The sequence below is a fragment of the Marmota flaviventris genome, chromosome 8 (assembly GCF_047511675.1).
Source record: "Marmota flaviventris isolate mMarFla1 chromosome 8, mMarFla1.hap1, whole genome shotgun sequence".
NCBI lineage: Eukaryota > Metazoa > Chordata > Mammalia > Rodentia > Sciuridae > Marmota > Marmota flaviventris.
The window spans coordinates 65,710,807-65,782,895 of record NC_092505.1 but is presented as its reverse complement, the minus strand read 5'-3'; the positions used below and the strand labels follow the sequence as shown (position 1 = coordinate 65,782,895).

The 72,089-nt window shown below is 36.7% G+C and overlaps 1 protein-coding gene across 2 annotated transcripts; it reads right to left on the bottom strand.

The window, feature by feature from the left end:
- Positions 1-14,785: 14,785 nt before the first annotated feature.
- Btla (B and T lymphocyte associated) lies at positions 14,786-46,589 on the bottom strand. 2 transcript variants are annotated; one of them, XM_027936046.2, is made up of 6 exons: positions 45,996-46,589; positions 27,916-28,239; positions 22,898-22,930; positions 21,665-21,826; positions 19,983-20,029; positions 14,786-17,141 (listed from the first exon to the last, which is right to left on the bottom strand). In XM_027936046.2, exons 1-6 carry the CDS (start codon positions 46,081-46,083, stop codon positions 16,854-16,856), a joined length of 942 nt encoding a protein of 313 aa, XP_027791847.2. In that variant the 5' UTR covers positions 46,084-46,589; the 3' UTR covers positions 14,786-16,853. The 2 variants fall into 2 exon arrangements, with proteins under 2 accessions (XP_027791847.2, XP_027791848.2); XM_027936047.2 differs by having other exon boundaries at positions 21,665-21,808.
- Positions 46,590-72,089: the final 25,500 nt, after the last annotated feature.

The following is a 72,089-nucleotide window of genomic DNA, read 5'->3' as shown; positions in this document are numbered from 1 at the left end:
AAACTTATATCAATTCTATCCAAATGCATATTTTCCATATATGTTTCAATGATTTTTAATGGCTTTCTTGCTTCAGGCGTTAACATTCGGGGTGAATTCGGATCTGATGGACCTTTTAGGATATCAAATAAAGGTCCCAACTCTCCTGTTGGTATACCTAAATAAGGCCTTATCCAATTTATGTCTCCTAATAACTTTTGAAAGTCATTAAGTGATTTGAGTTGATCTACTCGTATTTGAATTTTTGGTGGACGGACCATGGTTGAGGATAATAGAACTCCTAAATAATTAATTGGAAAATTTAATTGTACTTTATCTATTGCTATCTCTAGATTATAATTTTTTAATAAGTTTGTAAGTGTGGCATAACATTCTAGCAATGTGTTTTTATCTTTGTGTGCTAATAATAAATAATTTAAACAGAGAGGGGGAGAATTTTAATATTTATTTTTTAGTTATCGGCGGATACAACATCTTTGTTTTGTATGTGGTGCTGAGGATCGAACCCGGGCCGCACGCATGCCAGGCAAGCACGCTACCGCTTGAGCCACATCCCCAGCCCCCTGAAATGTCCATCCGTCCTTTCTCCCTATCTGTTCCTCAGATGTGAGCGGTTTTTCTTCCATCTTACACATCTCCAGGGACAGGCAACTTAAAACAAAAGTGAAACAAAATAACAAAAGAGGAATCTTAAAATGGCTACCCATCCTCTTGCCCTGCCCTCAGGGGCGAGCAGTTTCACTTACCCTCAGTCGCTCCCTGTACGGGCCACCAAATGCCGCAGTCTGGCTGGGCACAATCAGGAGCCAGATTGTGGTCAGCAGGGTCAAATTGTACACTAAGCCAAATGGACCTAACAGATATCCACAAAAATTTCTACCCTACAGCTGCCAAATACACATATTTCTCATCAGCACATGGAACATTCTGAAGGATAGATCATATGATAGGCAACAAAACAAGTGTTAAAAATTTTGGAAAAATAAAAATGCAATGATCGTAAGTAATTTTTCAGACCACAATACAAGAAAACTATAAATCAAAAACAAGAAAAAAATTGTAAATTATGAAAATGCATGGAAGTTAAGCAATTTAGTTTTGAACATCCAATGCATCAAAGAGGAAACAAGATTGAAATTTAAAAGTTTCTTGAAACAAATGACAATGGAGACACAACATACTGAAATCTATGGGATATGACAAAAGTAATGCTAAGGGGGAACTTTATGGCAATTGATTTTCACATCAGACAAAGGAAAAACATCTAAACAAGCAACCTATTACTACATCTCAAGCCCAAACCCCAAATTATTAGAAGGAAAAAATAATAAAAATCAGAGCAAAAATAAATAAAATGGTGACAAAAATAAATACATCAATAAAACAAAGAACTGGTTCTCTGACAAGATAAAATAGACAAACCCTTAGCTAGATTAAGAAAAATAGAGAGTAGACTCAAATACAATTGGAGAGAAAAAGGAGAGATTACAACTGATTCCACTTAATTACACAATTTTATTAGAGATTATGACCAACTATATGCCCACAAATTTGATAAACCTAAAAGAAAAGGACAAATTTATATACACATACACCTTACCAACATGGAATCATAAAGAAATAAAAATCAATAACATGTAGCAAGATTAAATAACACATAAACATAACACATAATCATAAATAAATTAGAAATCAATAATACATAACAAGATTAGATCAGTGATAAAAACCTTGCCATCAAAGTAAAGCCTGGGATCTGACTGACAGCTTCACTGCTGAATTCTACCAAACATTTAAAGAAACATTAAGGAAGAACTAATACCAATACTCCTAAATTATTCCAGAGAGAGAGAGAGAGAGAGAGAGAAGAATTCTCTCAAGCACACACTCTACAAGGCCTGCATTATCCCAATATCAAAACCAGTTAAGGACACAATAAAAGAAAACATTAGGCCTTTAACCTTCATTAACATAAATGCAAAAATACCAAATGAAATACTAGCAAACTGAATTCCACAGCACATGAAAAAGACTATTTCCCATAAGCAAGTGGGTTTCAAGAATTTTTCAGTATCTGTGAATTAATAAATGTGATATACCACATCAACAGAATAAAGGACAAAAGCCACATGATCATCTCAACAGATTCACAAAAGGTTTTTGATAAAATTCAACTTTATTTCTTCATTATAAAAATGTTGAACTCATTAGGTATACAAGGAATATAAGTCAACAGCTAACAATATACTGAATGGGAAAAAGCTGAAAGTTTTTCTCTAAGTTGTGGAGTAAGACAAGAATGCTCATTTCACCAGTTTTATTCAACAGAGTTAGGACGCTCTACCTAAAGCGACAGAACAAGAGAAAGAAATAAAAATCATACACTTTGGAAAGTAAGTAAAATTATCGCTGTTTGCAAATGACATGTTCTTACATTTAGAAAAAAATGAAAAAAATACACACACACACACACACAGCCTATTAGAATAAATGAATTCAGCAAAGTTGCAGCATACAAAATCAGTATTCTATATGCAAATAGTGGATTATCTGAAATAGAAATCAAGAAAGTAATCCCACTTAAAATAATGACAAAAAATATATAAAATCCCTGTGAATAAACTTAACCAAACAGGAAAGATCTTCATAATGAAAATTATAAAACATTGGTGAAAGAAATTGAAGAGTACACAAAAATAGAAAGATAACCCATATTCATGGATTGGAAGATTTGGTATTTTTAAAATGCTCATACTAACTTAAAAATGCTACAAAAACAAATTTAATGCAATCCCTATCAAATACCAACAGCATTTTTCATAGAATTAGAAAAAAGAATCCTGAAATTCTGTAAAACCATAATAAAAAATGCCAAATAGACAAAACCACCTTGAGCAAAAAGGAACAAAGTAGAAAGCATTACACTATCTGACTTCAAAACATACTACAAACCTGTAGTAATCAAAACAGCATGGTATTGACATTAAAAACAAACTTATATAGCAATGTAACAGACTACAGAGCCTAGAAGTAAACTCACACATCTATAGCCAACATGTTTTTGATGATTGTGCTAAGAACACAAGTTGGAGAAAAGACAGTCATTTTGATAGAAGGTACTAGAAAATTGGATATCCAATTACAAAAGAATTAAACTAGACCCCTATTCTTCACCAGTTGCAAAAAAAAAAAAAAATCAATTCAAAATGGATTAATGGCATGCATGTAGGACCTGAAACTATAAAACTATTAGAAGAAAACATAGGAGAAACACTTTAGAATATTAAAATGGGCAAGATTTTTTTTGATAAGACCTCAAAAACACAAAAGATAAAATAAAAAAATAAAGAAATGGAATTACATCAAATTTTAAAAAGCTTCTATGCAGCAGACAACTTCGGTATGAGATATAATATATGCAAACTATATATCTGACAAGGATACAAGATAAGGAACTCCAAAAACTTAATTTCAACAAAACAAATAATCTGATTTCAAAATAAGCACTAGATATAAAAAGACATGACTTAAAAGAATATATATAAATGGCTAACAAGTATGTGAAAATTACTCTATCATTAATTATCAAGGAGATGCAAACACAAATCACAGCCAGATATCACTTTACCCAAGTAAGAATGGCTATTATAAAAAAAAAAAGACAAAAAATAGCAAGTGTACTTGGTGATGTGGAAAAAAAGGGAAAATTTGCACATTATTAGTGAGAGCATAAATTTGTACAACCATTATAGTAGAGTATAGAGACTCCTCAAAAAATTAAAAGTAGAGCTATTATTGTGTAATCCAACAATCCCACTAAGGGGTATATATCCAAAAGACATGAAATCAATATGGTAAAGGGATTCAGGCATTCCTGTGTTCACTGCAGTACTATTTGCAATAGTTAAGAAATGGAAACTACCTAAGGGATCAGATTCTGATGAATGATTAAAGAAACTGTGATACATATACACAATAGAATACTGTTCAGTCATCAAAAAGAATGAAATCCTGTCATTTGAGTCAACATGGATGAGGATTTTGTTAAATGAAATAAGGAAGGCACAGAGGGGTGTGTATCGCATGATCTCACTCATATGTGAAATCTAAAAAAGTTGATCTCAAAGAAGTTGAGAGAAGAATGGTGGTTACCAGAACCTGAGGAAAGTGGGAGTAGGTGAGAAAAAGTTGATTGATGGGTAGTACTAAGTCACAAACAGAAACAAGCAGTTCTGATGTTTTATTGAACAGTAGGGTGACTATAGAAAATATAATACGTTGCACCTTTCAAAAATCTAGGAAAAGAAAATTTAAAAGTTTTCTATGTAAAGAAATAATAAATGTTTTTGAGGAGTTAAACATTACACGATTCATACATTTATCAACATTACATGATACCCCATAAATATGTACAATTTTTGTTTTTATATATCAGTTAAAAATAAAAATTTTAAAGTAACCATTCATAAAGGTACAAAAAATAAACAAGAATTGTCAACATCAATTTTTTGGAGATTATTAAATGAATTTCTACATGTAACAAGCTTTATTTAAAATAAATGACTGTGGCAATTTCAGTGCATGCCAAGCATTGTTTTGGCAATGAGTTCATATAGATGAAGCCTAAAACCCCAGACCTCAAGAAGTGGATGAATGAAGGGGTCAAGGATACTGTTAGAACTCAGATAATAATGATCCAAAGTTCTATGGAACACAGAATGTGGTAGATAGAATTAGTTCTGCTGGAGAACCTAAGAAAGAACATACAAACAAAGTGACATGAATTAAATCTTAAATGAGTGGAAATTATCCAGGTACCAAATGGTGGGAAATATGTAAAAGAGAAGAAATCCAATATTCAAGGCTCTAGAAGTGTAAAAGATTATGGAACATAAACAGCTTATAGGATGTGGGCTATCAGGAGTGTGCCCCCTGTGCACATCCTCTAAAATTAGAATTCAGCACCAATGTTAAGGTGTGATGCCTACAAGGACTTGATTAAAGACATGCTGAATGTTGTATGGAAACAAACATTACTCCCTTCAGCCTTAAATACAGGAATCAGAGAGATTGAAACTATCAGGCAGGGCCAAGTGCTGGAAGGAACTTTCCTCCCAAACATTGCAGGGAGGTCTGAGAATAGAGACCAGCTCCAGGAATGTGGGTTTATCTCACTACTACAGTAATGTTTGCTTTCAGTGAAACACAGTTAGGAGCTCACAATGTGCACAGACAATCTCGTGGTGGCACCCTTTTATGTGCTCACTATCTTGCAAAGACTAAGCAATCAGAGGGAAGATGGTATGACTTTTATATTCTTTTGCTAGATTCTGGAAATGCTTTTCAGTCTTTTGAGTATGGAAAAAAGCAAAAAAGATAAAAGCTGGAGAGGGAGAAATGTAACCATAGAATCAAAATTGCAAAGACTTTAAAATGTCCCAATGAGGAATGTGTAGATTACTCCCATAAAAGCTGATGTCTAGGGAAAGTATCCGACTACTAGGAGGTAGCTCTGTGCCATTCAAAGAGAGGGAGAGGGCAAGCCAGAAAACACAATGTGCTGAGAGAAATATGAGAACTTAGTGAAACACATTGATAAAATGAGTTCCTAGGTGTAAGTCAAATATTCAGTGAGAATATTTACTAAATAAGAGTTTAGCGGGAACCTAATTACCAACCAAACAGGGTAGGGAAAGCATTCCTGGCAAAAGTACTTAGAATCTCTGATCAAAGCTAGACTAGTACAAAACAGAAAGCCTCCAGACAAGCTTATGCAATATTAGCAAGAAAAAAAATGGAGCAAAGCCTTAAATACAGGAATCAGAGAGACTGAAACTATCAGGCAGGGCCAAGTGCTGGAAGGAACCTTCCTCCCAAACAATGCAGGGAGGTCTGAGAACACAGATCAGCTCCAGGAGTGTGGGTTTATCTCACTACTCCAAGAAGCTGGCCAAATAAGCATGGAGAGCTCTCTTCCAGTAAATTCCTAGGGATAGAGGAAGGTGAAAGGAGAAATGTTTTGTAACCAAGATTGACTTTTCAAACCATGGTATTTTGATGAACTATGGCCTGTTACTGTTGTGTTAACAGATTGATTGTCCAATCAGTAATCAGCTAAGACTAGTTGAAATGCCTTAGGAAACCTCTGAACATACAATTGCTCTTGATTCTCTAGGTTCCCAGCGGCAGGGAGAAAGAGTCACCAGGAATGATCTGAAATTCACTGTCAGTCGGTGGGAAGAAGCCCAGGTGAAATGACTGTCCAAGGTAAGAGAGCTCTCTTCCTGCTAGGGATGTAGTTAGCAGGCTGTTTAAGATTTATTTAAGATCTGACCACAGATATAAAAAGTCTGCTCTCTGGCTGCTGTTCATTGACATTGCATGCATTAAGCAGAATGAGATTTCAGAAGAAAAATTTATCTGAACTGAAAGATATTATCTCCAGATATTTAAACTAAGAATTGTATCCAAGGGAGGAGTGTGAAAGTCTGAGAACTTCTGGGACTTCACTAAAAATATTTTTTTGAGTCTGAATACCCTTTACTATGACCCTATAACCCAAACTTTCCTCAGGGCTCCTCCTCCCATCCTTTGCTTCCAGGGTGCCACCCACTCTAATCTCTCTGATCCAATTTCCTCCCATTCCCCTTCTCTCTATTCCCTTCAGTCACACAACATGGCTGGAGCACATGGCTACACTTGGGTTTAGATTTGCCTGAATAAGAGTTCTCTGATTTTACCATTTTAGTTACATTTCCCAAGACCCAGATATAACTCACAGGTAGCCCTGCTGATCAACTTGAGCTCTCCTTACAACACAGCCTTGGTTCAACCTACTTTGCTTCTACATCCTAGTGGGAAGATCTTACAGGCAGTAGGACATCTTTAGAGTTTTCTAAACATAAAGCATCATTAATAGAATTAGTTTTAGTAAGTAAATTAAACCTTTTTTTTTTTAAACACAAATGACAGAATCCTGGGATTCTGCCCCTTAAGGGGTGTGGTGAGAATCAAATAATATGAACCATATAAAGCCTATTGCACACTTTCTGGTGTATATCTGGCATTCAGTAAATGTTTGCTATTATTATTTGTGTACATTGATTGATGGCCAATGATTTGGGAAAGTTTGAAAGTCATTTTTTCTTCTTACATTAGTTTGCATGCTTCAAGCATATTTAATTAATGACATCTGTAAGAATTAGCATATAGATTCCCTCTTTGTTCAAAGTTCAGTGATCTTGGTTCAAAGAGAAAAATTGCTTAAGATCATTGAAAGGAAAGTGAGGAACCAGGAAACAGGCCAGCGAGAAATGAAAGACAGAGACCAGGCAGAGATACACATGAGAGTTTATTTGTCAGAGCTGGTGTGAGGGAGTGGTGATATCCCCTTGGGTGGGAAAGAATGCTGGTGTTGAAGGGTTGGGTTGGTATGAGGGAGTGGTAAGCCTTTCCTGGAAAGGTCCTTGGGCAGAAAAATGGCGGCTGTCACTTAAGATGGCAGCCCAGATGATAAGCAAGGACCTTACAATCGTGCTTACTCACACCAAGGCCAGATGGATGACTTTCTTCTGTGCACCCAAAACGGCTAGAATGAACCTCCATCTTCATGATTACCACTTGTTGTGACAATGACCTCCCTCACAAGAGAGCAAGCCTCCAAAGACAAGATCTCATGGAAACCTCTAAAACCTGCACAGGGCTTGATGTGCAATGGGCTCAAAAATATGTATACATTTGTTGAGTAAATTAATGAATGAGAAGGAAAAGCAATGTCTGACCACATGGATGATGCAGTTTTAGGATTTATGTTTTTCCCTTTTACCCTTTGAGGGTGTTAACCTTTTATGGTTCCTAATGATAAGTTAGGCAATTAAGTTGTTTTCCTACACTCCACTTTATTTATTTTTTATTTTTTTATTAGTTGCTCAAAACATTACAATGATCTTGACATATCATACATTTGATTCAAATGGGGTACGTAATCTTAATCTTATTTTTCCATGTGTACAGATTGCAGGATCACATTGGTTATACAGCCACGTTTATACATAAGGCCATACTAGTGTCTATTGTATTGTGCTGCCCTTCCTATCCCCCCTCCCCTCCCCTCCCCTCTTTCTACCCAATCTACTGTGACACGTTTTTCTCTCTCTTTTTTCTTCCCCCTCACACCATCTTATATGTAATTTTGCATAACAATGAGGGTCTCCTACCATCTTCCATACAATTCCCCTTCTCTCTCCCATTCCCATGCACCTCTCATCCCTATTTAATGGTAATCTTCTTCTCATGCTCTTCCTCCCTGCTCTGTTTTGAGTTGCCCACCCCCCCCCTTATATCAAAGAAGACATTCTGCATTTGTTTTTTAGGGATTGGCTAGCTTCACTTAGCATAATCTGCTCTAATGCCATCCATTTCCCTGCAAATGCCATGATTTTGTTGTTTTTTAGTGCTGAGTAATATTCCATTGTGTATAAATGCCACATGTTTTTTATCCATTCATCTATTGAAGGGCATCTGGGTTGGTTCCACAGTCTAGCTATTGTGAATTGTGCTGCTATGAGCATTGATGTAGCTGTATCCCTGTTGTATGCTCTTTTTAGGTCTTTTGGGTATAATCCAAGAAGGGGAATAGCTGGGTCAAATGATGGTTCCATTCCCAGCTTTCCAAGGAATCTCCATACTGCTTTCCAAATTGGCTGAACCAATTTGCAGTCCCACCAGCAATGTACAAGTGTACCCTTTTCCCAACATCCTTGCCAGCACTTGTTATTGTTTGACTTTATAATGGCTGACATTCTTACTGGAGTGAGATGGTATCTTAGAGTGGTTTTAATTTGCATTTCTCTTATTGCTAGAGATGGTGAGCATTTTTTCGTGTATTTGTTACTACACTCCACTTTAAATTCAGCTATTGAAACCAAAGCCCTAGGCCTGCTACCTCAACACATGCATGGATCAGCACCATGTACATCCATAGAGCTTGTTAAACAACAAATCTCAAGCTGTACCCCACATCAACTGAATCAAAACGTGCAAATAGTAAGATCCACAAGTAACTGTGCACATTCATGTTGTAACATACAGCTTCCAGGCCATTCAAGATTAACATACACCACCAGAATAGCCTCCAGCTTCAGTATTCTCACATTTCAGATGAGTGGTTTTCTCAATTCCTCTTTCCCCAAAATGCTTTATCTTCTTGGCAGATCAGCTATATCTTTTAAAAGATATACTTAAAATATTTTTTAATCTAGCATATAATGATGCTTGAATTGTGGGCATTTTAAATAACATCTAGTCTATGATATTGTCAGTAACAAAAACCCTGCACAATTTCATCACAATTTCATGTGAATGTGAAAACCCTTTATTTATCTAGTAGTTATATTTAATGTAAAGATTAGTAATTCTGAGTCAATATCTAAACATGAAATAAATATTGAATAACTTCTGATACTTTTCCAAATGATTTTTCATATATATTGATTCCCTTTTGTTGCTATTTATCTCTATTTCAAATGGACTTCACTATGGTAGTGTTGTAGGTTTTAATGTCATCATTATTCTTCTTCCTTTTTAGAAATTTCCTAAAATTTTGCATTTTCCAAGTAAGTTTTGATATAATTTTTCCCAACTTTAAAATGAAAATCTGTTGATATTTTAATTGGAAATCATTAAGTACTGAAAATTTTAGAGAAAGTCCTATTAAGTCTTACTATCTAAAAGTTCAGTTTGTCTTTGCATTTATATATTTTATCATTTATCTTTAAATTCTGAAGTATAAATTTTGAAGATTTATCTTTAAATTTCAAAGTATACTTTACATAGAAGAAAATGTACAAAACTTAAATGCTCTATGAGTTTTGGTAAATGTATATACCTATCTGTAATATTACTCTCTAGATAATTACCCTTTCTACACCAATACTTTCACACACATACACCCAAGGCAAGATAACCAATTCTTTAAATTTCTCTTTCCAAATATTCACTACCCCTTTTCTAGAGATTTATATAAATGAAATTATAATCTTTTTTGTCTGACTTCTTTCACCCAGCAAAATGTTTTAGAGTTGTCTCCATGTAATTGTGGATAACCTCAGTTTATCCTTTTCTTTTTCTTTTTCTTTTTTTTTTTTTTTCTGGAATAGTAGTTTATTGCATGAGCATACAATTTAAAATCAGTTCTCCTATTAACTATTGTGTTAAAGTTGCTTAGAAGATTCTTGAACAAGTCCTTATACAAGTGAAAATATGTTGCATTTATCTTCAGTAAATATCTACAAGTGGAATTAATGAGTCATGAGATGGGTGTATGATTATTTTTATAACAAAACACTTAACTACTGTCTTTCTAACATTGTTGCTCATTACACAATCTTACCAGTAACTTCTAAGAGTTCCAATTGTACCACAACCTTGCCAATATTTGGTGTTATCAGTCTTACTATTAATTGGAATCAACACTCCATCTACATTTGATAAAAATGGTTCATATAGTTGGGTTTAAGTTCACTATCTTAATATTTGTTTTTTATTGGTCTTATATGTTTTGTCTATTTTCTTATTTTCTGACTTATTTTTCATTAAATATTTACCTAACATCCTCCTTTATTGCTTTTATTTGCCTTCTCGCTATAATTTTTTAGAAAAGAATTTAATGATTACTCTATGTATTTCAATTTGCATCCTTGATTTATCACCATTTATTTTTAGATAATATCATACTTTCATTTACCACCCTCTTTCTTTGGGCTAGTATTGTCATATATTTTACATCTACATGTTCTATTAAGTCCATATAACATTGTTATGTTTTCTTTAGAAAATCATTTTAAAAAATTAAAAACAAGAATTCAGATTTATTTTACATTTACTCACATAATTTCCATTCCTGAAACCTTTCACTCTATTGTTCAGATCCAGCTTTTCATCTGGTGTCATTTTCCTTCAGCGCCACCCCCCAAAAAATGTTTTAAAAATATTTTAGTGGCATATTTGCTTTGGTGACAAACTTTCCCCATTTTTATTTTTTTAAATTTTTAAAAATTATTTTGCCTTTATTTTAAATGATATTTTCCCCTGACATAAATTTCTAGGACAACTGTTTTTTTCTTTCTGAACTTTAAAATTTTGTTTCACTATTTTTATGACAAATTGCCATTTTTATTAATGCAATATATATATCATGGCCTTTTGCTGTCTGCTTTCAATATTTTCCCTTTATATTTGGGTATTGATAATTTAACCATGATATGGTTAAGTATAACCTTCCTTTTATTTGTCTATCTGGAGACATATAGATTTATCTTTTCCCTCAAATTTAGGAAGAATTTTAACCATTATTTCTTCAAATATATCTTTTTTTTCAGTGTCCTCTTCTTCTAAGACTGCAGTTACACGCTTGACATTCCTTGGATATGCTTCCCTTTGTTCCAGTACATTATTGCTTAAGTGTTTTACTGATTCATATTTGGAAATATATTATTTAAGACTTTTGTCATTAACAATAAGAAAAAATTAATAATTTATGTTTGTTGTGATAGTGTTTAAAATAAAATGAAGTTTATGACTATATCAGCATGTTAATTATGCATATTTTTGACAGCCACATAACTTAAAGAGAAAATGGTTGCAATAGATTTCTCACGGTGAATAAAATGTTTTGAATAATATACAGGAAAGCACTTTGTAACCACCCACATTCTATTTAAATGGACATGTCCGCTGAAATTGGTCTTATATCCTGTCCCTCCTCTCATGTAACTTACACGATAGCCACTGGATTTCTGGCCATTCTCAGAATATGCTGTGCCTTTTCAAATAGCTCTCCTCTCCACAGAGGATTCTGTGGCCTAGACAATCTTGGTTGGTGCACAAAACTGATCAAGTAAATGATACAACAAACCTAGCCTCTACTTCACATTTTCTCAAATTTTGGACTTTGGAAAACGTCAAAACCACCCAGGGCATCTCTTAAGGATGATGGCTCTAAGAGAAAGCACAATCTTTGATTTTTCCTAAAGAAGAGTTGCCTCCTTTTTAATCCATTCATTTTACTAATGTAACATTCAGTGAATTCTTACTATGTTCTCCAATAAGGGGGAAAATCATTCTTTTTGCTTTCCTCCTGTCCTCACATTAGCTACAAAACACAGTCTTCTGTTGATCTACCCTGCCTTCTTACAGAAAGAGGATTGATTTAAGTGGTTAGTGAGACAGAGGCTTTCAGCCACATTAACCTCAGGATGCAGCCCTTGTGTTAAAGGTAAGGAAGGTGTCACCATATCCCAACTCCTCTTCAGTTGCAAGGAAGCTTGAAGCTGATTGACACCCTTCCATGGGTTGGTTGGGTATCTCTGTAGGCTCTTCTATATCTTAATAGGTTAAGAAATATAGAAATAGAAATAGCCTATAGAAACAGAGAAATGTGATTAATCAGGGTTCTCTCCCAAACCCTCAGTATATTTGGAACAAAATATTCTACTAAAATGAATCAGAAGTGTGTCTTATGCTCAAAGAACTCACAGTTCTGTGGTGTTTCCACAGCAATTAACATATATATTATATACATTATAATTTAGCCCATGAATTATAATCTTTTGTTTAGTTTCTACCCTCTTCATCTAGACTGTAAGCAGTGTTAGGAATGAAATCTTTCTCAACCATAGAACCTCAGCATCTAGCAAACTAGTAGGTAGTAGTAGGGGGTCATAAATTATTTACAGAGAAAGCAACTCTCATGGCATGTTTACTGTGAGTGACTTCAGATCGAGGCCGTATGTTAAAGCACAATATCTACAACTTGAATTTGAAACTGTGAGTTGATTTCTAGCACAAAACTTTCAGTTCCCACATTCTCCAGTTCAGTACCAACTTCTTTTCTATAAAATGTCATGTCTCACTTGTCATTTTTACTTTCTGGGTGAGGTGGTGAGTTCCTTCCTGTTTCTTCCTAAAATAGAACTTTCCAAATTAGTCTATTCTACAAATGTATCTTGGGTTCCTACCCCACTTACTCAGGGTAGGGAGAGATGGGTACATAAGGACTAAGTGGATTGAAAGAATTAAAGTGCATACATATTACGCAAGAATCTTGCTAAACCCCAGATTCTTATTGAGTGTGTGAAGCCTGAAAAAGCACAAGTTCTACCAAACTCCCAGAGGTTCCCACGCCACTGATTTATTTGAGCAACAAGGAAGTAGATGATCTATTTCATAATAATTCATTCATTCAATACTAAAATTTCTTAAACAGTAAATTTAATTCTAAAATGTATCAGGCACTGAGCTATGAAACTAAAGAGGAATGTAACCCACAGTCTAGATAACAAACACAATAACAAACAAATGCTATGACTATCATGAGTTTAAGAAGACAAACTATAGATTGGGAGGAGATATTTGCAAAAGACATTTCCGATAAAGGGTTATTATCCAAACCACATAAAGAACTCTTAAAATTCAACAAGAAAATAAATAATTCAATTTAAAAATGGACAAAAATAATCCAAAAAAAAGATGTCATGCAAGCATATGCAAAGAGGATTAACATAATGTGTTATTAGGAAATCACAACAAAGAGATATCACTGAACACCTATTAGGATGGCAAAATTCCAAAACACTGACAATACCGAATGCTGGCTAGAATGTGAAGCAATAAGGACTTTCATTCATTGCTGGTGGGGATGAAAAACAGTAGAGTCCCTTTGGAAGCCCGTTTGGTATTTTCTTAACAAAATTGAACAGACTCTCACCAATGTGATGTAACAATCATCCTCCTTGTAAATTACCCAAATGAGTTGAAAGTGTGACCACACAAAATTAGAATGTTTACAGCAATCTCATAATTTAAAAAACTTGGGAAAAAACCAAGATGTCCCTCAGTAGGTATAGTGAAACAATTGAATATTATTCAACACTGAAGAGAAATGAGCTATTGAGCCATAGAAAGACATGGAGGAAACTTATATGCATGTTACTACATGAAAGAAGTCATTCCAAAAAAGGCCACATGGGATATGATTCCAGCTACATCACATTCTGGAAAAGGCAAAACTATGGATGCAATAAATAGATTACTAGTTACCAGGCGTTAGAAGGAAAGGAGGGATGAATAGATGGAGCTCAGAAATTTTTTAGGGCAGTAAAATTATCATGCATGTCACTATAATTATGGGGATAGGCCATTATACATGTCAAAGCCCAAACAACTTCAACACCAAGAGTAAATGTTAAGGCTAACTAGAGACTTTGGTTGATAGTGATATCTCAGTATTTGTTCAGTTTTAACAAATATACCATGGCAGTGAAGCAGAGAAGGATATTAATGAGAAGGGAGTCTGTGTGTGTTGTGGGGTGGAGAAGGAGCAAATGAAAAAATCCCTGTGCTTTCTGCTTAGTTTTGATGAAACTAAAATTAGTCTTTAAGTCTCAGTCAGTCTCTCTTTTACTCTCATCCCTTCTGGTCTAGACAATCTTGGTTGGTGCACAAAACAATTCAAGTAAATGACATAACCAACCTAGCCTCTACTTCACATTTTCTCAAATCATGGACTTTGGAAAACATGTCAAAACTACCCAGGGCATATCTTAAGGATGAAGATCATACAGCCATGTCTTAGACCTCCCAAATCAGAATTTCTTAGTGTCAGGAGTTGGTGATCTGTAGGTTAACAAATTCTTCAGGCTGTTTGATGTGCATGAAATTTAAGAATCACTTCCATTTTGTATCTATACATTTTTGTTACAAAAATAAACATCAAATTGATTTCAAGTAAGTTTTAATAACTTTATTTTCTTATTCGGAACAATCAACAAGCTTAGAATTCACAGGAAATCATTAAATTATATACTATGTATAAATTAATGAAATAATCATGGAACAATACTAAAATAGATTTATTATATATATCTCTCTGATATTTTTTATTAAGAAGGAATAGAAGCATAAATGAATTATGATTTTGACAAGCATGGTACAAATATAAGAATAAATCATTGATAGAGATGAAGTCACTCCCAACATTATCTTTGATTGTAAGATGTATTAAGAATATTTTAAATGCAGTGATGGAAATATACTTGTTTTTAAATTGGAGGGAATTTATGAAAGAACTGTTCAACTCTGTGTGTTCATCTGATAAGAAGGCAGCTGCATGCATCCTCCCATGCTTCCGGTTTCTATTTTTAAGATCACAACTAGTCGCTATTCTTTTTCACATAAATTGCTCACAAATGTAGCTTGGTGAAAAGAACCTACCTAGAATTGGTTGCTTAAAATTCTAGATATGTAATGTTATCAAACTGGCTAAATAATGTTGACTCCAAAACCCAAATCCACAGAACTAAAATTAACATGAGCATTGTGTAAAAAAAGCTTCATCATAAAACCTCATGTTTGTCTTTGTGTGTGTTCTCTACTCACACTCCCACTGTCATAATTTTGTATGGATTATTTTATTTAATAACTCGTTCTAGTATTCGGTGTTTCATCAGCAAACTAAAAATGGAAAGCCGATTTGATCAGTTTCTTTTGCACTATTTCCGTAAGTCACCTGCCTCTCTCTACAGTAAAACACACACATGCACGCACGCACACACACAGACCACATTCATTTGTTCAGCAGCTCACATGTTTGTTCAAGTGGATCCTAATGTTTGCCATCCACTTTGTACCAGGACTTCTGCATTATTTAGTAGCAGCGCCCAAGAACACTAATCTCAACTGTTGAATCAAGTTGCAGGCTACTGCTTAAATAATTAGACTCAAGTATTCCAGAAATTCTAAAAATCTGAAATCTGAAATCCTCCTAATTGGCTGCAATCTCAGTATTTTTAACAAATGGTTGTCAAACTGTAATGCTTCAAAGCATATGATTTGCCCTGTTTCCTTCCTAAAAACAGCCAAGTTATAGATGTTAATGAAAGTATGTCGACCCCTACAGACCAACTTGTTATTCTAACCTTCCATTCCATTACTTATCCTTTTATTATTGTCAGGTCAAGAATGAGAGGGTTAAAAGTTCAGTCGGTACTTGCCTGATAATACCTGTTGTCATTGCTTTTTAGGTCTATTCAGATGCCCACGAGTACATTAAATCAGCAGCATTATGTCACATTCACATACCTGATACCACATGACCCAAACACCAAGTCACTGTCCTGCTCATAAAATACTATACATTGATTGCTCCATAAATACCTATATATTTGCTTCACAATCCAACAGGGTAGATTTAAGCGTTTGCTTGCCAGGCATAGAGAATATCTACCCCACATCCAGCTGGTATATTATATACCTGTATTGCACCTATTCTTTCCATTCTTTGCTTATGTCAAGTCTAAAATTTTATTTCTCCTTTATATGTAAGAAACAATAGCTTTAGATTGACAAATAAAAATTTCTAATTACAGAATATTGACTGGTAACACACAGTGACTATATTTATAGTTACTCAAATTAGCACATTCTTTCCTTTTCAAGAGTGTGTAGTGAATTGATCCAGATAATACAAACCTCTCTTCTCCACAAGTCTCTCTGATAGCCTCAAAGGAAATATTGAGTTTATATATTGGGTAAAATATAGCTGAGTTTAAATGTTCTACTATTGTGCTATTAACAATATGAAACAGTTTTGGAGAGAAGATTTTGTTGTTCAAGGCTATAATATAAAATTCTCCCAAAGAAGTTATCAGGAGGAATTCTGATCATATGTTCTATGGACCATTAAGACACAAGCACCACCATAAACCACCTTGAAGTGAAATTTCCCAAGTTGATGAATATTTGGCAAATTCTTGGGGCCAGACGAGGTGACAGGCCCATCATTTGGCTGGTTGGTATCAGGACCGGCTTTGACTCCGCACACATACTGAAGCATATTCTGTTGGTGCTTCTTGCACTGGTCTTGCTTGTCTTAGGTTCATACCAATGATAGAATGATTCAGGGAAGCATAAACGATGCCCTGTTTGTTTTCATCCAGGGATGGGTTAGAATAAACTTCAGAGCCTTCTCTTATCCTGAACAAGGAGTCGTTATCGTAAATTTGAGTTTGGGATGGCAGAGTTTGGGAATTTTCTCTGATGCTCACTTCAGCTTGTTCACTCCTCAAGGGCTGAGAGACATCCACCTAAAAGAGAAAAAAAAAAAAAAAGGTGCACCACTGAATGATAATATGCCCTCATTAGCAAACTGTGAGCAAAAGGCTAAATGGTGTCATCTTCCTTGAGAGAAATAATCTACTTTTCCTCACATAGGCTGATAATATCTACACTTTTGGCAAATTCTTGGTTCTTAAGGGATAAATTTTGAGGACTATTATGTTCCTCCCAAGTGGTTATTTGGTGCTTTATTATGGGTCACTTTTGAAATCATAGAACACTTTCAATTCCATTCAACATAAAAGTTTAGCCCAAATTAATGGGAAAAACATAAACTGACTCATGAAAACTTCAGGTATTTCATAATCCAATGGGAAGTATTAATGTAGTATAGAATAAAAAGATTCATAAATAAAGCAGAATAGTGACCTCCTGATGGGGGCCAAAAGAATAAATATTATGAGATATCCAAGATAAATTATTATGATCTGAGACCTGGAGTTGGAAAATTGATGTCAGTTTTAGAGGGATAAAGTTTAGATAAAGTTCTGAAATATTATTCCAGTTGTTATTTCTATCACAAGAAAGTTCTTATACAATCAGTGCCACAAAGATCTCGCCCCATGATGTGGTGGAAAGAGTTGATAAAGACAGAAGCAGCAATCCCACTTACATACTTATGGCACATTATGGTTTATAATATGCTTTTAAAAATGCATATTGAGCTGGGCACAGTGGTGCATGCCTGTAATCCCAACAGCTTGGAAGTTCTGAAGCAGATCTCAAGTTCAAAGCCAGCACAGCAACTTAGTAAGGCCCTAAGCAACTTGGCAAGACCCTGTTTCAAAATAAAATATAAAAAGGGCTGGGGATGTGGTTCAGTGATTAAGTGCTTGGGGTTCAATTCCTGCTAATGCTACCCACCCCCCCCCCAAAAAAAAATGTTAAAATGCACATACCATAGCATTCGACTTTTAAGTGTATAATCACTTTTATGCTAAGGACCATTTTGGAATAAATCCAGAATATCATCAGTTTTTTATATGTACTGATAAAGTCAAAATTGCTATAGAATGAACAAAGAGAAGGTAAAAATTCTTTCATACCTTAGAGGTTGTTGATACGGATAAGTTGCTGCACATTGCCACAAAAACTGAAAATTAAGTAATCTTTGGTACTTTGTAAATATCCAATGGGCCTTCAAAGAGTCCAGAGTTACCGGTCTTTCCTTGGTATGGCAATGGACTTGCAAACTTTGTAACTGCTCTGATTTGAGTCAATTCCCCTCACCAGGTTTGTTCAAGTTTTCACCTGCAAAGAATGCTGAACTATGTGTTCCCCCTTTTAAATTCAACTTCAAGTCATAATTAACACCAGCTTACACAGGAAAAAATATGACCACATTCTAATGAGTCTGGGTTTTCCTTGCATGGTATATTATTTAGATTATTATTTTAAATAGTTTCAGGCCTGACTATGACAGAATGCTGTATTTTTCTTGTTGTTTACTTAGAAATATAGGAAATAATATTTAAGAACCTTTCCCTATTTGAGAAAATAAAGCTTTAGCACCAAACATAGTGCCTACTAGTGCTTATTAAAAACTTAATACAAGTTTATCAAGGTGAATGCATTTGATTCTCCATAAAATTCAGCCATAAAAAAGAATGAAATTATCCAATTTGCAGGAAAATGCATGGAACTTGAGAACATTATGTTAAGCAAAATAAACCAAACTCATAATATCAAGATTATATGTTTTCTCTTGCATATGGAGGCTAGGGAGGAAAAAGGAAAAGAAAGGGGAGGGGAGGGGATCTCATGAACATGGAAGTGACATCAGTAGAATAGAGAAAAGGGACTAGGGGGAGGAAAAAGGGGCAGAGGAAACTAGGAAATAATATTGACCAAATGATATTGTTATATTGTTTTATCGTGCACAAGAACAAATGCATAATAATGAACCCCATCATTATGTGTAATTATAATGGAATAAAAATAGGGGGAAAATACAATAAAATTTGACAGCTTAGGTGGGAAATGTTGAATACTATTTAATATTACATGTAGAATTATTGGTTGTATCTGTCTCTGGCATTTCTGGAACTTTCAAGATGCTTACTGCTTATTTGTCTCTAATTTTCCTTACTGAAATACACACACACACACACACACACACACACACACATACACATCAAATACCTCATTTATGCCTATTTTAATTAAGGAGCTTCATTTTTTTTCCCCACAAATACATTACTTTATCTTGCATTCTCTCTTTCGTTCCAATATCTTCACAATTTTGGATCCAAAAGAAAGACCTAAATTTATTCTCCAAATCTTCCAGGAACAATTGCTTTCCAAAAGCCCTTTACTTTGTCTGGCTCTCTCTTCCTTTCCTTAATGAGCCCACACACCTGACCATGGACTTTGGCATAATCATTTAGCCTGGAATCATGCCTCTTTACCTACTGGTATGTTTATGAAAAAAATCTAGTTATTATAATGCAGTTATAATTTATTGTGATAATTAACCTAGAATTATGGTTATTTATGGGTTCATTTTTTCATTAACTCTCTACTCTCTTCCAGAAAGACTTCAAGGTGTTTTTGTAAGAATGAATGAAGAGCCCAAAGCCACATAATAGACCAGAGCTGAGCCAAAGTTATGTGGGTCCGTCTCTGACTTTCTTGTTTCTATTCTGGACTGCTTCCATATCAAAGAAACACTTATTATGAGACTTGTTATTCCCAAAGAGTCTTTGATGTATTGAAAAAAAAAGTGGGTGGCCCTTGGTGTTATGCAAACTTATTGAAAAAAGATGACATAATACAAGTCACATTTATCATAACAGATACATTAAACATACCAGGTTAATTTCCCTTCCTTCTATATCAGAAGGCTTCTTTTGTTTCCCTGGAAGATAAAAGTAAAAAAAAAAAAAAAAAAAAAAAAAGATTAATCAAAAGGAGGAAAGAAAGCAGAGGTAAACCACCTCCCCCCACACCCACCCTGTTGCATACTAGCAATGATGTCATATGTTTGGGCTTGTATATTCGCCTTGGCTAGCATGCTGTACAGGACCCAGTGGATGAGAATTCACATTACCCATTTCCCTTCCAGCCCTCCTGACACCACATGGCCTATGGCATATCCAAGAGAAAGGGGCAGGATCTAGCAACTTCACTTTGAAAAGGTTGGAAGCCCTTGCTCGGAGTATATCCCATATGCAATCCCAGAAATGCTCCTGTCCTGTCACCTGCATAGCCAGTATCTCCTGTTACTCAGTTCACTTTGATGTGGCAAATCAAAAGATTTGTCCCACACCTGTCTGTAATTCCAGCTACTCGGGAGTCTGATATAGGAGGATCACAAAGTCAGTCTGGAGAACCTAGTGAGACCTTGTCTCAAATAAAATTAAACATAGTAAATGGGCTGAGGATGTATCTCCCAGTAGAGTGACACCCTGGGTTCAATCCCCAATACTGCAAATAATAAAAATAAACTGATAAATGAATTTTAAAAAATTATGCCTTCCTCTTTTTTCTGAAGTTCTGAGAGAAGTTATAGTAGCCTCAAGAAAAATGATGGAATATACAGAGAGACAAGGAAATATCTATGGAGTTGCAGATGCAAAGGTGGGATTACAGAAGATTCCTCAGAATTGTAAGAAGGTTCTGGGCTTCAGAATTCCTCACTGGAAGCACTTCAACCAGATAAATCTTTCTTTTGTGGCAATGGAATCAGGGGTGGTCTGTCTGGCTTAGTTTCTATACCTACACTATAGCTGATGTTGTAGGAAAATGAATGGGGAGACATGGAAGGAAAAGAAAAAAAAAAGAGAAAACTGAGGTGACAAGATCAGAGTTAATCAGAATTCTCAATGCATTCCTCTCTTACTGGGTTTAAGTATTTGGTGGTGACCCTGACAGAATGTTTTCAAAAGTAGAAAGGAATTGTTCTCAAAACACCACACCTCTCCCATTTTCACCAAACCCACATTTTTCAAACACATTATTTTTGAGTGAGGACTGAGTGCAATCAATTCAGTTGTGTGTTCTTGATGGCAATAGAAAGGACACACATATGAATTCCTGCCGAGGATAATGGTTCTTTAGACAAGACTGTGTGACTGGGATGATGCATTATAGGTGTAAAAAGATGAGACAAAACAACTCAACGCAGACTTGTTCACTGAGAAATTATTTCAACCCCACTTTCAACTCAAAGTTTAGAAGAATTCTTTCTCATATGAGCATAAGACTGATGCCAATAGAGAATGTCTCAGCAACATGGCTTTCTGGCCACACTCCTGGGCTGTGCACTTTTCTGTAATGCAGGTGCCTCACTATGACAAGAGGGAGCCCAAATGGACCCACTTGGCTTTTTGGTGAAAATATGAGGAGTCCCCCCAGGAACTCCTTCTCCATGGTTTATCATAGATCAGGAAAAAAAAGAAAACAAAAACAGGAACCAATGGAAAATCTATCATCCTGGAAAACAGAACCCCAGATGTGTGATACAGAGGGGCAGAAGGAAAATGGAACCCACCTTGATGCCTTTTTAGGTAGCAGAACAAGCAGAAACAGGCAATGATGAGGAGAGACAATCCTCCCACAGGAAGCAGACTGTAGAGGAGCCACGGCTTGTCTGCCACCTCTTCCTTGGAGGGTGATCCTGAGGCAGTTGGTGCATCTGGAATGTTAGTCAGTGCTAAAGACATTTAGGAAGTCAGAGCTATATTAGGTTCAGCAACATACCTCTGCATCATCAGATGCTTCTATTTCTCCTCCGGAGGTCTCTCCTAAAAAAATAGGCCTCAGTACTTGGCTTAATCTTTTGCATTTTTTTTTTTATTCTGCTAGGGTTAATCTTCTGTAGAACAATCTTCATAACAGCTCTCAGAAAGTATTTCACCAAGCCCTTCCCTTTACAGTATCAAAGTTTCCATTCATATGCACTATTTAAGGAAATTAAAGAAGGCTTTAGCTTTATTCAATTCTGTGACTTGAGTATAATAATAATAATTCCAGGAGTTACCCCCAAATAAGACAGCCAGTGAACCAACATGTTTCAGATACTAAATTCACTTCCCTTCAACACAGTGCCTTTTCTTTGTCTCATAACTCACTGTTATCTCCAAATACCGAATACTTTTGGCTTCCTCAAATATGCTTTGCATGGCATATAGCTGATGCTCATTATTATTTATAGGTGTTAACAAACATTAAGGCTACTTGTCCAGGGTAGTTTGAAACTTGTTAGCAGATTATAAAACAATTTAGTAGATCACAAATATCATTTCTGGAAAATGAAGCAGAGCACAACAGAATACATTGGAATGGGTCACACACAGTAGTGATTCTCAAGCAGGACAATTTCTCCCCCAGGACACAAGTGGCAATGTCTGGAAATGTTTCCGGTTGTGACAAAGTTGGAATGGGACTGGCATATAATGAGCACAGGCTAAACACCCTATATTACATAAGACACCTCTTCACCTTACTGCGGGTGGACATATAGTAGACTATATGTTCTATAGTTTGGTAATTCAGAAGAGTGGAAACAAATGTAGCACTGTTCCTGCTGCAGCTGCTGTTGAAATTGGGCAGGCAGCCAAGTCATTGCAGGAGTGGGAGACGGCTGTCTCTGGGAGGGATTTGGATAACAAACAACAGATAATCTAATACAAACAAATCCACTAGACTAAGAAGACCCAACTTCTATTATTTTTCCACCCATCACACAAACTTGTTAATTTTTTTTGATTAGTTTTATACTTACTTATTTGAGGTTCTGAATTATTTCTGGTCTGTTCTGAAATACAGAAATAGGATGAAGAATTGAAATTGAGAAAACAATGAGTATATTCTCAGGGATGTCTAAAATCAAAGCTAACTTTGGAGAAGACTCTGGTAATTGCATACTAACAGAGAATCCAATGATCCACTTCAAGGCCAGTTTGCATGATTCATGTATCATCACTATAAAATCATGAAATAAAGTAAATTCCTAAGTTAGTTTCAGACTCAAAGAAAAACTCCGCAAATACAAGGTGACACTCATCTGTCTGCTTTGATTCCCTCTTCCACATTCCTTAGGTATATGGATACAGAACAGCCCATGTAGCACCTCTAGAACCTGCAATAACAAGACACACCAGCAACTGCTCCAAGTTGAGTATGGAAGGCCATAAGGAAAGGATGCTTTGGGAGACATTCTGGGTGCTCATTCTGAAACAAAGACTGTGCCTTTCACTCTCTTCAGTCTCACTCCACACCACTTTCTTTCTCAGATAATAATCACCCTGCATTTTTGAAGTTTCTCATCAGGACTGACCAGGGACAGTCTGAGGAGAACAGACTTCTAGACCAATGTATGTTCCCCTGACTGTTTCCCAGCTCAATCAACTTTCCTCTTGGGACTTTGCTTTGCTTTACAAAGTTGCTTTTCTTCATTTTGGGAGAATACTGCTTTCCCAAGAGAATCCAATTCCCCACTTTGTCACCCGCCTGTTCTTACATGAACCCACTCTGAACATAAACAGAAAAGGAGAGTCAGACACAAAAACAAGAAAATGCCCAATAACCCTTCAGAAAGATATTTCAAGGGGGAACAATTAAATAGTTTTGTCATACCTCCAAAATGTATTTATTAAAGCATAGTTCTTAAACATAATTCCAGGGTACATTTTTCCCTCACTTCATATTTACTTTATTGAGTCCTCTCATTTTCAAAAGGAAAAAAATTTTCTTAACCCTTGCCCTATTACCTTTGTTTTCACCATTTCATTAAAGTAGAATTCACACTCAGTTTAAATTAAAATAATTTCAAAATAATTTATTTGACTTTTGTGAAGGAATCAGATAACCCAAAGAAATATGACACAATTTCTACCTTCCAGGACATTATACTCTCTCATGGAACTTGAGAGCATTTCCATACATTACTATTGTGAAAGAAAATATGTAAAAAAAAAAAAAAAAGAGAGAGAGAGAGAGAGAGAGACACAGAGGCTTAAATTGCATAAGAATTGGTAGAAAAGAGAAATTGCATCCCCTAAAGCAATCGTGGAAGGCTTCCTTGAAAACTTAGGTAATGAGCTGGAACTGAATGGTGGGCTGAAGCTTTGATAGGTAAAGATAGGTGAATGAATGCCCTGTGAGCGGTGACAATGGCATAAGAGGGTTCATGGTAAGTGTAGAGCCATGGCAAGTGGGGCAGCTGGGCTGAGTGGAGAGGTTCTGCGTGGAATCCAGAAACAATCCACAAAGGTAGGGATGAGCTGAGGAAGACCTTGAGTGACGGTGAACAAACATAAGCCCAATTCTGCGAGCACTGAGGATGCTCTCCAGGGGACAAGAAATGTATCAGGTGTATTAAGTATTTTAGGGAGATTTTGGGCCAAAATGACCAAAATGGGAAACACTAAGGACAAGAAGTCCAATAGTACCATTAATTGGAGTCATTTAGAAGGAAAATAATGAAGGTCTGAGATGCTCTTAGAAGCTGTAAAGAGAACACATCACAGAGCAGAAGATTCTCTTGACAAACAGGAGCAGAAGTCCAAAGCCAAGTGGTGGGGAATACCTGGTGTGGACCAGAAGCCTTGATTGACCAAGTGAAATGAAAGAGAGCAATAAGGAAGGGAGGAGCAGGGAAGAGACAAAACTGGGAGGGTAGAAATCCTCCAAAAGAAACCAGCCCCTTCCTGTCTTCAATTTAACTCTTTGGGTCTCGCGGGCCTCACCTCCACACTTTTAATTTCCAGTATAAAACTAATAAAACCCCTTGGGGCACAGAGTTTAACAGGAAATGCTTTTGGGTCTGACTTCTTTTCCTTAGCAGAACGTTTCTGAAGTTTATCCAGGTTGCAGCATGTATCGGTACTCATTCCTTTTTAGAGATCAATAATATCCATTTGTGTAGATATGCCACATTTCCATTCATCAGGTGGTGAGCATTTAGGTTGTTTCCACCTCCGGTATTGTGAATAGCTGCTTATAAATGTTCATGTGAAAGTTTTTTGTGACATATATTTAATTCCACTTGGGTATTTACCTAGCCACACAATTGCTTGGTAATGTGGTAACTAGGTTATCTTTCTGAAGAACTGCTAGACTGTTTTCCAAATTAGCTGTGCCAATTTATATTACCACCACAAGCAAGGTAAAAGTGGTTCCACTTCTCCACACCCTTGCCAACACTTGTTTTTTTTTTTTTTTTTAATTCTTGTCATTCTAGTGGGTATGCCATGGTATCTCATGGTGGTTTTGATTTGCATGTTCCTAAAGATGAAATGATATTGAGCTTTTTCTCACATGCTTATTGGCCATTTTGTATACAAAATTCTTTGATAACATGTCTACTCAAGTCCTTGCTTATCTGTTTATAGTTGGCTTGTAGTAGTTCTTATACATTCTAGGCAAACATCTCCTATCAGACATATAATTTGCAAATATTTTCTCATATTCTGTGGTTTGAATTTTTACTCTTTTGAAAGTATCCTTAGATGCAGAAAAAGTTTTCAGGTTTTATGAAGCCAAACTTATCTAATTTTTTGTCTACTTTTTTTGTAATTTTATCTAGAAAACTATTACCACATCCAAGATCAGGAAGGTTTACAGTTTTATATACATATTTATAGTTTTATATAAATTTAGTTTTCATAATTTTAGCTCTTATATTTAAATATCTGATCCATTTTTAAATTTTGTGTGAGGTAAAGGGTTTTAATTTATTCTTTTGCTTGTGTGTATACAATTGTGTCAAACAAATCATTCATTTGTGTTTTTTTATTGGGTGGTGTTCAGTGTTGGGGATCAAACCTGGGGCTTCTTGCATGCTAGGGACCAATATCTTAAGGGTTTCTCCTATGTTCTCTTCTAGTAGTTTTTAAGATTCAGGACTTAGATTAAGGTCTTTGACTCATTTTGAGTTAATTTCTGTACAGGGTGAGATAGGAGTCAAGTTTCAATTTTCAACATGTGAATATCCAGTTTTTCCAGCACCATCTGGTAAAGAGGCTGTCCTTCCTGTAATGTATTTTTTTGGCACCTTTATCAAAAATTAGTTGACTGGGCTGGATGCAGTGACTGTAATCTCAATGGCTAGGGAAGCTGAAGCAGGAGGATCTCAAGTTCAAAGCCAGCCTCAGCAAAAATGAGGTACTAAGCAACTCAGTGAGACCCTGACTCTAAACAAAATACAAAACAGGACTGGGGATGTGGCTCAGTGGCTAGTGCCCCTGAGTTCAATCCCTGGTACCAAAAAAATAAAATAAAATCAGTTGGCTGAAGATGTGTTTGGGTCCTCTGGTCTGCTCCACTGATCTTTGTGCCTGTTTGATCAGTAGCATGCTGTCTTTCTTTGTTACTGTGTCTCTGTGGTATGTCTTGAGATCAGGTATGTGATGCCTCCTGCTTTGCTACTTTTCAAGATTGTTTTGGCTATTCCAGGTCTATCACAATTTCCTATGAAAATCTGATTCTAAAAATTCATAGGAAAAAACAGCTGTTGGGATTTTGAACGGGATTACACTGACTCTCTAGACCATCTTGGGGAATATTATAATTTTTACAACAGTGATTCTTCTAAACCATGATGATGGGAGGTGTTTACACTTATTTACATCTTAAATTTATTTTAGTCAGACTTTTTTTGCTCAGTTTGCAAGACTTTTACCTCCTTGATTAAATTTATTTCTAAGTGTTTTACTTTTTGATGTTATTATAAATGAAAAATTTCCCCTTAATTTCCTTTTCAGATTATTCTTTACTGTTGTTATAGAAATACCACTGATTTTTATATGTTCATCCTGTATCCTATAAATTTGCTAAATTTGAGTGTTAATCTTAATACTTTTTTATGAATTTTATAGCATTTATCTGTATAAAAGGTCATGCTGTCTTTGAACAGACTGTTTTACTTCTTCCATTCAAATTTAGATGCCTTTTATTTTTCATTCTTGCTAAATTGTTCTGGCTCAAACTCCCAGTTCACTGTTGAATGGAAATGGCAGAAGCAGGCATCCTTGTTTTGTTCCTGATCTTAGGGGACAAGAATTCCATCTCCCACCACTGGATAAGCTGTTTTCTGTGGGATTTTCACAAATCAAAAATAATTTTACTCTCCTTTCCTCCTCCCTATATATATATTTTTTTTCCCTCTGCTTTGTTCAGTTGGGTTTTCCACAGCTTAATCTTCACCTGTTCTCCCTCAGCTGTTACAGCTATTTAAAGGCCTCTGGGGAGGAAGTGGGGAGTCAGCTGAAGCCCTGCACAGTCCCCAAAACTCATCAGAGTCAAGCTACTTGTGTCGGTTTGCCCTGTGAACATTAATAAGTGTGTATTTATCGGAGCACCACAAATATAACTTGCATTAATTATAATCGACAAAGTCAAAAACAGAAAAATGGAAGAAAAAAAAGAAAAGAAAAAGAAAGCAAGGACAAACAATAAAGAACTATCTGTAATCACTGGTATTCACCTTGACATTTTTTTTTTCACTGTTTCAATAATCTACTTCTGGACTTACCAAGTAAATGATATAATCCATAAGTGCAAAAACAAAAACTTTCATTGTACTTTTCTTACTCTTCCCCAACTCACTTCACACGCACACACCCACATACATGCAGACACCCATGCACTCCTGGATCTCACACTCTGTGAGGTGTGGCAGACTTCTGAGGTGATGCAGGCGTTCAGTTTCTAACCTACTCACTTAAGAAAACCCGGATCTTCAGTTGCCTGGAAATATGATGAGAAAAACATTAGATGGTCTGGGGGTTGAGAACTCACCTGTCACATAAAGGGTTATTGAATGACTTGGAGAGACAAAAGACTGAAAATGCGCATGACAGCTATATGAGCCATTGTCGCTAGGAAGCACTGGTTCAAAATGTAGAAAAAATACTGAAATATTCTGCCTTTCTTCCCAACTTGTGTGTGGCTGAAGTCTATCTCCAAGTTGGAAACACTGTGTTCCATTGAATTTGCACCAAGTCATATTGGGTCTCTTAGCACAGTATTTGACAGGGCATTCCATTTTAAAGGAACTTCCTGCCGGGGCATGGTATGCTGAATGTCTCTTCACGGAAAGTTGTTCTTTACATGACTCCTCCCCTAAAAGATAAAGACAGAATTAAAATCAAATCTGTTCTTCTCAACCACCATATATATGCCACTTCCACCATTTCTACCAAAAATTTCTCAAGCTTAATTATATCATTTTTCTAGGTAATATATCCAAGGAACTGACCCTCACTAGCCCAGTGTCTTGTATATAATAGTCACATAACAAAGATCTTTATTTAATATTTTTAATACTGGATTTACAGAAAATCATTTCATCTTCACAACAAAAATACTATATATTAGTATATATGTTTTACAAATGAGGAGACTGAGGTGATAAAGAACTTGTCTATAGTAACATGCTAAAAATTCAGAGAATTAAGATTTAAAGTCATACTGTAGTTTCTTGTTCTAGAACTCATTAGCCATTAGTCTGTATTACTTCTTGAGCAACTCTTAAACCATTAAATGAAGAAGAATTTTTTAAAAGTTTGTTATAGTTGTAGATGGACAGACTGCCTTTATTTCATTTGTTTATTTTTTTTATGTAGTGATGAGGATTGAACCCAGAGCCTCACTCATGCTAGGCAAGTGCTCTGCCACTGAGCTACAGCTCCAGCCCCAAGAAGAAGAATTTTTGTAAACAATCATATGCCTAAAATACCTGAAATTAGGAATTTTATTTCTTAGTTTTTCAATGGCCTTAATGCTGCCTTGCAAGTTTTTCCCCGTTTTCTTTGTAGAAGACGTGCAACTCAAAATAATCATCTGAAGACAAGATGTTCCTAGTTACCCAGAACTTTTTATTCTCCAACAGGAAGGAGGAGCAGGGCTCCAACTCTGGGAATCTCTGCATGCTGGCCCAACATACTGCAAACATGCCTCCCTTTGGGGGAAAGAGCTTTTCCCTGAAAATAGGCCTTTTTTCTATGTAATCTATGAATCTCCAGCTAGCAATTGTCAAGTGTATATAAAATCTGCAGCCAGAAACATTTTTAAAGTTTTCTATGTTGTTGAATAAGTTATCATTAACTTATCATAAATATATTTACCCTGTAACCTCTATATTCAAAATAATACCTGAGAACCAAGTTATATGAGAAAGAAATCTTTTCTAAGCAGACAAAATAGATATATCAAGATCTAAAATTTAGCTCATTTTATACCTAATTCTTCCAATTCCATTTTCACTTCAGAGGACAAAACATGCTATATGATACAGACTAATATGTTCATAATGACAAGACTTAATCAATAATAGAATTTTAACTATTAATTCTCAGAGTCCCATGCATAAGGGACATGAGATACGGTATGCATTTACAATAATTAAAAAAAAAACTTTTACATCATTTACATCATGTAACTGATATATGTATGATATGTGTATAAATCACTGAATATTTTATTATGGTTCTATCTTCTTGATGTAGTGAAACAAAATAAAATAGGCAAAGTTTCTGTCGAGTTAAGCAATTTATATATTTTTATTTTTCTAGTAAAGATAAGGCTAAGCACATGGTCTTAAAAGTATTTAAAATACTTTTTCCTCCAATCTTCTAGTTCTTTATTAGCCTATTCTTTTATGTTTTGAACTATTCTCTCAGCAATGTGTCTAATCCATATTCATTAATCTCTTTAACACATCTTCAAGTATTCTTCTGAATAGATTCACAGAATCATGGGTTATAAACACATAAGCATACCTGAGATTATAGCTAAAAGCCTTCTTTAAAGACCAGGAGGGCTAAGGACTCCACCACAGGGAAGACCAGACGTTGAGCTAGCCAGCGGCTTTGGGCCCCAAGTTCCACAAGCCTCTCTACATAGGACAATATTCTGCTTTATTTCTATATCCTTATAAAATGAATATTCTCATTTTAGCTATTTCCTAACACCTAATAAAACTTTCACTCTAATTCCTGGTCATATCTCATCAATTCCAGCTCACTATAATTGAAATTTGATTAAGTTTTCAGAAATTGTGATTGAGACAGTGAACCTTTAGAGAAACTTAAGAACCCAATTTACTATTTATAACTATGTTGAGAGCACAAATGAGTTCACTTTAATACTTGCTAAGTCAGTGGCTTTCAAAAATTCAGAATAAAAATGAAAGCAAACAAAAAAGGTAAGTCATAAAAATGAGATTTTCAAAAATTGAAGAGAAAGAGTAAAATAACTTACCAAAAGGAAGTGCCTAAATGTGGTTATAGTTATGACAAAAAAGCAAGGAGGTCAGGGGCAGAAAGACCAAGTGAAACCAGGTGTCTGTTCCTCTCCCTAACGTTAATGGACTATCATAGCTTCCTAACTTCCCCTTTTCATTCTCTTGGGTAAATTAATTACAGTTTATGGAGCCTATAACTTTGTACCAGAATTGCAAAAATCCAGATGGTTACAAAGACGTTTTGTTTTCAGAAGTTTACTGTTTAATTAGACAATATTACCTAATGACAAGGCCACATTTCTAGAATATACTTATTATCTACTATTCTTTTAAAGTTTACTTGAGCTGAAAGCAAGGTTTAGAGGGATCTAGTATGTTAATTTTGGGGGGTGGGTATAGAAATAAGACGTGATGCCTGCATTTTGGAATTTGGCTTCTAATGGGAAATAAAAATACATGATGAGTGGGAGAATAACTCTGTGTAAACATACAGACCACTTTTCGTGGCTATGCACAGGTGTGACCTCAGCTAGGGCTCTTGAGGCAAGTCTTCATGGAACCTGAGAGCTGAACCTCAGTAAATAAACAGCCCTTTGACAATCAGAGCAGAGACCAGCAAGATATTTCAGGACTGAGACAATGGGGGATTAAAAAAAAAAAAAGGCTCTTCATCCAGAAATCTTATGGTTCATTCAAGGAACTGACATACAACTGGATTGCAGTTTTCTGAAAGTGACATGGATTCCACTGGTTGGTTCAGAATAAATGGAATAAGTATTAAGTAGGGAAGTTTAAACTTTGCCTATCTACCATGAGAAAATGCAGTGCCTAATTTGGGGGGAGAGGTATTTATAAAGGGCATGGAAATAGCTGTAAATGAGAATATTCATTGAACACACCTGTTTCAAATGTTAAAACATTGTGTGAAGTTGAGATAACTACCCAGTTTCAACAGTACTCAATTGCTTCACAATAAGAACAGGATTGAATTACAAAAATAGGAAAGTTACTAACCACCATCACCTCCTAACACAAACACATACAACTTCACGTCCCTCAATGTGTGATTGACTGTGAAACCACTTCTAAACTGCAATTTTGACCCCTATTGCAACATAGTACCCTTCCATTATCCAAAGAATTGTCACCTCATGCTAGTAGCACAATTAAACACATCTTTTTGTCTCAGCATCCTGTGATTCTATGCTCGAGAGGAATGCAAAAAATTGATTAGCAGGTGGAGGTGGAAAAAAAGAGATAGCTGTTAGTCCTAGCTACATCCCTAACTTGCAAAGGGCTTACAGAAACATTATTGAGGTTCCTGCATATTTTTATCAGCAGGATGAGGATCATTGACAATCCCAGTGTGAACTTTGATTCCACAGGCACAGGAATTTTTCTTGAATGAAAGAATGAATAGATGATGAATGCTTGGAAACTAGGCATTAAAAATCATCAAGAATATTCCCTCTGTGCATAAACGAGATGTTACTCTTCCTATCTCTCAGAAACTAAATCTAATGCTTCTAGGGCAAAAAGGATCCACTGAACCAAATGTAACAATTCTAATTTTTCAGGATATGTGGGTGGCCAGATCTCAAAGGAGGACTGCTCCTTAGCTCTTCCTAGGAAGCTCTCAGGGGATAAAGAATCTCGGATCTGTATCCTGAATTTACCTTAATGGTCAAAAGGTTAAGTGAACATGTTTTTGTAATAAGCAAAAAAAAAAAAAAAAAAAAAACCACAATAAAACAAGCTATTATATCAAAGAAAATGACCTGAGGTTTTCAAGGACACCATCAAGAAGCCAAAAGGAAGCTAGGTGCAGTGGTGCACTCCTGTAATCCCAGCAACTGGGAAGCAGGAGGTCAACCCAGGCAAATCAGTGAAGCTCTGTCTCAAAAAAATAAATACTGGGGATGTAGCTTCATGGTAGAGTGCCCTTGGGTTCCATCTCCAGGAAAAAAAAAAAAAAAAGGAAGGAAGGAACAAAACTCACAGAATGAGAGAAAATATTTGCAATTATTTATGTGTAAGAGTCTAAGAGTTAGAGTGTATAAAGAACTCTCACAGCTCCATAATAAAAGGTAAATCACCCATTAAAGAAAGGGCAAAGAGTTTGAGTAGATATTTCTCCTAAGGGTATATACAAATGGCCAAATACATATATGAAAAGATGTTCAACCCTGGGCACCATAGTACATGCCTGTAATCTCAATGACTTGGGAGTCTGAGGCAGGAGGATCACAGATTCAAGGCCAGCCTCAGCAAGTTAGCAAGACCCTGTCTCACAACTAAAAGGATTGGAGATGTAGCTCAATAGTAAAGTGGCCTGGGTTCGATCCCAAGTGCCAAAAAAAAAAAAAAGCTGTTTAATATCATTATTTGCCAGAGAAGTACAAATGAAAGTCACAATGAGATACCAATTTACACATCCTAGAATAAGTGTAATAATAATAAAACTTCAGAAAACAACAGGTGTTTGTGGGAATGTGGAAAAATTTGAATGCTTATACACTGCTGAGCGAAATACAAAATGACGCAGTTGGTGTGGAAAACAGTTTGGTAGTTCCTCAAAAAGCTAAGCATTATTGTTATCCTAGGACTCAGCAATTCTATTCTTAGGTATACCCCAATAGGAGTAACAATGTGTGTACCTACAGTGTCTTGTATAATAGCGTTAATTGTAACTATATTCATAATAGTAAAAAAAAAAAAAAACGGAGTAACCTGAATGTCCATCAACTGATAAATGTATAAACAAAAGTGGTATTTCCAAACAATGGAATATTATTCATCCATAAAAAGAAATGAAATATTTATTCATACTACAACATAAATGAACCTTGAAAATATTATGTTAAGTAAAATAAGCCAGATACAAAAGATCACATGTTGTATGATCCTATTTCTATTAAATACTCCAGACAGACAATCCATGGAGACAGAAAGTACATTAGTGGTCTCTAGAAGATGGGGAAAGGGAGGGAACTGGGAACAACTTAACCAGTATGGTTTCTCTGAGGTGATGGAAATGTTCTGGGATAAGATGGTGGAGATAAGTGCACCATGTTTTGAATACACTAAAAACCACTGAATTGTACACTTTGAAGTGGTGAATAATATGCTATATGAATCTTATCTCAATAAAACACCATTGAACCTACAGGTATGTTGACAAGTTTTTTTGTCTGTCTTGAATTATGAAACTCTACCTTAATACACGCAAGACACACAAAGCTTTCCTCAAGGGGAAAACATTTTCTGAAGGGAAAAGACAATCATAGTTGCTTTGAGCTGTGACTTATCTGCCAACTATCAGTTAATTTTTGTTACTACTGTTAGTGTTTCTGCTGTTTTTTTCAAACATTCATATCTGGTAATAGGGAATTTTTAATGCTAAAATAATTAAAATGCAGCGTGAGGTTAAAAGTATCTACCACCTCTAGGTTTTCATCTGATAAAATATAATAGTTGCTTTTTAAGTAACTATAGATTTGGGAAGCCTCTTATTTTTAAAATTCTTAAGAAAACCACAGGGGTATTATCACAGTATGTAGCACATCTGAAGTCTAGCACAACTCATTTTGAACAACCTTTACCTCTACATGGAAAAGTATTTTCAGAAATGATCATAAAATGAGACAATATAATGGCCAGAAAAGAAATACAAACTATAAATATTTTTTGCATTGAATTTTACATATACAACTAATAAGTTTAGCAAATATTTGAAAAATAGTAGAATAGAAAAAATTAAAAAATGCATAACTATTTGTTCAATTATTTGAGCAATGATTGAACTTTGATCCTTAGTTACATGCTGTGGTAATAATGTACAAAATAAATGTCCACTAATTCATAGGTGAATTTCATTAAACTAATGATTGAACCTTTATTGAAACTGAAATTCTGTAAAGTACAATTTAGGCAACTGCTAAATTTTACCACTAATACAAAGTGTTTTTCTTGCTTCATTCTGTAGTTTCAAAACAATTAAGCCCTTTAAATAGTGTTCATTTCAATTGTAAAGATACTAATCAAACATTTGATGTATGAGCTAGGTCACCAAATAAAAACATCACACCTACACTCTGTGCTCTGTTTTATTGTTTTAAAACTTCAAACACAATAAATATTCAACACAATTGCATATAGTGACAGAAATGAAACAGCTTCTGTTGTGCTTCTTCATCTCTATAATCATTGTGGTGTTCATTTAAAGAGGACAGCTGAGAGGCAGGAACATGTAGTACCACAGCCACTGTGACTCTAGAATGGACCTGGAGCACTGGAGAGTGATTCGGAATATTGTAAATTTATTCTGGAAATGAAAAAAAGTAGCTGAATTTGTATGTGTCCAGGGCCAACTCTAAGTGGGAAGTTCTTGGAGTTAACTTGCATGTAGAAGGTAACATTTATTGGAGAGTCAGAACTATAAACACATTAATGTGAAGATCGCATACATATTATTAACACTCAACAGTAACACATTAATCACTTAAAACTTAGACCAAATATTACGGGAGCAGTGTTCAACTCCTGACGTTGTTCAGAATTACTAGTGCTGTAAGATACTAGATAGACTGTGGGAACGTAGATACGCCTGTGGCAATTTAGGAATGATGGTTTCTAGTGCAAAGATGAGACCGAAAGTTGCTTATGTGGCTCTTCAATTGTGCAGCTAGATTTTTATTTATTTTGAATATGATTATAATCTCTGAGAGTTTTCAGATCCCTAAGAGGGAGGGAATCTTTCTGACTAGGCCAATCAGGAAGGCCTCATGGAGGAAAATGAACCTTCTCCCACTCCCAACCCCACCTCCAGGTATACTTGGTCCTTTTCCTATTTTCACAATTAATACCACCCCGCCTCCCTAAAGAATGGTCCCATGCTATTCAGCGTGCCACACATCATTCTATTTCAACTACCTCTGTGTTGAAGCATTTGCCCTCTGTCTAGTTAACCATGACCTTGATCCTATGGTACCCATCTCTGTAGAAGTAAGTAGCCTTAGGAAAGTATGAAGGTGAGAAAGCATGATGTGTCCTGAGACTAAAAAGAAAGCTTGATGAAGTGAAGAATCCCCTGTTTATAGCTCTAAATGTTCCTTTGTCTTAAGACACAGACACAGCTAAGTCCTTTAAGAGCTCAATCAAAAGGCATTGAGGTGGTAATATATGCACATCAAAATACCCTGTAGTGGTTAATTCATAACCACTGAAGAAAAACTAGATTTTGCAAGTATGTGGGAAGATCTGATTTATGTCCACTTGTGGGTGATATTTAAACTGTTTAGTATGTGGTGCTCTACAGCCATCTAGACACTAGATCAGTTAATTGAAAAGGAATGCCAGCCATAAACAACTACATATCCAGGGACTTCCAGCTGAGCAAGTGTAATTGCATATAGAAATTCTTTCAGGGGCTGAAGAGAGTAAGTAATTTGTGAAAACTATTAGCTAGGTTCTTAAATTAGGACTGTGATTATGCATATTTTGTGAAATGTCATTATTTCTTATTTTTAAAAACCATGTCCTTTGATTATAACTGTTATCATTAGAAAAATCCTAACAAGTTTCACTGTTCCTCCATTGAAAATTCTTAAAATTTAAGGAAAGTTCAAAATGATTAATTTGAGCTGACAGTGTTAGAGATGAACATAGAAATGTAAACAATATTTTAGAAAACTATAATATTACTAAAGGTATAATAGACCAATAATTTTTAAGGACATCAGCCAAAATTTTAGCCTCTATCAGAAGAGATGATGATAGACAAATAACAAATACTTCAGATACATGCTGGGGTGACTACAGAGGAGAGTTTGTTCGCACTCAGGAGGAAAAGGCTTCCAGGTGATGCTGGTGGTATGTTCTGCTTTACTTCAGTGGGGTAGGATAGTAGAGGGAGGAGAGATGACAGCCACCAGAGAAGAAAATAACTGCATCAACCCTAGCAAATTGAGGTTTTGTGATGACATCAGGCAATGGTTTGAGCACAGTCAAGGAAATCCATGCACAGCGATGGCAGACCAATCACACTTCAAAGAGCCTGGGAGGACATCAATTTGGACACCTTGGGGAATCACACAAGTAACATTTGAAGGCCCAAATGCCATACTTCCTGTCACAAACTACTGACATACATTCACAAAATCAGAATGCGGTGACATGAGATTAGAGCAGGAACTTCCACCTCATCTAGAAACCACTAATTCAATGTTTTGTAGCCTTTATTAAATATGTCACTTTAACACTGTGGCAAATGAACCTACTGCATAAGTCAGACACTCCCAAAATTGATAGGAATACCTGGAGAAATTTAAATAGACATGAGCATAAATATGTTAAAGTCAGAACTTGTATTATAAAAGGTGACCATTGTTAGTTTAAGGAAAACCCTGTGACTTGTTCTCAGGACTATAATGGAAACTGAGATTGCTGTGAAATGAAAATGTATTCGTATACATCTTCTTGACAAACAGCACTTAATGTAATATAGATCACAGACATATAAATAGCATGGAATAATATTGTCTCCTGTTCCCTGTAGAATAATTTCTCTGGATATTGTCTTTAGACAGAGATAGCCATTTTCTCCCTAAGCACATACAAATGCATGCACACACACACACACACACACACACTCATACAATATAAAGTTCTCTTAACAAAAATGAAAATGGAAAGAATTAACTTCATATCAAGAATACACATGGTATGATTCCATATTCTCAGTACTTGCAAGACAATGGCCATGATACAAGAAAATTGAAAGAATTTTCATAATTATCATTTACTATTTCCTCTTAAAAATCCCCTTCTTTCAAAAATTTATCTTCTTATAATCATGCAAGAATCATTTAAGTTGCTTTCATGTGGTATTTATTTAGCACACTTTCAAACTATTTCTTCTAAGGCTAGAATTTCTCACTGTATGATATGACTACTTGGGGGGATATTTGAAGACTATCTCTTCCACCTAGTTGTACAGAGCAATCTAAGACTTTAAACCATACACCTCATGGTTTTATCTAGTTTGAGATAATTCTGAAATTGTTTTACCTAAAAATAGTCACTTTCGTATTTGCTGTAGCTTTTGATAATACTTAGCAAAGCTTACAAAGTGCCTGAGCCATTTCCTCTCCTTGAGATATTTAAGAATAGGACAAGCAGAGGTCTTTCAACGTCATCAGGTCAGATAGCAGATGCATGGGCTAAGTCACATTTGGAAGAGCATCTTGGGAATCATTGCTGCACACTCACTGCCACCTGCCCAAGAGCCCATGGCAACTCATTCACCACTGGACGATAGACCCTTTCTGGATCCATCCCCACAATAGGCAAAAAGGATAAGACTAATACATTTAAGTTCTTAGTTCATGTTAGCCACTTTTAGGCATATCACTTTTGCATTATTGTAAAGTTAAAAATTTTTAAGTTGAGTCATTCTAAATCAAGGACCATCTATATATATTTTATTTTTATCCTCACAATGATTGTTATTATTATTTTTATTTTTAAGATGAGGAAATTGAGTATACAAGAAGATAAGCTGTTTTCAGAACTCTAACAAAACTCACCAGTAATGGAAATTAAGTAGAAAATCCCAAGGAAGCAAGATAATAGCTTTTGATTTCATCATTAAAATGGAGGAAATTTTTATAGTTGGATGAAGGAAGCAATAATAAATTGAAGAGCCCCTCATTGTTAGGGAGTCAATTCAAGGCTGTAATCAGCACAGGGGTTAATCTGTTCATGCCCTAATCCAGGAAATCCTGAAAATGCAGAATGAATTTCTAGACATTTGCATAAATGGTGGGCATTTCTGTGATGACAGCACATAAGTATTTGGCATTTAGTAGAAGACATGACTCTATCTCTAATATTTCATATGCGCATTTCAACAGGAACAAATACAACAGCCATATAAATAAATAAGCCTGATACAGATGCTGTGCTACAATACTTGAACTTCAAGCAATACTGGTTGCAGACTACTGGTTATCTGCCCTAGTGGGCCTGCTCTGATTCAAGGACACAGCTGGTACATAATGGAGCAACATATCTGGATGGGATGTGGAGTATGGCATTTAAAAGTAGATCCATGAACCATACTGAACCCTCATAATAAGAATTGGGCACAGGCAAAAAACAAATGGAGACATGACCCTAACCACTTTTGTTTTCCAAACAGCCTTATTGGGCCAGATTAGGATTCTTTTGTATCACAATAACCAGTGAACAAAGATTTCCAATTGCCTTTATTCCAGCTCATACACACTGTCAGTGTCCAGACATTAATTGTAGTACTCCTGCCTGACTGAAGGTGGAATCCTCAGTTGATCCTCAACTAAACAAGTGGTCCAGGGACTTACAGCAGAAAGAACAACTTCCACCTGCAGCCTAGGTCTTGTCAGCCTGAGAAGGGGTTGGTACTTTTATTACTTTCATGAGGACAGAAATCACCTGACACTGAAGCACTGAAGGACAGGTTTCCCTGTATGTTTTTGATAAATAGAGAAGAAAAAAAAGCAAGCAAGCATAATTTTGTGTTAAAGAAGGACTTTAAACATGGAGTTTGTAGAAAATATTATATTTTTTTCAACCTTATTATAGATTCAGAGTCACTCCTGGGTGAAAGGAAAGTGAGGAATGGGAAGACGGGCAAGCGAGAAATGGAAGACAGAGACCAGGCAGAGATACATGCGAGAGTTTATTGGTCAGAGCTGACAAATAAAGGCACATCTCTCCATAGACAGAGAGAGGCAAAACAGGCTTGGGTTCAGGACTTTTATGGGGCAGGCTCAGAGATTAGAGATGGGCGGCTCCTAATGTGGGTGGTAAAAGGTAGGGTTGGTATGAGGGAGTTGTGAGCCTTCCTCAGAAAGGCCCTTGGGAGGGAAAGTGAAATTTTTCTTAAAATGGTGGCTGTCATTTAAGATGGCCATCCCAGGTGCTAAGCAAGGACATTTTTTCTTTGTATTGGGCCCCTTAAGGGACAGCGGCATAGATCTAATCTTCCGTAGCTTCTTCCTGCTGGGAAGGGGCAGCATCTGGACCCTTGTTAGGGGTGTTGGGTGCCATTGAGGCAATGGTGATGGTCAGGTGGCGCCAGGTGATGCTGACTCCAGAGGGCCCAATTTTGGTGAGGGGTTGGAAGTCCTATAACAGAAGCTGGTTCACAGTTTGGCTAGAGATCCTTTGAATATGGTCTTGAATAAATCTAATGATGCAGGGGACAAGCATTAGCAAAAGGCCTATGACAAGGAGAGAGGTCAGAAAAGGAAGTGCCCGCTGAAGAAGGGGGTTACTTAGCTGCCATCCTTCAGTTCCAATGGCAATGGGAAGCTTTGAGGTCTGAAGGATATTGAAGATAAAGGGGGCATTAGTAATTGAAGTTCCCTTGGTGGTAAGGAATCCATGCTCCTTCCAAATAGCAGAATGGGAGAGAAGTATGTGGAAAGCGTATTTAGACTCAGCATAGACATTGAGGGAGGCTCCCTTTGCCACAGTGAAGGCTCTGATGAAGGCAACAAGTTCATCCTGCTAATTGAATGCATTATTGGGGATGGGAGCCACTTCCTCAACCAAGGTTAGAGAGACTATGGCATACCCTGCCCAATGAACTCCTTCCTAAAGGAAGGAGGAGCCATCTGTGAACCATCTGTATATTGTGCGGAGTAAGGGGCCTTCCTATAGGTGGGAGGGATATGGAAGAAACTCCTCCAGAGTTTCAATGCATGAATGGGTAAAGAAGAGAAGAATTGGAAGATTCCTGAGGAACTGGAAGGAGAGTAGCAGAATTTAAAGGTGAGCACGTGTGGAAAGTAAGACTGGGATCTTCTACCAGGGAATCCTGTAGAGATAAAAGGCAACAGGGAGGTAAGGAATGTAAGCCCTTGTAGGTAAGGAGTTCCTTTAGGTGATGGGGAGCCAGGATGATAAATGGGGCCCCAAAGGTGAATTTTTTTTTGACTCATTAATGAGTCAAGAGGCTGTAGCCAACATTTGTAGGCAAGTAGATTCAAGACCCTCCGATTAGGAGAGTTCTGGGTCTCTTGTTTGTCTAGAAGTAGGGCCTCTGGAGGAATCCAGAGTTTTAGTGGCAAGTAGAAGCTGGGCAGAGGAGCAAGAAGAGCAAAGGGAAGGCTTAGAATGGAGAAAGGAGAAAGCTCACACATAAGGGATTTTCTTCCATTTTCCTGAGCGCTCACAAAAGTTGTAAAGATTGGAAGGTTGAATTGGTGGATAGGACTTTAGATCAGGAGCCAAACGGAGTGGGACTAAGTGGGTAAGGAGGCAGCCAAGAGGTGAGTCAGATGGGATTTGGAAGTTCCCCATGACGAGTTGGAGTCTGGAACTGAGAGAAGGGAATCACCCACTACTTCCATAGTCCTGGGCTTTGCCTATAGGGAATCTTGGTTGCCTGGCCAGGGCTTTCATGAGCTCTGCTAAGGAGCTGAGAACCAAGACCCAAGAGTGAACTCTCCAAGGGGAAGAAATTGGGAGTTTCCCATGGCGAGTTGGAGTGAACTCACCCAGGGGAAAAGATGGGTGAGAATCTTGGTGCTGGACCAAGATCTAAGTTCTAGAGAGGAGACTTGTAGAGTTGTGAGGAGCAGGGGAGGGGAAGGGTGAAGTCATTTACCCAAATGAGGCTGGAGTGTGGATAGAGAAGAGCAACAGGTGAATGGAAGAAGGTGTGTAGTAATTGTCCTGGGCCCTCAGGCCAGGATCCCAAAGCAGCTCAAATCCCCGGGGAGGAGAACAAAGCTGATAGGAGCATGTAATGAAGTCACTGGCATCAATGAAAGAAAAGTGGCTCAGGACTAATCACACACCTGGGATAAGAAGTGGGTTTATTGTCAGAAGCCTGACAAGGCTGCTCTGCAAAAAGAGGGACAGCAGCGGCAAGGAGGGAGAGCGGGTATTGTGACTGGGTCAGAAAATGGAGAGGGCTTTTGAGACAGATGTGAATGGACTCACGGTGTGAGGAGATAGAAGGACTGGAAACATCCCAGATGGTAGTGTCCACCTTGGAAGGGGGTAATGGGAATGCACTGGCAGATGGAATAGGGGATGGTCCTAAGGTAAGGGTGAGGATCAGGGGAGCAGCAGGTGAGTTTGGATGGAAGCATATATGAGGGGAGAAGGAAAGCGTAGTCACCAAGTTTGTGAGGATGTCCCTTCCTATAAAGGGAACAGGGCACTGTGGAATAACCAAAAAGGAGTGGGTAAAAATTAGAGAGCCAAAAGCACTAACAAGGCTAGGTGTCTGTAAGGGTTGGTAGTAGGCCCCTAGAACTCCTTGAGGACTGAATATGTATCTCCCAGGGTATAGAAGGAAGGAGACAGGTCTACCTGAAATACGCAGAGTTACCCTAGGTTCCCATGGAGTGATGGTAGTGGTTGGGTGATGGGGACCTGGGCCTCGTCAGTCCTCTGTAAGCCAGTTCTAAGATTTGGAAAGGAGAGCTAAAAGGGCTGGATAGCTGGGGGCTTCTATGGACTTGGGGACAGTCAACGGCCCATTGTCCCTCCTGATGGCATTTAGGACAAGAGCCCAGAGGCTTTCGAGGCTTGAGACATGAACAATCCCAGTGACCCATTGACCACATTTAAAACAGGATCTGGGCAGTCCTGAGGGACTCTTCCATGGGCCAGTGGAACCAGGGAAAGATGCTGAAGCCAGCCAGGTGACTTGAGTGAACATCTAATATTTCTGCTTCCAGGCCTTCTCGTCTTTCCTGTTCTGTTATACACCTTAAAGGCTACTCCCAGAACCTCAGCTTGGGGAGTTAGGTGCCCCCTCTCGAGGCACCTTAGTGAGGCTTTAATATTGGAGAAACTCTAGGAGAAAAAGTAGACCATTAGTAGTTGTCTCCCAACTGGAGTGTCAGGGTCAGATTAGTATATTGTAATAAAGCCTTGGTCAGGCGGTCTAAAAATGCTGAAGGTTTTCATTTTTATCTTGGATGACTTCCTGGAGCTTTTCATAATTGATAGCCTTATGGGCTGCCTTGCTAAGTCCTGCCATGAGGCAAGTAATGAATTCCTTTCTACTAGTTACTCCTCCAGGCAAATTGTAATCCCAATTGGGGTCCCAATCAGGAACTGCTTCAAAGCCAATTGGATGGGCAGGGGAAGTCTGATGTACCTCATCTGCATAATTTCTAGCTTGCTCCCAAACTTGCCTGGGCTCCTCAGGCAGGAGGACATCAAAGGTGGAGGGGCCGAGGGGACAGTTGCTACAGAGGCTTCATTAGAAAGAGAATTATGGTGCAGCGGGAGCTCATCTGCTGGGTCTAAGGAGGAGTCCTGGGTAGAATCTTTTGTCCCTTTGGAATCAGGCATAGGGAAGGAGAGAGCTAAGAGAACTTGTGCAGGAGAGCAAGAGTTGCAGAGAGAGGGCTTAGAACAAAGAGGAGAAAGCCTGAACGAATGATATCTCTTTCCATTTTACCGAATGTTCACAATAGTTTAAAAGATCCCTGATATATTGGGATCTAGAGGGCCATTAAGAGGCCATTTAGAGTCCAAAGGGTATTGAGGACAGATCTGATTGCACAAATGAATAAGTTTTTAGAGTTTAGGTCCAGGGTGAGAGAGAGAGACCCTAGGTTAGCCAGGAGGCAGCCTAGAGGACTATGGGAAGGAATGAATGAGGAGCCGCCCATGGTGAGATATAGGAGGTGAGTTTAGAGTTGGGCGTCACCCAGTCTCTAGTGTCACCCAGTCAAGAGGACTGGTTATGCTCAGGGGGTTGTCACCACTGCTGGGTAAGCGTCAGAGGCAGGACCTGTAGAAGTACTTGGGCACCTGGCTGGGACTACATAGGGGCAAAAACCATAGAGATTAAACCAAGGCCAAGAGATAGTCTCACCAGGAACAACTCCCAATCACCCTTGGTGGTTTTGCTCAAAACCCAAGACCCAAATAAAAGACCACCTATAGACTCTGTCAACAATAGACTCTTTTACAGCTGTGGCTGTGGGTGCCCTGACCACACAGTAACCCTGGGAGTGCCAAACGAAAGATCAACAGTCACTTCCAGGGACCTGTAGGTTGTTTAGGTTGACCAGAGACAGGGGTCTTACCTGAAATAGTGGTGGGTGCAGAGAGGGTATTTGGCAGAATGGAGGGCCTGCTCCCATAATGGAATTCAGATAGGGGCCTGGAGGCAGTCAGTGACCCTTTAAGAGAGGAATGGGCACACCAGGGAACCCAATCCTGGGTTTTGGCACCAATGAAAGGAAAGTGAGGAACCAGAAGACAGGCAAGCGAGAGAAGAAAGACAGAGACGAGGCAGAGATACACGCGAGAGTTTATTGGTCAGAGCTGACAAATAAAAGCACATCTCTCCATAGATGGAGAGAGGCAAAACAGGCTTGGGGTTTAGGACTTTTATAAGGCAAGCTCAGGGATTAGAGCTGGGCGAGCCCTAATGGGGGTGGTTAAGGGTGGAGTTGGTATGAGCCTCTCTCAGAAAGGCCCTTGGGCAGGAAAGTGAAATCTTTCTTAAAATGAGGGCTGTCATTTAAGATGGCCATCCAGATGCTAAGCAAGGACCTTATACTGGGAAGAAGCACATGGGTCTCAGGTTGTTTTGAAGTGAGGGAAAACATTTTTAAATTATCTTTAAACTCTTTGCTCTGCCTCTGAGCTACACCCCCACTTGATGTTCTTATCTCAACCTATATTCTTAATTTAATATGAGTAGTGATAAAATCAATTATATTAACTTTTATATAAGATAATTGGTCAGTACTTGGTCCAAGCCTTTCCCTTTCATTTTCCAAATGATCTGATTCACTACATTCTGGGCTAAATATATTGTACAATATATTTTACTTATTCATTTTAACTTTAATAACTCAAGTATTGGGAGATGTTGGTCACAGGTACAGAGTTCAAGTTAGGAGAAAAAGGTTTAGCGATCTGTTGCACTGCATTGTAACGATATAATAATGTTAAACTTTACATCTCATTTAACTGGATTTTACGGGAGTTTCTTGGCAGTAAGTACTATTAGCAAAAATACCGCTAAGATTTATCAAGCTTTGGTTATGTGTACTTAGTATTCAATACTTTACCTGTATTATTGCACTTAAAATTACTATAGGCCCACAACTTGGGCACAATTATCATCTCTATTTTACAAATGAGAAAAGTAAAAATGAGAGCAGATAAGAAACTTAACCAAGATAGCACAGTAACTGGCAGAGTGAGTAAGTGAACACATTTCTAATAGCTGGGTCTATTTTTATAAGCACTAAGTTACAATACACTGAGAGGAAGAACGGAAGTCATATGGCACCCCAATTGTAGTAAAGCACTGAAAATATTTTATTTTCTTTCACAAAGAATATATAATAAATCCTTTAGGATGAATTTTGTTTACTATTTGTCTCTGACTGTAGCTATGTGATTGCAGGCATCCGATGGAAGCCAAAAAATTCATTCAAATAGCTAAGAACCTACTGGACTCAACACTTAGACACTTTAGTGACCAAGGAGATTTTTACTGTGGCATCCTGGCATCTTAGAGTCAAATTCCAAGCTAAACAGTTTTAGAACTAAAGATGACATTCTGTAGGACTGCAATGATCATATTTTCTAGTTTAAAACAGAAACACACAAGCTGATAAATGTGTGCTGTGTGCAAAGGAGAGTTAACTGAGCAATTAGAAACTTTGTCTAACCACTCATAGGCCCTGTACAACTTGTGGTCCCCGTGTCAATGTACAGGAGAAAGAGACCTCAAAATAGAGAAGGAATGACCTTTTTCATGTACCCAAAGTCTTTTTAGAGCTGGCCAAACATCATCTATACAGAACTCAAACACTTTCAATGTTCAGCTAACAACCATGTAGGAATCATTCCCTTCCAACAAAGTAGAAGCTCTGTGGAAGGCTCTGCTCCTGTTTCCCAGCATTTGCTCAGTCAATATTCTCAAGGCACACACACCACCTAAGCAAGTACCAAGATTTTATTTAGAGAAAAATACTACTTAAGAGTAACCAAGGAGACAGATTTAATTTCAGTTATCCAGCACCTATCCTACCCAACTACCCAAATGAACTCTACAATATTTTTCTGGAATCAGTTTGGAAAGATCATGCTATTTGGGGGTGGGGGTGGGGGGTGGGGGGGTTGTTGCTCAGTGATAGAGCACTTGCCTAGCATATGTGAGGCACTGGGTTCAATTCTCAGCGAAAGAAAGAAAGAAAGAAAAAGAAAGAAAGAAAGAAATGTTCATCAAACTGAAATATATATTTAAAGTGCTATTAATTCACTATCAGTATGGTAGTCAAAAAGTTTTTGGTAATAGTAGTGATAAATTTGTACTTAACTATGTATAGCACCTAACCAATTTTTTTCTCTTACCATTAGCACATGTTTTTAAGAAAACTGGCCAAGCTCTGAATTTGGTGTTTACTATTTAAGCAGGTGAGTACCAGGCTCTAATTTGGTTTACATTCTCTAATGTCATCAGGGAGCAAATCGTTTCATCTACTATTACCCAGTTGGCATAAACATCATGCACTGCTAAGTTCAACAGGGGAATACATTACATCCATATTCCCCTGAGAAATAAAACCAGAAATAATCTAAATAGGTACCTTACCATGGGTGCTCCAGAAGCCCAGATGTGGGATTAGGAAAAGGATCCCAAATAATTTCCCAATTCTACACATGGCTGGCGATGTCTTCATTCCCCTGCGTATCAGTGACAGAAGAACTGCTCAAGCAGAAGGCTTCTTTTCTCCCCTGAATTCCTCAGAGATGGATCAGGTTATCTACCCCAGCAGCATCTGAGAATTAAAGAGGAGAACACCAGGGAGAAGACAGTAGGAAGAGCCTGAATGATTCTGTGAAACAAAGTGAGCAGAGTCTTTGTGGTTTTGCTTCTTGTTAAATTGGCTGTTCACTTTCAAACACTGCTCTGCAAAGCAACTCAGTCCTTAGCTTCTCCTTCCGTTCTGCCACCCTTCTTGCCCCACCTTGAGTCTTTTTTTGTTTTTCAAAGTGAAATGAACAATTAAACTCTAAAGACATCTAAATTGTTGCAATCTTTAGGTTGAGGTTTTAATCAAATCAAGGTCAGGAAATTCATGGTAAAAGTACCTATGGGAGGTAGACATTCTCTCCCTTTTCACAGCTTGTGATTATGAAACTTCTTTTATGTAAAAGATCTTAAACTCCGGCCCCCTCACAAACATCATGTCACGGTAAGATGAGACTGCTTATTATCATGAAAACAATAAGCACTTATCTGAGGTTATGGAGAAAATGAGAGACAGGATACATTTCCTCAACAGAAGAGGGAAGGGCCTCTGTCTTTAATCTGCAGATACATATCAATGGAACAAAATCATGGTTATTATGGGCTATATGTTCTTTCTAAATATATTAAAGTTCCGGACAAAATGAGATCTTGAATATCAATTAAAGGAAACTTTCATTTTCAGCAATCTTAATGCGGTTGCTATCTGGATGAAGTATCATAGAAATGGTACAGGAAGAAATGAAAAATTTCAAAATCAGTTTAGGGTTACTGTGAGTCTGTTAAAAATTAGTGTACTTGATAACCACAGGAGATATTCAAATTTGCCATCATTTGAGATTTTAATTGAATGATCTTGCTTTGTGGCCCTTGTCCACCTGTACTCATTGACAGAAGTTGATTTTGCAAATGTTTCCCACAGAGGCTGGTGATGTGCTCCCAAGGCCAAACTTCAGTGGCTTTTAGTACATAAGGTTAAAAACTGTTGTATATTCATTCATTCAAACATAACATGCAGTGGTTGGAGATACAAAGATGGATGTGTTACTGCTCCTAATTTTAAATAATTTGGTCAATTGGTATTGTAACCTCTTTACATCAACATTTAATATTAGCACTTAAATTCACATGCATTTCCACCATGCATAGTACAATATAGAGTAACTGTACATAGCCTTTAGTACTTCCATTACCGACCAAGTGTATGGTTTGGATATGAAATGTTGAAGGCTTGATCCCTAATGCAGCAATGTCCCCACTGCAGAGGTAGAACTTTAGGGATGTGATTGGACAATGCATTAATCTATTGATAGCTGAATGGACTACCAGGACGTGGTGGAAGCTGTGGGAGTGATAAATGTTAGAGAAAGTAGGTCACTAGGGATGTGCTTTGGAAGGGTATCTCTTATCCCCTGCCCCTTGCTGCTTCCCAGCTATTATGAGCGGAGTAACCTTTCTCTACCATGCCCTACCGCTATGATGTTTCTGCCTCACTTCAGGCCCAAAGCAATGGAGCCAGCTGATCACACAGCAGAAACCCATGAAACTGTAAGACAAAATAAAATTCTCCTCTTCTTAAGTTGTTGTTTTCAGGAATTCGGCACAGTGACAAAAAGCTGTCTTACACATCAAGTCAACATCCTGGAATGTATTTATGCAGCACTTGAACACCTCCTTCCTTTTCTTGTGCCCAGGATAAAGTGTAAACTTCCTGTGGCAGCTGGAGAAAGTTTCGTTGTTTCCTTAAAATGGTCCTAGAAACCAAAAGCTATAAACCATAAGCCACAGAGCTCAGGATATTATCCAAAACCAGAGAGAAGACACATTCACTTTGTTTATCTCAATTCAAAGTCTTCACAATTCACTATTTTAAAAAATGTTTTTTATATAAAGGAGTCGATAGAAATTAGATAAGATTTGAAAACAATTTAATGTACCAGCTATTGTGTGTCTTAAAAGATATTTATTTTAATAGCTTTATCTGTGTGACTGGCTCTTTATCTCTCCATAGTTGGAATCCTGAGAGACCAACTAGATGAAAATTGCCTCAGAATCCAACTGCTATCTCTATTCTGGTAAGGAAAAAATTTTTTAAAAAAGCTAAATTCAGAAGTTTTTCTTTCTTTTTTTTTTTTTAGCTCAGTAATAAGTCAAATTATTCTTAAGTTTATACCTTATCCGTTAATGAGACATATCTAGTAATTAAACTTCTGCCTTGACCCCTTTCCTATCATTAGATGACCAAATTATAACTTTCATTTAAATGTACAAATTTAGAGAGTTTACAGCATTCTTAAAAGTGATTGTATTGTGTTTCCAAAACAAATTTTAAAGCACAAACTTCTTGCCAATTTTATACTGAAAGACAAAAGGCAAAATTGAATTTGATGTTTTCAAATTCTCTTTACTAACGTCTCAGTAGCTACCCAAAAAGCAAATTTTTCAGTTCATTTATAGACTCAACTATTTTTATGAATCATGAAGCAGTTGTGCTTTCTGAAAGATCCCCCATCCTCCAGTGATCAGAGAATCAGCAATCACAAAACAAGATGCAAGGTCCTCGAGAGGTCTTGCTACCAATGACAGACAGCATTGACCCCAGTGAGATGAATTATAATCCAGTTTTTTAAATTCCTCCCAAAACGTTCCATACTTTCTATCAGAAATAAAGTTCAGCATTTAAAACCTCTGCCATTCTGCTTCGTGCACTCTCTGCAGTAATATTATTGTTAGCAATGGTTTCTATAAATTAGTATACTTTATAATCAATATGGGCACTTTTTATAAAATGTGCCCAGATTGATTATATGGGTCCTACTCATACTCATTGAGTCAAAATCTCACAAAGTGGATGCAGAGATGCATATTTTATTTAAAAAAAAATCCAAAGGTGATTCTGATACAGTGGCTTAAATGGATATTTGGAAGCCAATTATGAATTAGTGGGGAGCATGACTATTTTGGGGAGGATCCTGAAGATTTAGCCCAGAGTACTTTACCACTTAGCTACATTCCTCAGCCCTTTTTTATTTTGAGACAGGGTCTCCCTAAGTTGCTTAGGGCCTTGCTAAACTGCTGAGGCTAACCTTGAACTTGAAATCCTCCTATCTCAGGCTTCTGGGTTGCAGGGATTACAGATGTATGCCACCATACCTGGGTAGGAAGATGAATTTTAGAGTCACAAAAGATGTGGCATAATGCTTTCGCTACTTACTAGTTGTATACAGATTGTTATAAAATTCTTAAGATTCCATAGTAGACACAGAGATGTACCACAAATACCCCCTTTAAGGATTATTTGCTCTTAGCTGTGAAGAATGCAATCAGTGGATAACTTTCCATTATTAATTCCCTTAGGGTCTTCTCAGTTGGTACCCACCTTGTCCAAGGTCATCCTTTCCCATGAAAGTCTACAGCCAGTGATGAAGCAAGCAAAGCGTACAAAGAGCTGACATGGAATGCCGGTGCGCGATACTTATCATTCTCAATGAAGTTGATCAAGACTATGTCAGGCAGCATCCCAGTTTAATTTCTTCCTCTATTCAATTTCCCTTCTTTTCTTTTCTTCTCACAGGTGTTGATTCCTAATCTATCTCAGTATCTTCTTCCAGAGAATCAAACCTGCTCCATATCTCAATTTCTGGTTCTGTAGCACAACACCTATCTGTTATGTTGGTTAACTGAGGTGATACATGAAAATGATCAGTAAATTGCACATACAACTATTCTAAAACCAAAGGTGAGGTTTTATTTGGAGAAGGTAGGTACCAAGTCCCATACTAATAAGCCAAAAAGTATTTATGGTGTCACAAGTTGAAAATGTGTATTTGCTAATGAGACTCATAATTATGTAGAGATTGAGACTCAAAGTGTCATAATAGGGTTTTTTTTTTTGAGGGGGGAATAGTAACTTTTTTGCTTGTTCTTTTTTAGTTATTTCATAATAAGGCTTTGATAAGCACAGGAATGGGGCAAATTCAAGATGGTTGAATTATAAAAGTGTTCACAAAGATGGATCAGCTATGCAGGTAAGTCCCAGAACTGAAGGGCAAATAAAGCAATGCTTTATTTGAGGAAAGTGAAGCAGGAGGCATCACAATATCAGAGTTATAGTAATAATAATGACACGTATTGGCACCAAAACAGGCAAGAAGACCAATGGAACAGAATAGAAGACAAACAAATACAAAAAAAAAAAAATGCAGTTACCTCATACTAGACAAAGATGCCAATAAAATACACTGGAGAAAAGAGAGCCTCTTTAACAAATGGTGCTTGGAAAACCATATGTAGAAGAATGAAATTTAACCCCTATCTCTCACCCTACACAAAACGCAGCTCAAAGTGGGTCAAGGACCTAGATAACAGACCAGAAACCATGCACATACTAGAAGAAAAGTTAGGCCCCACACTCCAACATATCCACTCTGGAACTGACTTCCTTAATAAGACCCTTGAAGTGCAAGAAGTAAAATTAATAATCAATAAATGGATGGCATAAAACTGAAAAGTTTCTTCACAGCAAAGGAAACAATCAAGAATGTGTACATGAAGAGAGATCCTATAGAATGTGAGAAAATGTTTGCTAGTTACTATTCTGGCAGAGGATTAAAGTCCAGAATATATAAAGAACTCAAAAACTTAACAGCAAAAGAAACCAAATAACCCAATCAATAAATGGCAAAAGAATTGAGCAGACATTTCTCAAAAGAAAAAATATGAATAGTCAATAAATATATGGAAAAGTGTTCAAAATCTCTAGCAATGAAATTAAAACTTCACTGAGATTCCATCTCACACAAGTCAGAATGGCATTTATCAAGACTACAGCTAACAGTAAATGTTGGCTAGGATGTGAGCAAAAGGGTACACTTAAACATTGCTGGTGAGACTGCAAATTGATGCAACCACTCTGGAAAGCAGTATGGAGATTCCTCAAAAATCTTGGAATCGAACCACCATTGGACCCAGTTATCCCACTCCTCAGCATATATACAAAGGAGTTAAAATCAGCATACTACAGTGATGCAGCCACATCAATGTTTAAAGCAGCTCAATGCATAATAGCTAAGCTATTAACCAACTTAGATGTCCTTCAATAGATGAGTGGATAAAGAAAATTTAATATATATGTACACAAAGATTATTACTCAGTCATAAAGAAGAATGAAATAATGACATCTGCCAGCAAAATGAATGGATCTGGAGACTATCATGCTAAGTGAAGTAAGCCACTCCCCAAACCAAAGGTTGAATGTTTTCTCTGATAGGTGGAAGCTAACCCACAATAAGGGGGTGCAGTTAGGGGAAGAATAGAAGTGTAGTAGATTAAACAATGGGGAATGGAAGAAAGGGAGGGGGAATAAGCACAGTAAAGACAGAAGAATAAATCTGACATAATTGTCCCACTTACATATATGAAAACAACACAGTGAATCCCACCATCATGTACATCCGTAAGAATGGAACTCTAACTAGAATAAGATATATAATGATATCAAAATGGATTCTGCTGTCATGTATAACTAAAAAGAACCAACTGAAAAAAAAAAAGAACTGAAGGGCAGAAAGAAATAGAGTCCAGAGGGTAAGAGGCCTAAAAGAGGGCCTGTGCAGTGGAACTATCAGAGAAAGAATTTTAACTCTCTGAAAGATTAGAAGTGATCAAAACAGGCATGGAGTCACAGCACAACAGGAGGGCTGGACAAGTAAAAACCAGGGACTACTTAATGAGAATCAGATAAGGAAAGGATCCTAGGTGTTAGAACTCTTCCTGAGACAGAAAAAGCTGCTAACTCCATCCTGATTCCTCCCCTTGGCTCCTTTAAGTATCTCCTGCTGAGAGATTTGGTCCCATGCTGTGGCAGAGGTGGCATTGATCCAAAAGATGGTGTGAAATAGCCTCAGATGCAAAAGCTGGAAGACTGAAGAAGCTTTAGGGGGAAAAAAATTCCTTGCAATAGTAAAATATACATGGCCAAGAATGTAGCTCAGTGGTAGAGCACATGCGTAACAAAGCAAGCCCCTGGGTTGTCTGATCCCCAGCACACAAACAAAACTACACACACACACACACACACACACACACACACAGACACAAGCATATAAGCCAATATGCGCATTTTCTTCTAGTATGCGCATGGTTTCTGGTTTATATATGCATATAAATATACATATGCATATGTATGTATATATACATATTTATATATGTGTATATATAAATATACATATATATGCATGTATACATATGTATATGTGTGTGTGTGTCATACACACACATACACCATATATATATACATATAATATATGTATATATATATATATGGTTTGATTTTGTTTGTGGGCTGATCACACAATCCAGGGGCTTCCACATGTCACACATACATACGTATACATGCATATATATGTATATTTGTATATTTACATATGTATTTATATATATGTATATACACATTTATTATTATAATCCTCATATTTGCAATAGTAAACAGGAATACACCTACCTGGAAGACTGATATTAATGTTAGAGACACAAATTAGCATTTCAAGCTAGCATACAATAAATTACCTATCACAGTGTCTGACACGAGACCAGGATCCTAATAAATGCATTTTTCTTTCTTTTATTCAGTAAGAAAAGTTGAGAGTTTCTAGCTATTCTTTATTTGTAAAAAAAAAATCTTTGAAGAAAATTTTATAAATATTCCTTGAAGCATGAGCATAGAGAAACTTGACTTCTCGTGTATCAGATGCATCTGAGTGAATTACATTTACTATGTGCTAACATTTTTGTGCCATTGTATATGTTTACCTCATTGCTTTCTTTATGATACCAATGTATAGATGGATTCATGACTGCTTTGCAAATTGTCTTGTCTTTTAATTTTATAGATGTGTACAGCTTTTGATGTGTCTAAAGTCTGATATATCAGCAAAAATTAGGGTCTGAAGCCATGAAATGGTTCTTCCAGGAGGAACTGAATAGACACCCTAGCCTAGTAATTGGAGGGTTTACAATTTCAGGCACTGTAATTGACTAGAGGCCTCAGTTTCTACACTCTGAAAATTCATTACCTGACTTGTGCTGAGGCCATGCTTCCCAGCCACTGGCGGATGACAAGAGAAATAAGGAGGCAGCCTCATTTCTGGGAGACAAAAGATCCTCTGATGGAATGACTTGGCTTAAGAATTCCCTATGGCCTTGCCAGTCCTTCTTAGGGTACACAGCAGTCTAGGATCCTTTCACTCAATCTACTTCCTGCTTTCCTTGACTCAGAATGAACCTTGCACTGGGTCTAATAATTTTCCTACTTCCCCATTTTTTTCTCAGAGGAATTTCCTGTAATCAAATCCTTGCACATTTGATTCTCTCTTTGCATCTGCTTCTTGGAGAACACAATCCAAAGCTATCATTTTGTACTGTTATGACAATACCGAATACTAAGGGCTTTTTTTCTTCTTTTTCTTCTTCTCTTCCTCCCTCCCTTCCTGAATATAAAAGTTTTTCAATTTTGTTTTCTCTTACCATAGGTCAACAGGTAATATTTTTCAAAGCAGGAATGTACAGGAAGTAGGAAGACATGAAAACCAGTTAGTAGAAATTGTAGGATTAAATTAATCAATTTGAGAGAAACCAAAGTTCAGCCAGAGTAAAAAACAAGCCCAGAAAATAGACAACAACATGGAGAATTCACATTCTTTTAACCATAAACATGAGGGTACTAAGAGCAAGGTAGCATTTGAACCAAATAAAGTAAAAGGCTTTTTTAGAGCTTTTCAGAGCTACAGTGCATATGCTCCACTCAGATTTGTCTTCGTATGGAGTCCCTTCCTTATAGTGAGAAAAAGAACACGTAAATGAAGCAAAATAGAATGGAGTGAGCTTCTTTCTTTCTTTCTTTCTCTTACTCCCCCCACCCTCTTTCTTTCTTAGTGGAAAGAAAGAGCTTGCTTTCTCTTCCACCCCCCCACCTCTTTCTCATCCCCCCCCCCACCTCTTTCTCTCTCTCTTACTCTTTCTTTCTGCTAAGATCAAAGAAAGAATTTGGGAGAAGTTTGTGCATAATGATAAACATACATTAAATCCTACAGTACAGGCACAGGTACAATTACCATGAAGGTCACAAAGCTAGAGCAGCTCCTGGGTGCCCAGCTATGCCAGTCTTATTAGTTGCCCAATAAATAGGAGATTCAAAAATGAGGGGCCCCAATGAGGGGGCCCAGGAAGCAACAGAAGCAGGGAGGATCCCAGGGATCAACGCAGTCCAGCAACCATTTGCCATTCAACAACTAATTCAGAAATGCAGTGTTTCATATTTTAACATTAGGTAGAGAGAGCCAAAGCAATGACAACTGCAGGAATTTCCACCCTGTTTATCCCTCTGAGGCTGGTTGGAGTCAGAGTCTACAAACCCACACAGTCATATCTAAATTATCAAGTATAGCAGTTGAAATACGCATTCAGAAAGCCCAGGTCTGGGGGACGCATGTTTTTCACATCTGTTCCACTTCCTTATTCAATCACCCTCCCTGCCCTTATGGTAGGAAGTGCTCCAACTAAAAACACATGCTCGGGAGTAGCATAGATTTAAATAGCTGAAGCATATTCTATCTTATGATTTTATCACAATTTACTTAGTCACTTTCCTATTTTAGGATATTTAGGTGTTTCCTTTTTTTTTTTTTTTTTTTTTACATAAAAACAACATTTTCTCTCTGTTCTATTTTGGAGGATTTCCCAAAAGCGGAGTTGAAGAGATGAACATTTTTTAATGTTCTTGATACCTAGGGCTATACAACTCCTGAGAAAGACCAATGTTCACTCTTCCAGGTAATTTATAAGAGTACATGAATTTATTTAATTGCACTGTTACTACTGAGATTATCTTGTTATGATCATCATAATCTTAAAAGTAAAACATTCTATTTATTTGGGGGATTTTATGCCTGATGAAAAGGAATAGATTTAGGGGTATTTCACTTTGTGAATTTGTGTTCATGCACAATTAACTCTCAAAACATTGGATTCTTAGTGCTTTTCTTACTATCTTTTAGAGGTAATATTTTATATATTGAATATTTAAAACCCTTGTCACCTTGTGTGTTATATTTCAGCATAATTTGTTTTTTCCTTTTAACATATTAACAGTAATTTTTTATTTACAGAAGTTTTATTTAAAGTAGTCATATCTATCAATTTCCATTGCTTTTAAGCTAGAAAAATCCTTTCCTGGATGATTTCTAATCCAGAAGTCCAGGTCAGTGTGGCAGGCTGAATCACAGACTCTCAAATGTGTTCACATCCTAAACCTAGGTCCCTTGAGCCCCTGCCACCTATACTCTGCCCAGACAGATATCTTGAGTCTATCTAACAGCTGGGAAGGCAATTCTCAATCTGATCTTTATCGGTGAGCTAGTTCCCACTGTCAGGCACAGAACTTTTATGACTTGTTTGAAGAACTTGGGGGTCAAAACTTTATTTCTTTCTAAGGCAGTTGATTTTTTTTAACTGACTTTATTTTCTAGGGTACTTTTAGCCTTCACAGCAAAATTTAGGGGAAGTACAGAGTTCCCACATAGTCCCTTTACCCACACATGCACAGCCTCCTCCAGCAGCAACATAGGCACCAGGTGGTTAATTTGTCACAATTGATTTGTACACTGATACAGCAGCAGCAGCACCCAAAACTCATAGTTAACATTAGGGTTCATATTCGGTACTGTGTATTCTACTGGTTTTGACAAATATATTGTGACATTTATTCACCATTATGTTATCATAAAAAAGAGTTTAACTGTCCTAAAAATCCCCTATGCTCTGCCTATTCATCCCTCTCTCTTCTTTAATCCCTGACAACCTGTCTCAACAGTTTCATTTTTACCAGGATGTCATATAGTTAGAATTATCTATAGTCCTCTCAAATTGGTTTATTTACTGATGGACATCTTGGTTGCTTCTAGACTTGGGCGATCATGAACAAGCTGCTATAAACATCTGTATGCATATCATATACATGTAAATTTCTGATTCTTTTGAGAAAATACCACAGTTGAATTTTTTACCTGTGCAAAATTCCAAACTAATGAAGGTTCAGTTGACTTAGGTTATAGGCCATAGATTCATGGGCTTTCTTTAGCCAAGTGCTATTTTCTTTTACTTCTAGTTTGTCTGTATCATGCAGGACTTTTCTAAAAGTACTAAGAGTCAGCTTATACACACTATTACTTTGAATTTTTATTAGCTTCATACTACCAATGAAATACTTGAAGCAACTCACTAATAATGAGAAAAGGTTTATTTAACTAATAATTCCAGTCCAGGACCAGGAGACCGACCCTATGGCTCTAGGCCTCAGGTGCCAGCTGGTAATTGTGAGAAATACACGTCATAGCAAACCACTCACATGAACTCACGTGAACCAGAATGCAGTCTGACTGGGAACTAGGGCCCCATAAACCCTTCCACGGGAATTTCCCCAAATGGCCCATTGTTATTAGGCCCCACCCTTTAAAGCCCCACAGCTCCTCCTAATACCAACACCATAACATGGTGCTAATATCTTGGCTAGTGTTACAAGCTTAGTTAGCATGGGTTTTGCCATCCAAGGATTATTTGACATCACAAAATTAGGCTCAGCAGCTTTTCAATCAGTGTTTCCAATCTAAACACTTAATATTTTTCTCCCTACTTCCTTCATGGAATCAAAGCCACTATTTAGTTGTGATGTTCTCTATACAATCCTGGCAAAAATAACTCTATTTCAGATAACAGAATCAACTCTGCCTACTTGAGTCAAAAAAGGATTTAGTTCAAATTTCTTAAATTCCTCTTATCATGTAGCTTGTAAGCTAAGAGGAATTAGAGAAGAAGATATGTTCAATTATCCAAAAAGATTGCTTTAGCAAAATTCATGCTGTTGCCACTCTGCTCAGTATCTCGGAAGCCAGAATAGACTGTCATCACTACTTTAAAAAAAAAAGTCCTCTTTTATCCATAGTTTTATTTTTCTGTGATTTCACATACCTACAATTAATTGCAATCCAAACATATTAAATGGAAAATTCCAGGAATAAGTAAAAAGATTTAAATTGCATGCCATGTGAGTAGCATGGTGAAATTTCATACCATTTAATTCCACCATCCCACTAAGAGTTGGAATTTGTTTGTCCGGCCTATCCATGCCATGCATGGTTACCTACCTATTCATCACTTTGTAGCCATCTCTGTTATAGGATCAACTATTATGGTACTACAATGTTTGTGCTCAAGTAACTGTTTTATTTAATAATGTCCCCAAAGTATAAGAACAGTGATGCTGGCAATTCAGACATGCCAAAGAGAAGTCCTCAAGTACTTCCTTTAAGTAAAAAGATGAAAATCCTCAACTTAATAAAGAAAAAGATTGTATACTACAGTTTCCAAGATCTATACGATCCATAGCAAGAACAAATCTGTTCATGAAATTGTGAAGGAGAAAAGAGATTTATACTAATTTTACTTTTGCATCTCCAACTGCAAATTATGAGCACAGTGCAAGTGCTTAGTTAAGATGGAAAAGACATTAAATCTAAATGTATATGTATAGGAAAGATCATGGTATACATGAGATCTGGTACCATCCACAGTTTCAGGCATCCACCGGGGTTCTTGAAACATCTCCTGTGGGTAAGGGAGGATTACGGTACCTTCATGTCAATGCTTGTCAGAAAACTCATGTGGTGTCTGCTTCATGATTTTCATTTCCATATGCCAAGCCTCACCTTGGTGTGTTTTCAGAAGCTGTGACATGATGAATCCTAACTTCCAGACTTCTGGAAGAGGTAGATAGAGGGGTGACTCTCAAATGTTAGAAAATATTTTTGCTTATCACAACTCGGGTGAGGATGATCTGAGCAACTGAAAGAGAAGAGAGGAATGTTGCTAACTATCCAATAATGCACAGGACAGACCTCACAACAAAGAATTATCCAGTTCCAAATGTCAATAACACAAGATTGAGAAATCATGGGATAAAGTGAGCCAATCTGGAAAACGTACTTACAGGTTCCTTCTTAGATTGATAGACTCTGGTGGCAGGGGGACCCTAAGATTCATTTTTGGAGATAATAAGCAGAGTTCTGGATTTTAGAGTCTTATTCTAAATACTGAAGACCTACTCTGATATGCATAAAACTCTCTTTTAAAAAGTTTTATAAGAAAAATAAGCACTACATACTGGAACTACCCAAGTTTTAGACTTCTACCCCACTTTAGCAAATCACTGCATCTCTGCATCTTGGAACTGAAACTTGCTATAAATATAAATATCTCTTTTCCAATTCGATCTTAAAGAATTTGACAAACGCCTACATTATTCTATCACTAAAGGTATCCCAAGTTCTTTTTTATATTGAGGTCCCCAGAAGTGAGTTCCAATTTGAGGACTTTAGTATAAATTGTTTATTTGGAGATATTTTCAACATAGTACGGAAATGAAAACATCAGACAGGAAAGGGAAGGCAACTAATCATTGGTTTGTTTTCTAGGTATAGATTAGGCATGAAATGTCTACCTATAAGACAGTAAAAGCTAATATTTAACACATGCCTCAGGTATCCCACTCAAAATCTATTAGGTTCATCATTCTCCTGTAACAAACTCTCACCAATGTGGTTTACAATAACACATTGTGGTTTAAAATAACACATTTATTACTTTGCAGTTCTGGAGGTCTGAAGTTTAGAATGGATCATACTGAGCTATGATCTATGTGACTACAGGGCTGCCACTGAAGGCCCTGCAGGAGAATACTTCATAGTCTTCTCAGTTTCTAGAGACCACCTGCATTTTGCGTCAGGGGTCCCCTTCCTCCACCTGCAAAGCCAGCAGCAAAGCATCTTTCTCTTTGACCATGATCTCCTTCTTTCACTTAGAAGGACTCATGTAATAATATTAAGGCCATCTGAACAATGCAGGACAGTCTTCCATATTAACATCATCACTTAATTATAACTTCAAAGTTTCTTTTACCATGTAAAATAACATTCAGATTTTGGAGGATAGGGATATAATCTTTGGGCACACCATTATGCTGTACTGTATACATCTACTATTTATTTGTTGAAGAGATTCCAGGAGGAGAATTTGAACTTCAATCTGTGCTCAGGCTAAGTAGGCTCTGTTTGCTAGGGAAAACTCATAGGCAAAGAAATGCAGGTACTGTCAATTGGAATTGGGGCAGTGCTCAAAAAGTGGTGAGGGTGAGGGATGTAGGCATGAGTCAGATACTGCTATGGTTTAGATATTAGGTGTCCCTCAAATGCTCATGTGTGGGACAATAAACAAAGTTTAGAGGTGAAATGATTGGGCTGTGATAGTCTTAACCCAAACAGTGAATCAATCCCCTGACAGGGATTAGCTGAATAGTAACTGCAGGCTGGTAGGGCACGGTTGGAGGAGTTGGGTAATTGGGAGTGTGTCTTTGGGGTATATTGGGCTTAGTCTCTCTGTGTTTCCTGGTGGCCATGTCCCGAAGCAACTTTCCTCTGCCATACTCTTCCACCATGGTATACTCCCTCACCTCTAACCCCGAGGAATGGAGTTGGCCATCTATGGACTGGGACATGTGAAACCTTAAGTCCCCAAATAAACTTTTCTTCCTCTAATTGTTCTTGTCAGGTCTTTTGGTCACAGCAGTTAAAAAGCTGATGGAAACAGATATAATCTGCTCCAAATCCTCCTGATATAAGTCAATACTTGGAGGGTACAGACAATCTTATTTACTCTTTGTTTGTTTTAAAAGGGAAGAAAAAAAGGGAAGGGGTGAGAAAGGATAAAAATTATAGAACCTATACAAAAGATATTGTTTATATACAAGAAAAGGTTCATATTAAGGTGGAAGAGGGACACAGAGTTCCAAAAGCAAGACAACATATTTTTAATCCTGTAAAAAAAAAAAAAAAAGAGAAACAACTGAAAAATGTTATGGATCTTCCTCCCTTTGAAAAAGATTTATTAAAAGGAACATACCATATTTTTGGAAACTTCATGATATGATTTAAGAGTTCATTGTTATTAAAGGAAGTTTAAGGAAGATGGTGATAGCAGTGGCATTTCTTTTTAATTTTACCAAATCCTTGAATAGAAACTGTATAGAAAGATGAGAAATACATAAATAACATTTACAAAAAAATAGACACCCTATTTCACCACATAATCATTGCAGATTTTATGCCAATTTTTTAAAAGTGGGGTGTGATTGTTATGTGAGCTTTCAAAAAATGTGCCCATATTACTTAAAAATCATTTATTACTAAACCATTTTTGGTGGAAGATATGGATGCATGGAGTGTTCAGGGATGTACATTAGCAGGGCAACAATTATGGGGTGAAATACCATAACAATGTTCTCCACAGAGCACAGAAGACAAGTGAATGTGGACAAACTTCCAACAGCAGAAGTCTGCAAGCATCAGCCTTTGCGCAAAAGAAAGCAGCCAGAGGGCAGCAATCACACAGATTGGAGAACAGGACAACCCCAAACAGCCAAGAGGAACTCACTGGAGAATATTGTGGGTAAATCGCAACAGCAATTAAACCAGGGTGGCTGTGCCCACTCCCTTAGCAGGAAATCACAGGAGACTGCTGTAAGAAGGAAAGAGGCTGGGAAAGATTAGTATGTGTGAACTTTCAAAATTGAGCCACTTGGCTTCTTGCAGGGCAGGACCCTACACTGAGTAGAAATTGATAGTAGTGGTATCCAAGTAGAATAGGACAGGAATAATAAAGATGAAGAAAAGAAAATGCTTATGATGGTTCTAAGAAGTCAGAGGTGGCTAACAGAGAACAAAAAGCAAGCCACAGTTATTTTTTAACTATTTATAAAGAGAGAACAACAACAAAAACCCACAGTAAAAAAGTTCTCTAGAGATAAAAAAATAAAATAAAAGCTATGCAAAGTCGGAAACAGAGCACAAAAAGCAAATCACAATTATTTTTAAACTCTTAATAGAGAACAACAACAACAAAAGACAATTCAGAAAAAAAAGGTCTCTAGAAATAGAAAAGCTAGGCCAAGTCATTTCTCCTTCTAAAAGTTTGAAAAACTAATTAAGAAGCAGGAAATTATCGAGGTCAAGTCTCATGTAGTTTTTATAAGAAAAGAGACTAAAGAACACAATGATTTTCCTGTAAACAACGAAAGTATGATAGAAGTACATATCTACAGAACATATTTTTAAAGAGATTAAAGAGACTAAATAACACAATACATTAAAGCACAACAAGATTTAGAACCAGAAAAACTCAAAATGAGGCAGCAATTCAGAAAGAATCAGGGGGGAAATTAGCTTATTTCAGAAGCAAAAATTAAACTAAAAGAAACAAACGATTGAATTGATACAATATATAATGCTTTAATAAAAACAGAAGGTGTAAGACAACTTTAAATTCAAAAGAAATAAATACAATTTGAGTGAAAGAAGCAAATATTGAAATTAGGCAAAAAAGACTTAATATATGGTTAGAAGAAACCCCTGCTAGGGAAAACCAGAGCAGGAGAACAAATAATAAAGAATATTTAATTTTTTTCCCTGAAATAACAAATGCTATTCTAAGACTATTACATGTATAATATGAAATAAAGTAATTATGGAATGATTTAATTCTATGAATACCTGTGTTGAGAACCATGATTCTTCATGTGATAGAAGGGAGATGTAGACATAATGTAGAGAAGGTTAGTTCAGAAACTCTGTAGAGTTCCTGAATTTGAATTTTATGCTGAAATTTGTACATACATACATAGTGCTAGGAAAGAGAAGAAAGGAAAGAAGAGATGTTGAACGTTTTTTCATATATTTGTTGAGCAATTGTGTATTTTCTTCTGAGAAGTATTTATTCAGTTCCTTAGCCCATTTATTGACTGGTTTGTTTGGGTTTTGGTATTTAGTTTTTTGAGTTCTTCGTATATATCCTGGAGATCAGTGCTCTATCTGCATGCATATAGCGAAAATCTGCTCTCAAAATGTAGGCTCTCTCTTCACTTCATTGTTTCTTTTGCTGAGAAGAAACTTTTTAGTTTGAGTCCATCCCATTTATTAATTCTTGATTTATTAATTCTTTATTTTATTCTTGAGCTTTAGGAGTCTTGTTAAGGAAGTTGGGCCTAATCTGATGTGATGAAGTTTTGGGCCTACTTTTTCCTCTATTAGGCACAAGGTCTCTGGTCTAATTCCTAGATCCTTGATCCACTTTGAGTTTTGTGTACAGTGGGAGATAAGGGTTTAGTTTCATTTTGCTGCATGTGGATTTCCAGTTCTCTCAGCACCATTTGTGGAAGACGCTATCTTTTCTCCAATGTATGTTTTTGGAGGCTTTGTCTAGTATTAGATAAATGTTCAACATCTCTAGTAATTAGAGAAATGCAAATCAAAACTACTCCAATATTTTCTTTCACGCCAATTAGAATGTCAGTTATCAAGAATACAGACAACAATAAATGTTGGTGAGGATGTGGGAAAAACATTGCTGGTAGGACTGCAAGTTAGTGCAACCACTCTGGAAAGCAGCATGGAGATTCCTCAGAAAATCTGGAATGGCACCACCATTTGACCCAGCTAACCCACTCTTTGGTTTATACCAAAAGGACTTAAAATTAGCATACTACAAGGACACAGCCATATCAATGTTTATAGCAGCACAATTCAATAGTTAAACTGTGGAACCAACCTAGATGCCCTTCAATAAATGAATGGATAGAGAAACTGTGGGGTATATACACAATGGACTATTACTAAGCATTAAAAGAGAATAAAGTCATGGCATTTGCAGGTAAATGGATGGAATTGGAGAATATCATGCTAAGTGAAGTAAGGCAATCCCAAAAACCAAAGGCTGAATGTTCTCTCTGATAAATGGATGCTGATCCAGAATGGGGGGAATGGAATGGAGGAACTTGATTGGGCAAAGAGGTGGGGAGGGGGTATGGGGGCAAGAAAGATGATGGAATGAGATGGACATCATTACCCTAGGTACATGTAGGACTGCACATATGGTGCAATACTACATCATGTATAACCAGAGAAATGAAATGTGGTGCTGCAATTGTGTACAATGAATCAAAATGCATCCTGCTGTCATATATACCTAATTAAAATAAATAAACTAATTAATAAATAAAGACAGGAAGAGGAGAAGGGATGAGGGAAATAAGACGAGAGAAAAGAAAGAAAGAAGGAAGAAGGGACAGAAGGAATACCTTTTATAGTTCTAGCTGCTGAAGAAGCCTAGACACAACAATCAACCCAGTTTAAATTGACTTCTTGGAAAAATAGCTGACTCAAGTCCTGAAGAAGTAAATGTTCAGAGAAAACTGAAACACCTTGTCATACTGTGACATTATGATATGTCTATTTGGTTTTCTTTTCTTTCTTTCTTTTTTTTTTTTTTTTTTTGGTACTGAGCCGCATCCTCAGATATTTCTATTTTTTTAAATTTTGAGACAGGATCTCATTAAGTTGCTTAAAGCTTTGCTAAATTACTGAAGCTGATCTTGAACTTGCTGTCCTCCTGCCTCAGCCTCCCATGTGGCTGGTATTAGAGGCATGCACCACCATGCCCAGCTTCTATTTTGGTTTTCAACCATGGTTCCTGGCACTTAATTCCCTCCAAAATGCAGAACTAGAAACTAGAATTTCTCTTTCTCAAGGTAAGTCTTAGAAACTCTAATCTTCCCTCACCTTTTTATGTTGGAGTCGGCCATAAAGAAATTCTCTGACCTACCATATCTGATAGTTGGTCATAAGATCCTCCTCAGTTCTGAGGGGTCCTATCTCATACCCTGGAAGAAGAATCTGAACAGAGAGGCCTTTATGGCTTTCTCACCTTGTCCATTAGCAATCATGTCTACATAATGCCATAAAAATCCAACAAGATGGAAGTGGGAAGCTTCTGGGTAGCTAAGCACATGGAGAACCTGGATGCTGATAAGTGTAGAGAGCACATGGAAGCTCCTCATATCTCAAACTATGCATCTCTTCATCTTACCCTTTGTAATATCCTTTACAATAAACCAGTAAATGTAAGCAACTGTTTCCCTGAGATCTGGGAGCAACTCAAGCAAATTCGTTGAACCTGAGGAAGGAGTTGTAGGAACCCCAATTTGTTGCTAGTAGGTCAGAAGCACAGATTACAACCTGGAGCTTGCAGCTGGCCTCTGAAGTTCAGGGAACATTTTGGGAACCGAGCCCTCAACCTGTGTAATCTGAAGCTGTCTCTAGGTAGACAGTGTCCAATACACTCTGAGTAGCACTGAGGAACTGACTTTTCATGGCAGTTTCCCACTATGAAGTGGTATTAGCTGTTTCTGTATCAATCCCTGGAACTTCTCTGGACTTAAGTTCCTTTTTTTTTTGTAGAATAAAGGAACTTAAAATGTCCTAAAACTCTATAGACTATATTGTGCTTAACTGTTAGTTGGCCATGAATGGGCCTGACTAAATTACCATTCTGCCCATACTTGGTTCTTGTGTTAGTGAGAACTGTTTTCTTCTGAGAGCCTTTTCCCAGTCCTAATATTTTGAGGTATATTGCTATGGTTTGAGGCTGGAAGACTAGTTAGGATAAGCAGGCCTTCAAGGAGGCATATTTTCTGCAAAACTATTCTTTAATCATAGTGCCATAAAACACACAAGAAATAAAAAATGTAAACATTAACTTGAATCACAGACGCCAGCTTATGTAATAGGATCCAAGACTCACTTGCTCAGCATCCTAAGTACCAGTGTCTTGCGCAGATCTGTGTGGTAGTGTTTCTCTCATCCCCAAACAACTTGAAAGTGTCAGTGGCGTTTGTAATATTTATAAACTCCAAAAGCCAAGCATAAGCTAGAGCCTCAGTAGATATGCAATTATTTCTCAAACAAGTAAATGAATGGATGAGAATGACTCATTTTCTCTACCCTAGCTTCTGTACCCTAGCTGTTTACTGGCTCCTTGCTAGATCCACCGTGATTACTGAGCCTTTGGGGAAAAAGAAGAGTACAAAAAGCAAGGGTCCAAGTTTAATAGATCTGAGTGCAAATACCAGTTTCCTCTTTATTTTAATCAGAATATTAAACTTTGATATAATTGCAAACCTCTGTTTATTCCTCACTTTAAAAACATCTGCTAAAAATCAGGTGACTGTAAGGCAAGACTCTTTCAGCAGTAACTCAGAAGTTCAGTTTTTTTCCTATGGGTAGTTCTATTATCTCAGCATTAGGGGAACAGAGAGATTGAAGACTTATGCATGGCATTTTCATCTCATATTTCATTGAAAAGAACAATCACATGAACTTACTTAATAGCGAGTCAGACTGGATATAAACTTTCCACTTCCAGGGTGGAAAAATACCAACTGAAGTGTTGATCACAGAGCACTGTCTCTGCTTCTCTCGTTAACCTCATGAACCTGGTGATTTAATTAACCTGTTTGTTTCCTCTTTTAAGAAATGAAAATGAGGATATTCACCCTAACAGGATTTCTTGGAGATGAAAATTAACTTACATGTATAAAGTTCATCGTATAGTGCTTTCACATGGTTGGGGCTCAGTAATGGTAGGTTCTTTTCTTCCCAAGGTGAGATTGGACAGTAAACTCGACATAACACAATGGACACACTGAAGAATACATATAACCATGCCCCAAACTATGTAAGTCTTAAAAGCAATCTGCCTACTTTTAACTATTTGTTTTCCCACTGGGTTACCAATAAACTCATGTCTTTATGTAAGTTTTAAGAGGGAGTGCTTATGACTCCATTAGTAGGTATATGAATTTACCATTATGATCCTAGCCATTAGCTCTAATTAGTAAATATATACAAAAATGTTTTAGGTAAATTATAATAAAGTCAGAGTTCTAAACATAAACCCTTCTTTCTTCCCTCTTCATACATACTATACAGTCTGAAGTGAATATATTTAAATTGTTAATTAAGACAGATCAAATAACGCTTTAGTAAAATTGATTTTTTACAGGACTATAAATCTTGCAACTGCAGAACATATATTTTTTCTCAAGTGCAGATGTTTACTACGATGGAAAAATATTGAACTGTATGTAATATCTCAATCAATTTTAAATAATTGAAATCATACGGAGTATATGCTTTATAGATTCAATTATTAAGAGATTTAGAAAAATCCCCCAATTTGGAAACAACAGACTTCTCAACAGTTTATGCAACAAAGAAAAAAATAATAGGAGAAACTAGAAATTGTTTTGAATGTTTTATAGGGTGTGGGGAGCCACTCTGAATGATTCACGTCTTCCATATTGGAGCAGAGAGGCTTTGACCCTTACTACAACTCGTAGTGACTTGGACATTGCCCTGGTCCCAGAAGTTTGAAGTCCCAGAAGTCTTCAGACATAGGCATCAACCTATAGCCCTTTGGTCGAATTACACTCACATGTCCCTTGTAACTCCACCCCTTCTTGCCTTTTTTGGATGGAACTTACTAAGAACGAGGGTCCTCTCAATAAAAGCCCATTTCCAAACATGCTCACTCTCTCTTGCCAGCCTCTCAAGACTATTCCTCGCTCTCCCATTTGGGGAGCTTGAGGCCGAGAGAGGAGAAGCCATTCTGAAGCTTGTTTAAAGGTAAAGTGTGTGTCTGTGTTTTATTTGGTGTCCCTGGAAATTCACATAAGCGACCTTAAGTTCAGCTGTCCCTGTGGGCCACGGGCAGCAATAGGATGAAGAAGTCGGGCAATCTATTGTAAAGAATGGTTACTATAGCCAATAATGATTGCAAAATTGAAACTTACTATAAGAGAACATCTTGAATATTTTCACAAAAATAAATAATAAGTATATGAGATGATGGATATACCAATTAGTTATGTAATCATTTCACAATGAATACTATATCTAAACATTATTTTGGAAATTGTAAAAATGCATCTTTTACTGTCAATTGTATCTTATTAAGTTGGCAGGGGAAGAAGCTATTTTTTAAAAAAATTGTTTTTAGTTGTCAATGGATCTTTATTTTATTTATTTATATGTAGTGCTAAGAATCAAATCCCATGCATCACACATGCTAGGCAAGCACTCTGCCCCAAGTCACAACCCCAACCCCAAGGTGTCAAGAAGCTATTTCTAATAGAAAAATGAAAACATAACATATCAAACTTCGTGGATTTACCTAAAGCACTGCTTACAGGGAAATTCATAATTTAAAATGCTTATTTTAGAAAAGAAATTAGTTAATCTTAGAGTTCAAAAACTAGCAATAGGAAGGTAATATACACCCATAGTAGTAGAAGGAAGAACACAATAAAGGTAAGAGCAGAAATACTTAAAACAAAATAAGTAAACAACTGAGAAACTTATCAACACCAAAAGTTCATTCTTTGAAAAGATTAACAAAATTGGTGAAGGGGGAGCCATAAAGAACAGAAATACAAATGTAAGGAATTAAAAGAAACTTATTACTACAGATCGCACACCCATTAAAAGGATAAGAAAATATAATGAATAGTTTTATACAAACAAATTTGACAGATGAATAAACAAATTATTTGAAGAACATAACTAATCAATACAAATATAAAATGAGACAGAAAATTTGAATAAGCCTATATATGTTAAAGAAATTAAATATGTCATCAAAACTTGCCCAGAAGCAGGATTCCAGGCCAGACAGTTGTACTAGTCAATTCTATCATGTATTAAGGAAAAAATAAGACTGATCTCACATCAGTCCTATCAGAACATAGCAAAGAAAGGAAAATTTACAATTTTTAAAAATGAGGTCAGCATGCCCTGAATATCAAAAACTGACAAAGAATTTCAATAAAGAAAGAGAGGGAAAAGATGGGGCAGATGAGGAGAAAATTACAGAGCATATATTATTATTATTATTATTATTATTATTAGCATAGATATAAAAGATCCTTTAACAAAATATTAGCAAATCAAAACCAGTAGTAGTATATAAACTGAATAATACATTACAAGTAAATAGGATGTATCTCAGGAATACATGATTAATTTAACATTCAAATATCAATCAATGTAATTTATAAAATACTTTAAAATGAAGTGAAACAAATGATAATTTCAATAGATTAAAAAAAGTTTTGTAAAACTTAACACTTATCATGACAAAAAATCATCAGATGATTATAAATAAGGGACCTTTCTAAATCTGATCAAGTATGCTAAGAACTGAAACTGAAATTCTGAGATTTTACTCTTATTTGCAAGGTCATAAATTAGTCTGCCACAGTTTCACAGATGTTGGCAGAAGATACTAGTCTCCTGGGTCAGCTGTAAAGGACAGTTTGGTTTTCAAAGCAATAGCACTGATTATCTTCATTTTTTGGTATCAGTGTCCCAAGTCCCAATTCCCAAAAGGTGACACAAAGGGCAGGGTGACACTTGATACACAGTGGTTTGTGTGACAGAAGAGGAACTCTGAATTTAGTGAACCAAAATGTATTTTAATAGGCAATAAGGAAACATGATCAAACTTTCCCAGAGGGATGTGTTATTCTTAAATTGGATAGTAAACCAATCTGCTCTTTACTCTATAGGGAGACACTATACTTTACAGGTTCTTGACTATATAAATATCCTTACAAGATAGTCCAGAACAAAAAGATGATAGTCTATCTGCTTACAAGCCATATAGCAACATGAGAATTGTTTCCTAAGAGCAATCTATATTATACCACAGCTAACATAATTGATGATGAAATATTAAATACTTTTTAAACAAAATCAAGAGCAAGGCAAGTAGAGCAGTTATATCATTTCAATTCAATATTTTCTGGAGGCCCTATTCATTGTAATAACATAAGAAAAAGAAATAAAAACATGATGTGTTAAAAAAAAAAAAAGCAAACTATCTCCCTATTCAGAGGATATAATTCTTGACATGGAAAATCCTAAAGAACCTATATAAACTACTAAAAATAAGTGAATTTGGTAAGGTTACATACTAAGATGGTATTTGTGCAATACTTTTTTATTTTTTAATTTGTTATAATTAGTTATACATGACAGTAGAATGCATTTTGACAAATTGTACACAAATGGAGCACAACTTCTCATTCCTCTGGCTGCACATGGTGCAGAGTCACACCTGTAGTGTAGTCAGTCATGCATGTATATAGGGTAATAATGTCCATCTCATTTCACCATCCTTCCCACCCTCATTCCCCCTCCCCTGCCCTAACTCCTTTGTCTCTCCAAAGTTACATATTGAACACAACATGATGGTATTAGGAGGCAGGGTCTTTGGAAGGAAATTTAGGCCTTGATTTTAGAGCCTTCATGAGGGGGAAAAGTGCTTTTATCAGAAACGCAACAGATCATTTCCCTCTTGGGCACATGAGGATATATGATAGTCATCTTCAACACAGGAATAGTGTCCTCACCAGACAACAGTCTCTAGTCACCTTGATTTTTGAACTTCCTAACTTCCAGGACTGTGAGAAATAAGTGTTTGTTGTTTAAATCACCCGGTGTTCAAACTAAGATAATGCTTAATATTTTAAAATTTGTACTTCTACATACTAGCAGCAAACAATGAAAAGGAATTCTAAAAATATTTAGAAATAAAATTCAGATGTTTAAAACATGTACACCAGAAACTAAAAAGTACCACTGAAATAAAAGACCTGAATATGCTGGCACATAATTTCAGGGATTCCAGAGATTGAGGCAGGAGGATTCAGAGTTTGAGGCCAGCCTTGGCAATTTAGTGAGACTCTGAGAAACTTGGCAAGATCCTATCTCAAAAAGGAGTGGAGATATAGCTCAGTAGTAAAGCATCCCTGGGTTCAATGCCGAAATCCAAGAACCTAAATAAAGAGATATACCACATTCATGTACTGAAAAACTTGATCTTGTTAAAAATGTCAATTATCTTTCAAGTTGCACTATCTACAATCCCAATAAAAATTTCAACTGGATTTTCCTATAAAAACTGATGTAAAACTATATATGAAAATTCAAAGGACTCAGAACATCCAACTTGAGAAAAAGAATTAGAGGATATATGCTACTTTATTTCAGATCTTTCTATAAAGCTTTATCAATGAAGACATAAGGATTGACAAGTAGATCAAAGGAACAAAAGAAAAGACTCTCGTATTTCCATACTTTTACAGTCATTTGAGTATTATGAACAATTCCAGAAAAGGATCAAATGAGAAGAATTGGAGAGTTAGAACTCCTTAGAGATTGGTGGAGTGCTCATGATCAGAATACTGATAGTAATGTGGATAGTAAAGGCCATGTGGACAATGCTTCAGATGGAAATAGGGAATATCACATTAGAAACTAGAGCCCATTCTTGTTATGAAGTAGCAAAGAGATTGGCTGCATTGACACAGCCACAGGGAGAGCTGCCTGATGCTTTGGGGGCCGTCCGTGCCCAATGGTTTACAGGACGCCAGTGCTGGAGTTTTAAGATTCATTGCCTTCCCTATTCAGTTTCAGTCTTGTTGAGGGCCTGTGACTCCTTTCTTTTGGGTTATGTCTAAGAATGTTTACCTTTTGCCTATTCCACTGTTGTTACCTTAGACTATGTAACTTGTTCTTGATTTTACAGGCACAGCTAAAAGAAGTTACCCTTGAGTTCCAGGTGAGACTTTGGACTTCAGAGTTTTGAAGCAGTTAAAACCTTGGGGACTCTTGGCATAAATAAATGCATTCTGAATTGTGAGGACATGAAATTTGGGGACCAGTGCTGGAATACTATGATCTGTTTGAGTGTGTCCCTCGAAATTTCAGGTGCTGAGAGCTTAATTTCCTTAAGAGATGGGGCCTAGTAGAAGGTAAGTGGGCCACGGATTTCATTTCAATCACATTGGGTTCAATAAGCCTAGCCCTTACCTGTTCTACTGCTTGCTCTCTCACCATGTGATCTCTGTGTACATGTGCCACCACTTTGATGCCATCTGTCATGAGGCCCTCACCAGAACCCAACAGATATGGATGTTATTCTCTGGAACCTCCAGAATTAAGAGCTAAATAAACTTTTTTTCTTTATAAAGTAATCAGCTTTAAGTGTTTTGTCATAGCAACAAAAAAAAATGTATCTGGACAGCTAACTTAAAAAAATCAAAAGATAAATATTGGTCAGTGTGTGGAGAAATTTGAGCCCTTGTACACCATTAGTGGAAATGTAAAACGTTGCAGCCACTATGGAAAACAGTATCGAAATTCTTCAAAATATTAAAACTAGAACTACCATATGATCCAGCAATCTACTTCTGGATGTATACCCAAAGAATTGAAATCAGGATCTTGAAGAGCTATCCACTGTCATGTTCAAAGCATTATTCACAATACACAGGATGTAGAAATAACCTAAATATCCATTAATGGGTAAATAAAGAAATGTGGTATATACATAACATGAAATATTATTCATCTTTAAAAAAGAAGGAAATCTTACTTTATGGAACAATGTGGATGAACCTTGAGGACATTATGCTAAAAAGTCAGTCAGTCACTGAAGGACAAATACTGCATGATTCCACTTACATGAAGTACAGCTAACAGAGTCAAATTCATAGAAAAAGAGTCAAATGGTGGTGGTGAGGAACTGTGGGAGAGGAAAATGGGAGTTGCTCTTCAACATGTATAAAATTTCAGTTATACAAAATGAATAAATTCTAGAGGTCTGATGTATAACATTATGGCCATACTTAACAATACTGCATCATGCACTGAACTATTTAAAAAGATTTTTGTTAAGAATAATAGCACAGCAAAAATTTTACCATGTTCATTTTCAAAGCAGATGATCTGCTAACAAATTATTTCACTCTTTTTGAAGAAGATTTCAGGTGTTCCTAATTTAGCCCCTAAGTTTTAGAAATGTGAGAAGAGATTCCTAGAAGTTTAAATCAGATTAGGTCAAATAAAAATGTTGAATTTTTAGCTGCATTTTCC

Excerpts from the sequence above, each read along its gene's own strand:
- Btla (XM_027936046.2), bottom strand. The coding sequence starts at position 46,083 with ATGAAGACATCGCCAGCCATGTGTAGAATTGGGAAATTATTTGGGATC. Across the intron at positions 22,931-27,915 it reads AATAACCCTTTATGTGACAG|AACAGACCAGAAATAATTCA; the intron begins GTGAGTTCTCAA and ends TCTGTATTTCAG. Across the intron at positions 17,142-19,982 it reads AAGGAAGGGAAATTAACCTG|GTGGATGTCTCTCAGCCCTT; the intron begins GTATGTTTAATG and ends TTTCTCTTTTAG.